The 64,191-nt window shown below is 34.0% G+C and overlaps 4 protein-coding genes and 1 non-coding gene across 5 annotated transcripts; 3 read left to right on the forward strand and 2 right to left on the reverse strand.

The window, feature by feature from the left end:
• The first annotated feature begins 4,289 nt into the window (after positions 1-4,289).
• On the forward strand, positions 4,290-12,085 carry LOC120090888 (GATA transcription factor 26-like). The gene is made up of 8 exons (XM_039048584.1): positions 4,290-4,852; positions 6,795-7,166; positions 7,977-8,409; positions 8,860-8,932; positions 9,179-9,282; positions 9,487-9,673; positions 9,765-9,864; positions 11,449-12,085. The coding sequence occupies exons 1-8, from the start codon at positions 4,813-4,815 to the stop codon at positions 11,757-11,759; spliced, it is 1,620 nt and encodes a 539-aa protein (XP_038904512.1). The 5' UTR covers positions 4,290-4,812; the 3' UTR covers positions 11,760-12,085.
• Positions 12,086-15,365: 3,280 nt separating this feature from the next.
• TRNAK-CUU lies at positions 15,366-15,438 on the forward strand. Its single transcript has one exon. It is a non-coding gene; the product is annotated as a tRNA-Lys (tRNA).
• A 16,983-nt stretch (positions 15,439-32,421) lies between these two features.
• Positions 32,422-56,279, forward strand: LOC120090088 (histone-lysine N-methyltransferase, H3 lysine-9 specific SUVH6-like). Its single transcript, XM_039047577.1, has 3 exons — positions 32,422-32,732; positions 34,225-37,407; positions 55,831-56,279. Exon 2 carries the CDS (start codon positions 34,365-34,367, stop codon positions 37,353-37,355), a length of 2,991 nt encoding a protein of 996 aa, XP_038903505.1. The 5' UTR covers positions 32,422-32,732; positions 34,225-34,364; the 3' UTR covers positions 37,356-37,407; positions 55,831-56,279.
• Positions 51,074-51,406, reverse strand: LOC120090100. The gene has a single exon (XM_039047605.1). It carries the CDS (start codon positions 51,404-51,406, stop codon positions 51,074-51,076), a length of 333 nt encoding a protein of 110 aa, XP_038903533.1.
• Positions 56,280-56,738: 459 nt separating the features above from the next.
• Positions 56,739-60,715, reverse strand: LOC120089680 (ATP-dependent Clp protease proteolytic subunit-related protein 4, chloroplastic). Its single transcript, XM_039047041.1, has 8 exons — positions 60,371-60,715; positions 59,436-59,639; positions 58,913-58,968; positions 58,655-58,781; positions 58,397-58,474; positions 57,551-57,664; positions 57,363-57,469; positions 56,739-57,080 (listed from the first exon to the last, which is right to left on the reverse strand). Exons 1-7 carry the CDS (start codon positions 60,632-60,634, stop codon positions 57,398-57,400), a joined length of 915 nt encoding a protein of 304 aa, XP_038902969.1. The 5' UTR covers positions 60,635-60,715; the 3' UTR covers positions 56,739-57,080; positions 57,363-57,397.
• Between the last annotated feature and the right edge of the window lie 3,476 nt (positions 60,716-64,191).

Below are 64,191 nucleotides of genomic sequence, written 5' to 3' on the forward strand. Positions count from 1 at the left end.
AATTTTTATGTTTTATTATCTACCTTTTATTAATATTTTTAAAAATTAAGTCAAGATTTTTAAATTTAAAATAAATTTTTTATTTTATAATTTAATTAGAAATTCATGTAGTATTTCTTTGATAAGTGTAAAAATCGTAACTAAAAAATTGGGGAAAAAAGGGGTTGAAATATTACTTTCTATCAATTTAGTATTGATTATTTTTGTCTAATATTTCATTTTTTATGCACGGTTGGAAGATTGAACCACAAATCTTTTGGTTGCTAACATATATCTCATGTCAATCGTGTTAGTATCGTTTTGGCTCTAATATTCCATTTGTTAAGAATCATACATGAACTAATATTCTTAGTTCTTTAATCTTTTGAAACTTTTAATTAAGTTATTTTTTAGACAAATAAGTTGTATTTTGTCAACGAAAAGTTGATGCGTTCTTATTGTTAATATATATTTTCACTCAAATATATTGAAAGAAATATATTTTACCAGTGAACCAATTAAATTTCATGTCTCAAGAAGTACCTAAGTTGTAGATTCACGTGTTTAAATATATTAATAAAAATATAATTTACTAACATACCAAATGTTTATTATCGAATTTTAACATTTATTAATTAAATGATCTAATTGAAAATTGTTGTACATGAAAGGTAAAATTGAGATTTTTCAAAACAGTTAGAACTAAACTAAGAAAACGAATAGAACAATTGAATCTCAAACGTCTTTGACAAGTTCATATATGCTCATTTTGATTAATATATTTAATTAACCGAAAATACATTAATCTAGGTCTCATTTGGTAACCATTTGGATTTTTTTGTTTTTGTTTTTGAAAATTAAGTCTATTTCATCCAAATTTTTTACAATGATTTGCATATTTCTTGAGTATAATTGTTAAATTCTTAGCTAGATTCAAGAAACAAAAACAACCTTTTTAAAGTTTTTTTTCCTCAAAATTTGGCTGGATTTTTGTTACTTTTTTTTTTTTAATTCAAAATTTGACTTGGTTTTTAAAACTATCGGTAAAAATAAAGAAATTTGGAGATGGTGATAGGATCCATAGACTTGACTTTCAAAAAAAAAAAATTACCAAACAAGTCTCCAGTGATTAGTAATTAAATTCGTAATTAAATCTGTTTAACCTAGTGTAGGTCAATTTTTAACATTTGTCCATGTAAAAAGTATCATAGGCACGAAAAGAGGAAACTTAAAAGGTGTGTTTATGTAAAGTTTCTTGTAAATGTTTTTATTTAAAATGTAATAGAAAAAAACTAAAATGATTTTTAATTTAAAAGTAAAGTACTAAGTAATTGTTTTAGAATTTAAGGACTAAAACGTAATTAATAGAGAAGTTTAAGGATAGACAGAATTTAGACTAATTTTAAGTTAAAATACAAGTTTAGTTCGTTGTGTTTAAGAGATCAATAAGTTTCAACATTTGTACAAAAAAATATTTAATTTTAATCTACGTACTTTCATTAAATCTTATATTTAATCGATTTTTATATAAAATCGTCAAATAATAATAATAATAATAGTTTCAGGTAAGGGAATTTACGTCAAAATGTTGATAAATTAAAACTATGTTTATATATAAAGAAAATCAACAATAAACTATAATATAAATTAAATTTAAAATTTATTGAAATCACAATAACTAAAATTTGATATTTTAAATTATATCGGCTAAAATTGAACAAACTCCAAAGGACCACAATGATACTTTAGCTTAAATTTTAATTGAGAAAACCTTTTTAATGGTATATTGACATTCAAAATCCAAATAAAAAAAGTTTCATCAAATTAGTACATTATTTTCAAACATAAGAAAATGAGACAACTTATTTATAAATACAACAAAATTTTACTATCTACCAGTGGTAGAAACTAATAGATAGTTACATCTTAAAATATTTTTAGCAGTTTTTTCATTTAAAATAATTTTTCTTTATTAAATAATTTAATCGTTTTAATGTCGAAAAAATTAATTAACGAGATATGAATATTAAAATACATATATTTTTTAAAATCATTTTGGTCCCTATATTTTAAAATTGATTTATTTTAGTTCCCAAATTTTTAATTGTCTAATTTTAATCTATGTATTTTCAACAAATGTTAAATATAATCCCTCAAAATTATAACGTATCAAAATTGATTAAATAATAACAATAAGTTTCATGCAAGGAAATATAATGGTAAGTACGTTTTCAAAATTAATAGTAAAAATGCTAATATATAACAAAAAAAATTAAAAATCAACAATAAACTAACAATAGAGACTAAATTTAATATTTACTGAAAAGATGAGACTAAAATTAAACAATTAAAAATTTGGAATTGAAATTAAACCAAATTATAGATACCAAAATGATATTTTACCCATATTTGTTAAGACTACTAAAAATAATAAATTTACGTACTAAAGTTAAATTACTTGAAAGCAATTTATGATTCAAAATCTTCCTCAATCAACGGTGATAAATGAGGCTGTAACTTGGATCTGGTAAACGCCTGGTGACATTAATTTGATCCCACTTTTTTTTAAAAAAAAAATCATTAAAAAAACTCATTTAATCTTCTCTTATAAAGGGGGAAAAAAAACACAAGTATGACAAAGCAATGAAAGTGAAAATTAAAAGTGGGAAAGAAGTTAGAAGGAAGAAGCCAATCACTCTTTTCCTTCTTTTTTTTTTCTCTCTCACTCTCTTTTATTTCTCTCTCTTGTTTTTTAGCCATAATATTATAATAAAAATAAATAAATAAATTTTAATATTCTACGTATTTTAAAATTTCGGTCCTTATACTTTTCATTATATAAATATTTTATTTAGATAGCTTAATTAATTTTTAATCTACATATTATTTTTTTCTTTTTAATTTAAGTAATATGAGAATACTTATATTTTAGGTTGCACGTATTATACCAAATATTCGAATTAATTGTATAATATTTATGCTAAGTTTTTTTTTTTTCTTAGAAACTAAGATAAACTCAAAACAAAATAAAATTGAGAGTCGTAGCATTCTTAAAATAAACCAATTAGCTTTTGCACACTAAATTTATTTTATTCCCTAAACATTTAACTACTTGCAAAAATTGAAGTTGGATTCGTTTTTCAAAGTGACACATTTTTTATGAACATAATTATAGTTTAGACTAGAAATTTAATCTGAACAAATTTTCTTTAGATCCTAAGATTTTATAAACTTTACGATGACGAATTTTTAATTTTGTGTTTAACATGTTCTTTTAATTATTGGTATACTAATTTTATTGCTTGATTATAATGATTAGAGATTATAAAATATAACATAACAATTTAAAAGCATATAAGTAAGATTATTTTATGTTTAGATAATCAAATTTTTTTTCAAGGTTAACGGTTTGCTGTGTGAAGGTCGAACCATCAACCTTTTAATGTATCTACAAAACTATGTTTAAATTGCCACCAAATTTCTTTAAATTGTTCTTCTATATATTTAGTAAAAAGAAGTGGCAATTCGGGTGAGGGGTGAACATTGGACTTGAACTCATGTTCTCTTGAAATTAGTCTATTTAGCATCACATATTCCATCACACCATCAACACTTCACTTAAATATTAACTCAATGCACCATATTTATTAGATGCATAACTATACAGTTTAAATTTGAAAATATCAACTTGATTATAACTCAATCGATTAAAACACATGTTGGATTAAGAAGTCATCAAAGGTTCATGGTTAAATCGAAGTTCAACTATATCTCTTAGATAAGACATCAATATCTAGAGAATTAAGAAATATCTATAAATTTATCTTTATGATTTAACAAGTTAGAATAAGACAAATCTAAATCTCATCGGATAAAATACATTATATCAACTAATTACAATTTCAAATGCTTAGAAACTAGGATCCAAATCTTATGTGATATCCCAATTAGTTACAATCCCCATTTAGTCTTCTCTAGTTTTAATTCTCAATTTTTTTTTTATTAAAAAACTTAAAATAATTTGTTTTTAAATTTATTTAATTGGGTTGGAATTTTTTGTGGTGTGTTAGGAAAATAAAGAAAAAGACGTGAAATAGAGAAATCTATAGTCAACAAGTACATACTCGAGAATAATAATTGATAATAATAATATTCCTCCACACCTCACTTGCCATTATAAGCTTAAAAAAATTGAATTTTCTTTTTCTTGATTGAGATTATAAATTGTTATTAAAAATAAGTTTAGGTGAAAAAAAAGAAGATGTTTTTAATAACCCACCAAAATTAAATAAAGCAAAGGAAAGTTGAACATTTACTTCATATACAATACAAGAAGGAAGAGGTCACACACAGACACCCACACCTCTCCCACCATTTCACCTTCCTTTGCCTTTTTTTTCCTTTTTTTCTTTATTTTCTTCCACACCCATTTGTGAGATTCTTGCAGTGGTCTTTTCTCTTCCACTGGATTGTACAGATTCCCAATTAATAACCCATCTTAATCCCTTCACTTCTGAATTCTGATTGATTTTGGGATTTTTTTTCCCCTTGATTTTCCCTTTTTCTTCTTCTTCTTCTTCTGTTTTCATTTCTCTTTTTTGGGTTTTTTGAGGCAAAACTCTTCTGGGTCTTTCAGCTATTGATTGTTTCTGCAATTTCCCTTTTCTGGGTTTTTTTGCAGAAAAGGGTTTTGTGCCCAGTAGCTTGAAGAAAAAACCAATCATATATATATTTTTGTATCATTTTTGTGAATAAATTAGTTTTTTACCCAGTTTTTCTTTTGTAATTTTCTTTATCTACTTGAGGAGAAATTTTTAAAAGGAAGAGAAGGACATGGGCAAGCAAGGGCCTTGCTATCACTGTGGAGTTACAAGTGAGTTCTTGTTTCTCCAGTTTTTGGTTTTCCTTTTTGCCCTGTTCTATTTGCAAGGAAGGATTGAAACTGGATTCTATTAATACTGTTTATTCCATAGACGTTTTGAAAAATTGTCTTACGTCTTGCTTTTTATGTAATTTGGTTATGGAAGGAACACAACCATGAACGAGCGAGAAACAATCTCCTTAAATCAGTAATGAAATTCAAAATTGTGCTTACCTTTTGATTTTCTATACATATGTCGAAATTTTCAATATAATTGTTTCTCATTTTGATATAAACAGCTCAAATCTTAGTTACCCAGTGATATTTGATGATTTTTACCTCTCCAAACAACTTATATGATTGTTGTCATTTTTCTTCCCTTGATGACACCTTTTAATGTTCTAACCTCTGTCATAGCTGCAAGTTTTTCAAAATATAATGCACAACATATTGAGTCTAAGTTTCAATTCCATCATGTTGCCATTTCTGTTGAGGTGTTAATGAACCTAAATATGAAGTTTGACGCTATGTAATGGTTGTATTAATTCCCCAATGACATCCAAGAAAACTCTCGTTTAGTGAAGTCCACATTGTATCCCTTTGTAACGCTGCCATGTTTTGGTTTTGAATTACCGTCTCCATGAGAAGATTTGTGCTTGAATTTGTTGTCAGCTGTCTCCACTCGGCATTTCCCATGGGAATATCTGTCAGTGCAACAATTTTAATTGGATACTTTTAAGCTACCCATCTTGATGTCATGATTAATTGGAGTATCAATTTGAAAGCACAGATGAAAGCTTACCTTAGCTTAAACCTTTTATGTATTCACTTCAAAACATGAATTAACTTTTATGCCTTTGTGTCACTGATAGGCTCTCAAGCTGTTAAATATGCACCCCTACCCTCCTGGATTGCAGCGTATGTTTTAGAATTTATAATTCACTTGCACAATCCTCAAAGTGTGGAGATCGTCATTATATTGCTGATAGCAGCAAGCAAGGATTCTTCCAATAAGTTTCAGATGCCTGAAAGCATCGAGGTTGCTTGTATAGAAAGTTGAAACTCGGCCTATAAGAGTTGAGGATGGCTGTTCTTGCAGAAGTTTGAGTGCATTGATGGATATCTTCTTTAATCGAAGTATAGTTGCACCAAGAGCTTGTTCCGATTTTATAGTTGCTATTTCATATCAAAGCCTGCTTTACTTTCTGAGGTCAAAGAGTGAAATGGCAATGAAGCAGACAGAGAACTGGTCAGCAGAGTTGTTTCTTTCATCAAATTGTTTTAGACAATTAAAGTACGAACACAAGCACACTTTCATTGGATTGGAAACAAACAAGTTTGGCCAAAGGATATGAATGACAAGTTCTGATTCTGTGTATTCCACTTAGAGTTTCAGTGGAAAGTTGCATCATCTTCATTATAGTCATTAACTTTTGGATTCTTTCATCCCTTATTTTGAGACTACAACCTAGCCTAAACATACATCGATGTTTAGTTTCAGTAACTCAGTTGAGCTGTGATTTATTCGAGAGGTCTGAATTATGTCATTGTAATGGCCATAAGCCATTTCCATGTTTTAGAGCTGCTCCTAGGCCGTTCTTTCTGACATAGAACTTATCAGTGATTGGTGTAACTGTGATACTAGTCCTCAAAATTCAATTCTATTTGGCTGTAATGTTTTCTGAATAAACTGCAAATGCAGTTGCAATGCACATTTCCCTTCTAAGTTGAATTGGCAAGGTATTAAAACCACTTTATATTCATTAACTTTTATGCTGATAAATTTGTATGCCATGCATAATCATTGCTTCTCCATTGATTTTATGGATTTTCTCCAAACCCGACAGCGTCGCCTTGATTGTAGTTTGCATGTTTTGTTGCAAAATTTCCATGTTGCCATTGTTGCATTAGTTATTTCTTTAATAGTAGATCCTAAAGGCAAGAACTGAAACAGGCACACCACTTTGGCGTAATGGGCCTCCTGATAAGCCAGTATTGTGCAATGCCTGTGGATCTCGATGGAGGACGAAGGGAACTCTTGCAAACTATACCCCTCTTCATGCTCGGGCGGATCCTGATGAGTATGAGGATAAAAGGATGTCTAGGTGGAAGAACTTGTCAATGTGTAAGAACAAAGAAGTGAAACTGCTTAAAAGAAAACACTGTCAAGATAATGGAGTTGTGGTTGAGGTTATCCCTGATCATGCTCAGAGCTTTCACAAGGCAGTGGATGAAGATACAAGTAATAGATCAAGTTCTGGATCAGCCATATCGAACTCTGAGAGCTGTGCACAATTTGGTGGTGCAGATGCAAGTGATCTAACAGGTTGGTTGATTATACGATTGACAGATAATAGAAGCTAGAATCATCGACAATTTAAAATACCTACTTCGGTCAAATCATAAAACAATGATTCTGTTAGAATCTATATTTGATGAAAGCTTCTGATTGAAGATGAGATGAGAAATGTTTTAATTATTGTTCTTGTACAACTAGTTTGTGTGTTGGCTGAAGTTAGGGTAGAACAGTAAGAAAGATCAAATGGTAGACCTGTGTGTTCAATGGTCGTGAACAAGTCCAATTGTCTTCTCACCATGTGCATAGCTCAATGGTTAAGCCATTTAATGCTTTCCTTGGATTTGATATTTAAAATCCTCATTTTTAGACTAAAAATAAAATTTTAGTCCAATTATCTCTCAATTGGACACTTATGTCATAAAGTAGCAGTGTTTACATGTCAGTTTTTTGGACCTTGCTTTCCTTTCTTATGAATAATGCAACTACTCTATCAACAAGTTACGCTAACATTGTCGTATTTGTGGAGTGTCTCGTATGTTAGTTTTAACTTGGTACAACAGTTAAATTTTAGCAAATAACTGTCAATGATGATTCAATTTGTAAAGAACCAACTAGAAATTTAATGATTTTATATCAGACACTTGTTGCTAGCACATTTCTTATTCTTTCTTTGTGGAATAACTTATTTGGTCCCATATAAAAGCTTCTTTCGTAGAAATATAATGTGTACATTACATTTAAATTTGCTTATTTCTATTTTATCTGTTTGCTTATTTCTATTTTATCTGTTTGCTTATTTCTATTTTATCTGTTTGCTTATTTCTATTTTATCTCCAGGTCCCTCACAGTCAACAGCGTGGGAGGCAATGGTGCCTTCTAGAAAGAGGACCTGTGTTGGTCGTCCAAAGTCTACTGCAGTTGAGAAACTCACTAAAGATCTATACACCATTTTACGTGAACAGCAGTCTTACTTCTCTGGATCTTCCGAGGAGGATTTGCTTTTCGAGAATGAAACTCCGATGGTCTCCGTAGAGATAGGACATGGAAGCGTTCTCATGAGGCATCCGAGTTCAATTGCTCGAGAAGAGGAGTCAGAAGCGAGCTCAATTTCAGTTGATAATAAACAATTCTCTGTAAATGAAGTTCATTCAGAGTCGTCCATCCTTCCTGTACATTATGAAACTCAGAACAAGGTTGTAAATTTTTCTACTCTTGGAATTGGGAGAAAGCACTCTATTGGACAGGGGTTCGTGCAAGAGCAAATTAAAAGGTAAACTTCGGACCAAACTGAATTCAAGTATTTTCATTCAGAATTGGCTGGTTTATCACCTGAAAGATAGTTCAAATTGACTGTATAGCTTGGAATTTAAACTCAAGTTGATCAAGGATAAAGTTAATAGGAGCTTCTGATTTGTATATGTATTTGCACGCACGTGTATCTATATTCCGAAGTTTGAAGATTGTCCTTGCTGTGTGATTTTGTCAGAGAACAACATTACTTGTTTATCTCTGCCACGGTCTGCCTGGTAGTGGCAGCAAATTCAATCACCGCTAAACCTAGTTCACTCATCATTATGTGATATGAATTAAGCAGACGTTGGCTTATAGTTTAAAATTAGTGTAATTGTTTAAAAAATCTACATCTCCACTTTAGAGGAGAACTTTTGAGTATTTTACCTAAGATCATGAGAGCTAATATTTTTCCTGCTTGTAATCCCAGGGACAGGCCTCAATCAGAAAGAATGCAAGCACTTGGAAATCATAATTCGCCTCTCTGTAAAATAGATCTAACTGTAAGTTGCATTCTTATGATTTTAACTTGACATTAGCTCATAAGGCAGGGATCTTATGTATATCTATTTAACGCGAGTTCTGAAATATGGTCAAAATGATCGTCCTATTAATCTGTTAATGATGATGAACATATGCATGCATGAGGTGCTTTACTGTTTGGTATATGCATTTGTTGAAATATAACCATCTCCATTTTTTTAAAATTCTTTTATCCATGTAATAATTGTGGCCCATGTTTGGTATAGGACATTCTAAACTTCAGAGAGTTTACGAAGCAATTGACGAGTGAAAATCAGCAAGAATTAATGAAGTATCTGCCTTCTGTTGATACTGAAGAGCTTCCGGACAGGTTAATCTTTATGCAAAATTTTATTTCATAGAAAACAAAAACATCTTATGTTTTTTATCAGGACATGTTGTATCGGTCTAAGCAGACATTTTTAAAGGAGCATGTGCCACATCCTTTAATCCTGTGGTTTTATCTATTTTGAATGGGGTGATTCAGAAGACAGATGCGTCAATAGCTTACCGTTTGTATTCTTTAATATGGCAGCTTGAATAACATGTTTGAAAGCCCTCAATTCAAGGAGAATTTGAATTCTTTTAAGCAGCTGCTCACTGAAGGAGTCTTTGATTTCTCCTTTCCGGATGCAAAAAGAGAAGACTGCAAGACTTTGAGTAGGCTGGTGTTGTTGGATTTGTCAAAATCAAAATGGGTGGAACGATATCATTCACTCAAGGTAAGATCTTATGGGGACTCATGGCTATCTCCTGATGAACTTGTTGTGAAGAGTGATAATAATAGTGACTAAACTTTTCTATGGGCTGCAGAAATGTAGTAGTGAAGAGTCTGTTCAAGGTTTTGCTGCTGCATCAAGTAGCTTTATGAATGGCAAGAGAGTGCTTGATGGCCAAAACAAAAAGCTTTCAGGTTGGTGAATACTTTGCATGTGGTCCCTTCATTAGTATCAAACACATGTTTCAGATATCAGAATAGAGTCTCGCATGTTTCTAAATCTCTAGAGGCTCCCTAGCATTACTATGAGTCACTATTGTTTGATCGGCTTAAAATTTCTTCCCGTTTCATGGATGTTTACGACGGCTCAAACTAATCAACACAAGTCCCCACATTTTCTTCTGTACCCTCAACTATCCTGTCCTCTTGACCTGTCCATCTTGGACGTCCATGGTTCCCTTAAAAACACCTTCAGTTCTTCCCTTAAAGAAGTGAATTGTTATGACTCTTGAACTCTAACCTAAGTTTACCTTTCACCCCATTTTGTCTAAATCAAACAAACGTAATGACCGCGCTGTGATAAACAATCTGCTCTTTAGGTATTTGTGTTGCAACAGTTGACAGAAGGAAATAGTATCTGATCTTCTACACCAAAAAATAAAAATGGCAATGCACTCTCTTGAAAAAGAAAATCTTATATTTGTATATCTCTGGAGCCAATAGTGAACTATAGGTAGAGTTTGAAAAGCTCAAAACTTGGGCGATTCCATCTTACATCGTTGAGTTAAAGAAGATTTCATGAGAGCTGCATCTAAATTGAATTCTTTCCGGATAAAAAATCACTTTTCAACTGCTCTTAAACAATCCTGATCGAGAGATTCTGTAGAAATATGAAGTCATCTTTATGGTTGGTCCATCAGTTCATTTCTGAGCAATTATCTTCTGCAGTCTAAAACAAGTAGTAAACGTCTTTTAAATCTTGTTCTCCCCATAATCTTTTGAATTTTTGCAAGATCTTTCATCTTTAGAAATATAGAGAGAGCCGAAAAGGGGGATAACAAAGATAACCATGGACACCCTACCATTACCTAAGACTAAGAGTTCAAGATAGATCCAACAAACCTTTGCAAGAAGAATTGCATTGTTCATCAAATTACGAAAGAAATGAGGAGTCTGGTAAAACTGAATACGTTATTTAGTGACTCTTTGTCTAATTAACTTCGAAGTAATGGAACCTTTCAACAATTTTCTTAATGTCTGCAAGAACCAAGTTAGTTCCAAGGAGATCTTTCTCTTCATTCATCATTGGCTTCTTTTTTCAATTCGACCGCTAGCATGCTACCTTCTTTGCTAAATCTTCAGCAACAGAGCATTTCAATTCGACCTCTCTTTAGGCGTATCTCTAAAATTTACCATCTACCTAAATTGCATTTTTTAGTGTCCATGCTTATCTTTAGGCCTATCTCTACACATACAATCTTGTTTCTTTTGGGCAAGATACCAAATTTTTCTTAAGGAAATGAAAAGAGAATGATACAAATTCTAAGAGGAAAGAAAACAAAAAGAAGTACAAAAACCATAGGGAAAACAAAATCAGCAAACAGAATAAGCAGTACACAGAAACACTAGTTGGGATAGTTTCCAACTGCAAATCTTTCTTGAACCATTTTGATCGGGAAGTAGACAACTTTGACTTTTACTCTCCCATAATCTTTTGAATGTCTGCACAAGCTTACATTATTTGTTTTTGGAACTAATTAGAAACATATTCATCTTCAGAAACAAGGACTGCAATGAAGAGTCCCAAAAGGGTGATGACGAAGACAAGCGTGGAAAGCAAGGAACTTGTTGACAGCGACGGTTCTTGCTTCAGTCCAAGAAGTTTATTTGCTTTGCCTTCTGATGGAGGTTCCTTCACACTGGAATCTCTGCATTTTGATGAGGATAGTTCTGACCAGGATCTCCTGCTGGATGTGAGGTCAAACAGCTCCTTTCCACAAGCAGAGCTTCTTCATCCAGCCCTGAGTTTTGGTGCTCAACAGGCAAGCAATAGTAGTAGCTCGGTAAATCTTCGACTTATGCATCACTGACAATTTCGGATAACCACCACAGTTTCATAACTTAAACAAAGTATATTTCTTTCTCTTGCTGGATGAAACTGGAAATGAAAATGGTCTGAATGTGGGTTATGGTTGATTTCTCTTCTTTACCCTTCAATCACCCTTATAAACTTGCGGCTATAAGGGGGGATTTGGGTAGGCTTTTTTTTTTGTAAATGCAACAGCTGACTGTAATAGATAGCTCCCATCTCAGAAGTTATAAGGTTTAGATTTTTGTACATGGGTAGTACATTTTTTACTTGCATAATAATGTTTTGTTTTTCTTCTGGCATGGAATGCACAACTCTTTTTTTTTTTCTTTTTTCAGGGGTAACAATGATAAATCAAGCATCTCTTTGTTAAACAGTGGAAAAAGTTGAAGTTTATTCTCTATATATGACCTTAATCTTTGGAGCCTTTGGATTTATCGTAGTAAAAAGGGTCGAAGATTCCGAGTTGAATTTATGGCATGTCATTTCTTAAAATCAAAACTGATATAAACTTACATGTGAGAGATATATTTAGGCAAAGGATCTTTTAGTTGGAGGTTTGTTGTGTGGGAATGCCCTGGACAAGCTAAAGCCATGTCTATTACACAATTTTCAACGCTTTAACTTAGAAACAACCAGATCCAAAAGTTCTATTATGAACAAAGCATGCATTTTCTTTTTCTTTTTGCTTTTGCTTTCTCCTACATCCATATCTCATTTTTCTAGTTCAACAATTGTAGGGTAGAGGATTGAACTATCAACTTTTGAAATGGTATTTGGTGTCTTGTTTATATATATCATGTATAAAGTATAATGTTGAAGGAATATATAGATGATTGGAAAGATTAGGATAAACAGGAGTTTAGAGATTAAGAGAGATTTATATATTGTTTGGGATTCTGGGAAATAAGACATCATACACAGAGGATAGAAAAATCCTTCTATATAGGAATATACTTTATTTATCATTTCTAACATGTAATGTTAAAGGAATATGCTGATAGAAGGGAAGAACATTCAAAAGGAAAATTACAAATGAGGATTAAGAGACTCATTTTGTGGTTACAATAATTCTTGCTAACTTAGATGCTTAGATCAGACAGTGATTCACCCAACCAACATGAGGCTAAGAAGATACTAAGCTCAAGCAAGTCTATTGTGCTTGCAATCCAGCCCATGTATGCCTTCAAAATTGTTAGCTCAAAGTATTAAACGATTTGCCAGTTAAAACATATACACTGATTGAAATATTTTGGTTCAGTCTTCACTCCTATATATTGTTGACTTCTAAAGTAGGGCATTAAACAATTTTAAGAGACTTGAGAGGGTATACGATCCAACATGGTCACGCCCTCTATATGGGTAAGTGTAGGGGTTAGCTTAGTGGTAAAATATGATCATGTAAGTAATAAAGGGACTAAGTGGATCAAGTTTAACCTATGATGAATACTTATCTAGGATTTAATATTTTAGGAGTTACATTGGCATTTGGTAACATAATGTAAGACAAGCTAATCTCTACACTTATAGATATAAAAAGGAAAATAAAATATGCAGCCAATAAAATGTCGTTGCATAATGAGTTAGAAGTGGTATCCATCCTACACCCACACAACACCAATGTCTATCAACTTTTATTTTTGCAAGTATCTTTTGTGCATCACTCATCTAGTGTTGATACACAATCAGCCTAAACAAAACCAAAATTGTAAAAATAATTTCTAGTATTTATGTAGTAGGAGAAAAAGTTATCAAACTACTTCCATTTGGTTGTTTGTCCAAAAAATGTTGAGAGGTCATAAAATAAAATAACATATCATTCATTTAACGACGAGTCGTGTAAAATGAGTGCTCATCTGTTAACCACATATGACTTGGCCTATGAGTTCATTGGTTTTAACTAGATATTCTAGGGAATATCCACTATTCATTTATAATTTGACACATCATCCTAATTCTTAGATTCTATTCCTGTGGCAAGTAATGAAAGAATAAAGATAGAATGATAAACTCTCACAGTTACACAATAATTTCTGATAGTTTTTCAAATTTTGTCATAATAAGACAAACGATTTCAAAGTAACAAACTAGACAGAGAACAAACAACACAAAATATGTTCATCATATCTTCATAAACCATTAATGGCAAATCGATACATTTACAAAATGAGAGGCAAAAGGATTCTCCTTTTCCTTTTTCCACAACAAAAACAATGGAGAATGATCCATCTTAAAAAAATCAATACACCATTTGTGTAGATTCCAAAAGCATTTTCCAATTCCCCTAACTAATAATCGCTTTCATCATTGATGTTGGGTTTAATAACTCAATTACCAATAGCTTGCAGGAAGAAGACATCTTCCGGTAGTTCAATGCTGATCTTCTCCATTGTTCACTATTCTACACATTCTCCTTTCCCTGAAACTTCTCAGTACTCCGGCGGCCACCACTCTGGGCGGGGAAATGTCATTCCACGGCGCTCAACGATGTCCAGAATGCTGAGCTTCGACAAAGTCTCGTCGTCGAATTTGCTCTCGCTGTCTTGTCCTTCTTTGAGAATCATTAAGATTTTCAAAAGGGTGACCTCTCTAGGATGATCTTCAGAGGTAGCAGACCTTTCCTCAGCTGCATTTTTCCTCACTCCACTGATTGAAGGTGGCAGCACCCTAGAAGAAGATCGGTGGCCATTGGCAATTTGTTCTTGAAGCTCGCTCGGCTGATGAGATTGAGTGTTCTTCACACTCTCCTTCAATTCCTTCTCTGTAGATTTCTCTTCGTGATTGCATTGATTTTCGCCATTCTCGCCATTGGAAACCTTCCCATCATCCGATCCTTTTAACTTACATTTTCCACTGGAGTCTTCGTTGGAATGATCTGCACTAACTTTTGATCCTCCACTGGAATTTGTCGAATCAACCGGAAATTTATCTACAAAATTTATTGCACAAGAGCTCAAATCCAAAGCTTCCTCGGATAACCTCAACTTTTTCAATGAGGATTCACCCAACGAGACCGCCGATTCTTCAATCGGAAGTCCTGATTTCTTCGCTTCAGAACTATGGCTTCTACAAACACCAATAACTTCGATCGGTTTATTCTTCTCGACTGTTTCCGTTGTCGATTGAACTTCCGAGTACAGCCCTACATCCGTATCCCTCCCCAAATCAACAGCCTTCCCATCGTCAACATATTCAACGCTCACCTCTGCACGAATGGTGTCCGCCGCTGCAGACCGCCGTTCATCGGGGCCGGAGGGTGCGAACTCTGCCGGTGCGGTCTGGTACGAATGAGGGAGATTATCATCTTTGTCTTCCATGCTATCAGGAAGGGAAAGCATGAAAATGCCGGTGGACTCCACACGGAGCGCTTCGGAATCCGATGAATCAGAGTCAGAGTGGTCGTCATCGGTGAAGGGGCAGCGACGGAGGACATTTTCCGGCGGGCCGGAAGTGATGGGATCGCCGTCTTCATATCCATTCATTTTGAGACGAAAGACGACGATCAACAGAAACAGAAATCCACGTCGGGTAGAATTTAGGGTTTTGATTTTGAATTTATGATATTGTTTATGAATATATTAAATAAGTTGTAACAGTTTGTCAAGCAGCCCGTCTAGCTCAGTCGGTAGAGCGCAAGGCTCTTAACCTTGTGGTCGTGGGTTCGAACCCCACGGTGGGCGGTTTTTTCTTTCTTTTTTGGCAAATTTAAATCTAACACTAAGCTGAATTAAGCATGAAAAGATTATAAGTATTCAATATTTTAATAATTTTATAATTAAAATTAACCAATTAATGTATTTAATGAACATCATACTAATTATAATTTAACTATGAAACTAACCAATTAATGCATTTAATGAACATCATACTAATTATAATCTAACTATGAAACAAACATGGGAATTGGTGGATGACTCTGGTGGTTGGAAATCCACTTCTAACCTCAATTTTGACAATAACTTGGTTCATTGACTCTCTTGTGTATTTAATAGTCAATTCCAACTATCACCTTTGACGATCATTTAGTAAGTAACTTTGAAAAACATTATAGCAATCAACTCCAGCCAAAGTTATCTCCACTGTCTAATTTCAACAAAGATCACCGACCACCTTCATGTGACTAGCTCAAACGATTCTCTCTGGTGGCCAACTCCAATTACCAATTCATGGTGTTTAATAATTTTTTATAGTAATTTTGCATTGATAAAAACCTCATGAGTATAACAAATCAAACAAACTTGTGTGTAAAGACATTTTTTAGACCAACTTATGTAACATTTTTAAACATAGACCAAATAAAAAACTAGACTCAGATTATATGGACCAAAAAGGTTTTTTTTTCGGTCTTTGACTCTCTATTCTTCCTTCAGTTTAATTCATAAACGAAAAATAAAATGAAATCAAAGAAATTAAATAAATCCTCAAACTAATATATTGTAGTGGTTAAAACTTGACCTCAAACCTGTATGAGAAAGTATAAAAGTGTAGCGAAACAATTGTTTTTTATTTTAAAATTTTTCCCCTAATTCTATGGAATAAGAAAATAAATTATGGCACAAACAAAATTTTCAATAAAAAGAACCACGTATTTTAACAATTATGTAACTAATTAAATATTTGGGCCAGCATTCAATAAATTTGTAAGTTTTGGAGTCCAATTTTAATAATTGTATAAGTTTGAATATCTTAATTATAAATATATCCTTTCATTGGTTGAGCTATGTAAACATTAAGAAATAAGTTTGATTAATTTACGTGGTTGACAAAATATAATGCATAATAAAAAAATAGTAGAAAAGCATGAACTTAGACCTACACCCCGATACAAACTATCACGATTATACTAAAATAATTTGCACCCACAACACAAACTACATAGATTATAATAACCAACACTACGATCCAAATAACTCCTAATAATTGAATTAGTTTCATAAATGGATCTATCTCCTTCGTCTAAAATACACATACAATACATATATTTATTTTTATAATAGTCATATTTTTAGGGTTTAATTTTTACACACAAAATTTTAGGGTTTTTTTTTTTTTTTTTTTTTTACTCTTTTTAAAGGTTGAGAATTTTAATTTTTACAACTGAAAAAAATATTTAAAGAGTTAGTATACTGCATAAATAATATTTTACAAATATCCAAAAATCTAAGTAATATTTCATAATTGGATTTCTATAACATTTTGAGACATTTTTAACCTTTTTGATAGATTTTCTCTCTCTCTCTATATATATATATATTTGTATGCTATAGTATAATGTGTGTGTGTCTATATATATATATATACCATTTTCCTGTTTATTATTAATTATATAAAAAATTTATTTTTTGAAATATCTTTAACTACATTATCTCTCATCGATCAATTTTTTAAATATTTAATTTTTTTTATTAATATTATTTTCAAATTTTTACTTTGTTTTTATTATTTTTTAATTTCAGTTGATATTCATTTGATGCAGGATATGCCAAATTAATGTTTCCTTCATTTTATTGGATTTTGTTTACTTTATTTCATATTTTTAGCTGAAATTGATCACTCTTCCATTGAGATTGGATTATATGTTGAATGTACTAGTATATATTGAAAAATGTAAATATGTATTGCATATGTCATGGTTTATTTTTCGGTGTGTGCTTACAAATATACTGAAAAATGTATATATATATTGCTCGGTATACAAGACGATATGTTGAACAGTTTGTCTTTTTTATGCATTTATCAAATATACCTTAGTTTATTTCTATAAAATCTAAATACGTAGTTTGTATATATCAAAAATACCTTGTTTTTCCTTTGAAGTATTTTGTCGATTCTTGTTTTCGTTTACGATGGCAAAAATTTTCGAATGTATAGAGAAACTTTCCTTATTTGTATAAGTTTTGGAGGGAAAAAAACCATTTTGGGAAGTTCATAATTGCCAAAAAAATTTCTTATATGGTTTTTTTATATCAATATTATTATATATATTCTTATCCAGAAATATTAACATATATTTTTAAAATGTTTTGGTAAGAAGAACTGAAAAGGTAAATGGGGCCAAAATTTGATGTAAAATAATAGTTTATTAGGTTATTATCGTAAGAAAAGGAAAATTTGAGTGGTTGTTTGGGACGCTGAGTTGAGATAGGATGTATGAAGTTCATATATCTGTGGAGTTTATATGTCTATGTAGAGTTATTTAGTCTGAGTTCATATATGGGGTGCAAAGTTGAGTTCTTATGTCTGTGAACCTGATGTAGTTTTTTGAACTCTAAATAATATGCTTTTATGATTATTATTTTTGTTTTGAAATTCTTTTATTCAATAATTCTACCCATTTTTGTTTGAATAAAATATGGATTGTAATTTTTTCTTTTAATTTTTAGAACTTTTATTTCTTTCTCTTTTGGGCAATGAATAACAATTAACCCATTACATTTATTGTAAAATATGGTTAAATAAAATGAGAAGCTAAAGCGAAATCAAAACTTTCAAGCCAATTTTTTCATGAATTTCATTATCATCTTCTTCCTTTTCTTTTTCTTCCTATTGCTGATCTGTATTTTTACTATGTCATATATTTTTTTTTAATTAAATCTCCTTCGTCATCGTAACAACCAATGGAATGTCAGCACATTTCTTCAACAGTTTCACTTTCATTTCCGCTAAATCCAGAGGATCATCAGAGAACAAATCTCTAACTTTCACTAATTCTTGTTGGAAAATTTTTCAGGATTTTTTTTTTTTTCATTTTATGGTTTTTTTTGTTATATGTTACATACTTTTCATCTGAATATTCTTAACACTCATCAGATATGTGAATTCATTACGTATAAATATTGCACTCAATGTAGACAAAGTAATATATATTATATATAATATATATATATATATTATAATATATATAATATATATATATATATATATATATATATTATATATAGTCAACAACCCTACAATACTTTAATAGTCATCAGTCTTATAGTAGTCGGAAGTGGTTGTTGAAGTTGATTATCGAAGATGATTTTGTTGGAATTTGTAGCAGGATGTGGTTGTCGGAGCCTGAAGTTAGTCACATGAAGGTGTATTCGAGTTGGTTGTCGAAGTTTTTCATTGAAAGTGGTTTTTGAATCCCAGAGTTGGTCGGGTGAAAGTGGTCGTCGAAGTTGATCATCAAATATGATTTTCACTGGAGATTATAGTCGGAGGTGACTGTAGGAGCCCAAAGTTAGTCGCATGAAGGTGGTATTAGAGTTGGTTGTCGGAGTTTTGTCGTCGAAGGTGGTTGTCGAAGCCTTGCATTGGTCCTCGGAGTTGCTCGCTCAAAGGTGATCATCGAAGGTGATCTTCATCAAAGTTTGTAGTCGGAGGTGGTTTTTGAAGCCTAGGAAGGTGGTTGCCGGAGTTGGTCATCAGAGTTTATTGTCGGAGCTAATTGGTCGTCGGAGTTGGGTTGGAGGTGGTTGTTAGAGTTGGTCATGTGAAGTTTGTCAGAGCTCGAAATTGTTCGTCGGAGCTGTCATCAGAGGTGGTTGTCGGAGTCTGAATTTTGTCGTCAGAATTATCATCAGAAGTGATTGTCGAAGCCCAGAGTTGGTCGCCGAAGTTGTCATTAGAGATGGTTGTCATAGTTCGAAATTGATCGTCGGAGTTGTCATCAGAGGTGGTTGTTGGAGCCCAGAGTTAGTTATCGGGGTGATGGGTGGAGCCATTGAAAATATGAGAAGAATGGAGAATTTGAGTGAGTTGGTAAAATATACCAACTCAACTCCACCAACATTTAAGTTGGTGGACCAAACAATGAGTTGATATATTTATACCAACTCAACTCAACTCATGTTGGTGAGTCAAACACCCCCTTGGACATTTGTGATATCAGATATATTTATTTAAGTTATATGTGTACAAAACCCAAAATTAATGGTGCAATTGTTAACACTCCTAATGAATATGGATTTATATCGAGGATTTAGATTCAAATCAAATTATATCCAATTATTTAGGCTTCGTCTGATAATCATTTTATTTTATTTTATTTTTTTAAAATTAAGCCTATAGACACTACTCCCACCTCTAAATTTGCATTTGTTATCTACTTTTCACCAATGGTTTAAAAAACCAAGCCAATTTTTTAGAACTAAAAAAAGTAGCTTTTAAAAAGTTGTATTTGTTTTTGGAATTTGGCTAAGAATTCAACCATTGTACTTAAGAATGATGCAAATTATTGTAAGAAATGTGGATGAAATAGGCTTAATTTTCAAAAACAAAAACAAAAAACCAAATGGTTATCATTTGGAAAAAATTTAGCTTTAGCCTAAATTTTTAGGTTTTTTTTTCTCGAACCTAAAATTTTAGTTTGAATCTAAAAATACTAATAATCTTGTCTATATATTAATTTGAAAATGATAGATTATTAGTTAAAGTACTTTCCTAAACTTTCATAAATGTAACAATTTAGTCTACGAACTTTGATTAGTAATGATTTAGTCATATACTTTCAATTTTGTAACAATTTAGTCTCTCAACTTTTGGAGGATGACTATAAACAACTTCAAAGGGATGCTTCCCTATTGATCTATTTTGTATGTCGTTGTATGCAAATTCAACTTGTGAAAGTACAAGATCCCACTTTTTTTGTTGTTCTCCACAAATGCATCGAGGTAGATTTTCTATGTTCTGTTTATCATCTCGGTTTGACCATTTGTTTGAGGATGACTTATTGAACTGAACTTTAAGTGAGTTCAAAAAATAATAATAATAATAATGAATCAATATCTCTTTTACATACTATTTATTTAGGGATTCTATGTAAGCGTACGATTTTCTTTTAAAAAATTGAGCAACATTTAAAGCATCGGGGGTTTTCTTGTGAGGAACAAAGTGAGCCATCTTGCTGAATCCATCAACAATAACAAAAATAGAATCAAATCCTCTTTGCATGAAGTCCAAGGAAGTCCGTAGAAAGATCATCCTACATGTTTTGAAGTATTGGAATTGAAGTATAGAGGTCAATATTTTGTGATTGCCTTTTGTTGTTTGGCAGACAAAGCAACGTTTCACAAAATTATTTACATCTTTTCTGAGTTATAGCCAGAAAAATTTATCAGAAAGCATTATATAGGTCTTATCTCCAATGAAATGACCTGCTAATACACTAGAATGGGATTCATTTATGATGGCTTCTCTAAGAGAACCTTGAGGGATACATAGCATGTTATCTAACAAATGATAATCGTTGACTAGAATTTGTACTACATTGTTGCTAAATTGTATGAAAATCAAGGTAAAGTTCATAACAAGTGGGTAGGTAATCAAAAGTTGTAATAGTGTCTTGAAGAAGAGTTAGTAGAGATGATTTTCTACTTAAAGCCTCAACTATTTTATTAGTACTACCTGAGGTATGCTTTATAACAAAATCAAATTTTTGGATAAATGTTATCCATCTAGCATGCATTCTACTAATATGTTTTTGTGAGTGCAAAAATTTGAGTGCATAATTATCAGTTAATAGAATGAATTCTTTACCTATAAGGTAGTGTTCCCAATATTGTAAGACTCTTACTAAAGCATACAACTCCTATTCATATGTAGTCCATTTCTGTCGAGGTTCACTTAATTTCTTACTAAATTATTGTATAGGATGTGATTCTTGAGATGAGACTGCTCGTATTTCAACACCACTAGCATCTACTACATCTTCAAAAGGTTTACAAAAGATTGGTAAGGCTAAAACAGGGGGTGTTGCTAGTTTAGCTTTTAACACATTAAAGCTATCTAGTATTTATTTATTCCAATTAAACTTCCCCTTTTGTAGACAATTGGTTAATAGAGCTGCTAATATGCTAAAATGCTTAATGAATTTTCTATAGAATGAAGCTAACACAAGGAACAATTGTACCTCATTGACCATAGATGGTATGACCAATTTTTTATAGTTTCAATCATTAAAGGGTCTGCTTGAATTCCTTTTCAGCTAAAAAGAAAACCAAGGAAAGAAATTTTGTTAGTTAAGAAGGCAAATTTCTTGATATTAATGACTAATTTGTGAGTGTCAAGAGTAGAAAAGACATTCTGTAAACGTAATATTCACAGTTTGCAATCTTCCACTTTTATTGGGTTGTATGTCTGTCCTAAAATTCACAGTTTGTAATCTTCAAACTTATTCTATTTACAATAAAGTTGTTATTGAGGTTTATTCAGTAAAGTTGTTATTAAATATATGAATTATTCTTTTTGTTTTAGAAAACCCTAAATCTAATAAACTAAGATCCATGGATATAACATGAATACTTGGACTTTATGCATTAATATAAATTTGGATCAAGTTCAAGTAAATAATCTAAACAGTTTATAGTATACGGATAAGGTTGGCTATCTTATCTTGGGGACACTATCAGATGCGACTCACTTTATATTTAGTACAAACGATGTGATCCTAAATTGTTCACGTGGAGACATGTGAGTGGGAGTGTCCTGTGCAAAGAGTTTGTATTAGACTAGACCAAGAAACAAGTCATTCTTACTTTATAATGTTGTTTAATGTTTAAGACTGACTATTTCAAAACGATGACCTAGGTAACTTGACCTTAATCTTGAGCTAACTATGAACTCATGTTTATTCGAGATTATCCTTAGATTTGCAAGGGTGAGAGTTGGCTCAACAGCGCCGGCTCAATAAACCTCCTATTTTAGGGGTAAGATCTAGTAGATAGCTAAGGACATAGGATGCAAGATGGAATTCACTCCTACCCACTTTTAAGGATAGTAAGGAGGTTGTTCCTTTGAGTCTTGACTCTAGGTCTTGAACAAGGGGACTCACCCTCTCATTGCCCTGGGGAGACTTAGTTTAGTGATTAGATCGCAAACCAATTGTTCATTAGATGATCAATGAGACTTAAGAAGCAAGATGTAATCTCAGGGATAAAACAACTTTTGACCTAGTCGTTATTACGAACAACCTATGAAGGGTTGACTTACTGATTATGGTTATACCGAATGGATAGAAATATATCTACAGTGAGAAGAGTGCAATTACTGGGCTTTAGTGGAGTGACCCGGTAGTTAAGGAACATTGGTTAATTGAGTTAAAGAGTTTAGTCGGTTAATCTCAGATTGTTGGAGCCCATGATCTGTAGGTCCATGAGGTCCCCCTACTAGCTCATGTAAGACTAAATCTTAAAACATTGTGACAAACGAATTTGAAGTGTTCAAATTTGATTTTTAGAGTAAAGGTTAAATATATTTGATATAAGGTTAATTCACAATTAAATTTTAAGGTTAAATATATTTATATTTAATTGTGAATTAAACACAAAGAGAGAGAATATGAGATATTTAAATAAGATTTAAATATCAAGACTATGAATAGGAACTCGTTGGATTTAATATTAAATTAAGTTAATTAAATTATTTAATTAATTACTTTTAATTTTAAAATTTAATGGAATTGGTCAAAATTGCAATAAAAGTCAAAATTGTTGATTAGGTCAAATTGCAACAAAAGTCATGATGTTGACTTCAGACTTTGAGAGTAAAAAAGTCAAATTGTTGACTTGGACTTTTAAAGTCAAAGATTAACCTTTGACCAAGGTAATAGAAAAATCCAACAATTTTTAGTGGAAAAATTCAACATTTATTGTTGCTAGGTGTTAATTTCACTTGAAGACACAAATCCCACTAATTCCTACTAATGAGTTAATGGATTGTTTTTCATTAACTCAAAATTACATGATGTGCATGTTTTTTCCTATAAATAAAAAAGTTATATGATTTTTATTCTTCTTGGCAAAATTGGAATTTCATGAGATTTTGAAATATTTAAACCTAACTCTCTCTCAAACCCTTAACCATTTCTCCAAATTGTTCACTCATCGGATTCCACCATCTTGTTCTAAGGTAGGAGGATAGTCGGGAAGACTCTCGTGGTGGTCTACGAACCGTTCATGAGGAAATTGGAGCAGATTGAAAGAAGAATTAAGACTACAAAGGTTGTATTCTTTATCACTTTCTGTTAATTTAAATTGCATGCTTATTCTTTTGAAATTAACATGATTATAGTACTTTAGATCCTTTATTTCTTCCATCGCACATGTGTTTGTTCCATCACCTTTGAAATCTTGTTATAAATTAGGATGTCAATAAAGTAAATAATAATAAATTTATTTAAAAATGGTAAGATATTTGATTCATGAGTCTCATGAAGGTGGTAGGTGCGTTTGATAATCCAAAAGACATAACCAACTAATCGAGTAGGCCTTCAATGTAAGCCACTCACCCACAAACAAGTTCTTTGTCCTTGATTTCATTGCCATTGTTGGTCATTTTTGCACACCTTTATAGTTATTTTCTTTATCTCTTTCTCTCGTCTCACTTTCTACTGCAATCGTCAATGCTTCCATCTCGAGGTTTATCGTCATGACAAAGTTTTTTTTTTTTTTGCTATTCTCTATTACAAGAGAGGGGAAATATGGAATCTAAACCATTTTAATTTAAAATCTTGCCGAATTCAAGTTATTTTCGTTGAAATTTTTTTGGATCAATAAGATTTCAAATCATTTTAAATTTTAAATATGTTTCTTTTTATTCACTTCAAACACCAAAAATGATTTCAATTTTATTCTGATTTGAAATTGTACAAAATCCAAGGGTTCCAAACAAGGGGTTAACAATGGAGGAGGGAAGTGGGTTTTATGCCTTAAAACTCGTAGATAGTAAATGTCGCATTTAACCGATCATTAATAAAGTGTTATTAATCTTTATTACAATAAATAGTTATTGCTTATCTTGTATTTATCTTGCCTAAATAAATAATCCAATAAACTAACATCCTAGACTGTTATATGAGTCTTGAGTTGTATGTGGAGACATATGCATACCAGTGTTTTATATACAACCTAAAGGGTTTATAGTATATTGATAAGGTTAAGTATCTTATCCTGATGACACCAAGGATACGACCCACTTTGTATTTGATATAAATGCAATGATCCAACGCATTCGTGTAAGAGACATGTGAGTGAGGGTATCATATGCAATGAGTTTGCATAAGATCGGACCACGAAAAATTAACCACCAAATGTTACTTTGTTGACTAGTCAGGTTTCTATTTTACTAGGATGACCTAGGCAACTTAGCCTCAATCCTTGGCGGATTATGGACTTCTGTTCACAAGAGATTGTCCTTTGATTTGCATGGGTAAGAGTGGCCAGCTTGTCGACTCAATAAGTCTGCCATTTTGGGGACAAGACCGAGTTGGGAGCTGGGAACATAATTCCACAAGATGGAATTCGCTCCTTTTCGACTTTAAGGGTATGTAGATTAGTGTTCCTTTAAGTGGTGTCTCCGGAACAAAAGGGTCCTACCCTCTAACTGGTCGAGAGGGTTTTCTATTTGATGATTGGACCACAAATAAGGTGTTCAATAGAGAAGCACTGATACTTAAAGATGTAGAGGTAACATAGGGTAAAATGGTAATTTGACCCAACTAGTGTTGCGAACACTCACGAAGGACTAATCTGCTGCTATTGGTTAATATCCGTGGACACAAAAATAAATCTGTAGTGAGAAGAGTGCAAATGTGGGCCTATAGTGGAATGTACCCATAGTTAACGAATATTTATTAACTTGGTTAATGAGTTAGTCAATTAATCTATATCGTTGGATCTTCTTATCTATAGGTCCATTAGGTCCCACTGGTAGCTCATAAAGGGCATTAAGGTAATTAAAGTAATTTGAATGTTCAAATTTACTAGAGAAAATAATATAATGTGTGGTAATATATTATAAAATTTACATTTTCATTAAACTTTATAATATAAATTTATTTTCAATTTGATTCAAAATTAATTTATGGGAGAATTAAATATTTGAAGGAGTTCAAATATTAAATTAACATGAATATAATTCATATTAAAATAATAGGTTAAAATTATTGTGCATTAGATGCACATTAAAACTATAGGTAATATGAGAGAAAAATAATTGAATGTGATTCAATTATAAAGTTAAATCAAATATGAGATATTTTATTTGATTAATTAATTGAAAAATTAATTAATTATATAATTTAATTAAATTTGATTAAATTAAATTAATTAATTAAAACTATAGGTTATGAGAGAGGGATGTATTAGACTATGGTTCTAAAGCATATTTAATTAAATATGAGATATTTAATTATTATTAGTTGATTTTATTGATTGATAATTATTTGATTTATTTTAATAAATTAAAATTTGATTTGATTTATTTTTAAATTAAATGAATTTATTATTCTTTAATTAAATAAAATAAATTTGATATAATTTATTAATTACATAAATAATGACTTTAAATAAATAAAAAATTTGTTATAATAAACCCGGTGGGTATGTGGGAGTGGGAAGAGATCTTCCTAAACTCCCACTCTCTCTCAAAATAGTTTTGTCAGGATTACATAATTAATTTGTTCTTTCTGCTTTTTGGCATTTTCTGATTTTGTTGGTAGAAAATTTCCTCAAAGTATTTGACCTTCTTCTACCTCACTAGGCCAAAGAGAATACTGGTGAAACCATTTTGGTGATGCTCACTTGATTTGCAGCGGAGGAATCAAGATCGTAGTTCCAAAAAGTTGGTGAACCCTCCAGAGTTGTCAGCGAAAATAAGGGATTCTAAATTTTATTTATTCTGTTAATTTGTTATTAAAATTTGAAAATGGTATGAAATTTTTTCCGCTGCACTTGAGATTTTAACCTAACAGGAGGGATGTGAGAGAATAGGAGAGAAGAAAACGAGAGAAAAGAAGGAAGACGAAGAGGAGAGAGAAAGAAGAGAGAAGAGAATGAGAGAGGAAAACGAGAGAACCAAGGGGAGAGGGGAAGAAGAGATATCGATAAGGATTAAAAAATAAGTTTTTTCCAACCCATCTTCCCTTCGACTATTAAGTCAACTTTTTTTTTTTCCAAATTTAATTATTTTTTTTTAGTATAAGGACCTTTTAAACTTGAGTATTCAAGGATTAAATTGATCAATTTAAAACCTGAGGGACTAAATGCATCTATTCCTCAAAATTCAAAGACAAAAATGTATTTTTCTTATAATAAAACAAAGAACAAAATAAAAACTAAACTTAAATATATCTGAGTAGTTTTTAATTTGTAGGAAATTATTGGTTTAAAAATACTTTTTGATTCTTAAACTTTTATAAAAGTAACAAGTTAATTCATATACTTTATTTTGCAACAATTTACTCCTTTAATATGTAGCAATTTAATTTTTGTATTTTTATATGTCTATAATGATTTAGTCCCTATTGTGAACAATACTACGGAGAATTATCTAAATCAAGCATAGTTCAATTGGCATCCGGGTTGCTAGTAATTATGAGGTCCGTGGCTTAGTTCCTCCCCACCCCAATTGTAATAGTTAGTACGAAGAATTATTAAAATCTCATATACTTTGATCTCATTAGGAACCAACTATGTTTATAAACTACAAGTACAAGTTATATAATAAAAACTAACACTTAATTTTGATAGATTTTTTTTTTTTAATGGTAGAGATTTAGATTGTCACAAAATTTTCTGAAAGTATAGAACATAATTGCTAAGGTCCCATTTTGTAATCCTTTGCTTTTTATTTTTGAAAAATAAGTCTATCAACACTGTTTTCTACTTCCAAATTCTTTTGTTATCTACTTTTTACCAATGGTTTAAAAACCAAGCCAAATTTTGAAAACTAAAAAAAAAAAAAAAACTTTCAATACATATTCTCGAAATAGGGAACCGGTATTTGATGGTGATCTTATTTATAACTCTACTATCAATATATAGGTGCCAACTACATCCTTTTTGGGGCTAATAGAGTAGGAACGACATACAAGCTTAGGCTAGGTTGTATTTATTATTTTTTTAGGAGGTTTTTGATTATCTCGTAGAGTGTTTTGTATTCAGATGGCTCATCTTGTAATGTGGAAGTGTAGCATCAGGTATAAAATCAATGTTGTGTTGGATATCCGAAAATTGAGGTAAGTATTCTAGAGGTTTGGTGAAGTTGGGGAAATTGCCAAGAAAATTTTCAATCCTGCTGTCTACAAGGGTTGATAAAAAAAGGAGAAATGGAGAGATTTTTAACCATTAAGGATAAAGTCAAAGTGGATGCTTCCTCTAATACTTTATGGTTAGACAAAATTGAAAAGAGATTGCCTTTATCTCTTCCCAAATTGGAAGAGGAAGTTGTCGGAAGATCTTTGATAGGTAAGAAAACAATCTTCTTGCCTAACCAATCAAACTCATATGTATTTTCATGGCATTTATAGATAGCTTTTATGTCATACTACCAAGGTCGGCCAAGAAGTAGGTGGCAAGCTTCCATTTCTATAACATCATATAAGATCTGACCTTTGTAATGATTCCTAATGGGCAAAGCCACTGTGCAAGTTTCATTGTTCATAGTTTCACCACCTTTTTTTAATCCATCTAACCTTATATGGATGTGGATGTGGATCAACTTCAGCTTTTAAATTTTGGATTAGCTTTTTTTTTTATACCATATTCTCACTACTCCCACTATCTATGATAATCATGCACACTCTACCTTGTATGGTACATTTTGTTCGAAATAGTGAATGTCTCATGACATAAGATAATTCATCTCCAACATCCGGATTTGTTAGAGCTATATCATCCCCTTCTTCTAGTTCATCCTCATCATCTGAATTTGTTTCTTGGATTGTAAAGGTTCTTCTCTTTGGGTAATCATTTGATAAATATCCCATTTTTCTACACCTGAAACATTTTTCAAGATTAGGTCTGTTATAGGGGTTATTACTTTTACTTGGAATAGTAGAAGTACTTCCCTTTGCATTCGGATCTTGTTGTTAAATGTTGCCATTTACTTTAATTGAAGAAGAGTTCTTGTGTTGGTATCCAAAATTGGCCTTTTTGAACCACCATTTGTTTTTTTTCCCAATTGGTCTTTCTTGTTGCCCATCGTTTATGCTTTTGAATTTCATCTTTTTCATTGGTCGTGGCTATTGAAATTGCTTTTGAAAGGCATGTTATGGAATGGAGGTGTGCCTTTTCTCGTAAATCCTATTAAATACCATAAAAAAACTGAGCTATTTGTTAGTTTTCACTCTCTGCTAAGTTGTCTCTGGCACTCAACTTTTGGAACTCTTGCATGTACTATTCCATGCTTCTTGTTTCTTGTTTACAATGTTGGAATTGATTGTATAACAATCTTTCATAGTTGAGTAGAAGGAATATCTCTTTTGTGAGTTTGAGCAATTTCGGCCAGTGTTGGATTGAAGACTTTCCATATATTTTCCTATTTTCTTGGAGCTGGTTCCACCACGCGGATGCCTCACTTTTTAGCTTAAAAGACACAAGTACCTTTCGATCCTCTGGGGTACCCATGTAGTCAAAGAAGCTTTCCACCTCTTTATCCTAATTGAGGAAAACTTCAACATTCATCTGTCCATTGGATGTAGGGAGGTTGATCTTTATTTTATATTCAAAATCTTGTCTCTATAGTGGTCCTCTTTACATTTCCATATACTCAAGCCAATATTGTTTCAAATCTTGATCATACTTTTGGAAATCTTGATAATCTTGGCTTTGATGATTGTATCTTTACGTATGTGGTTGGTCGGCTAGTATGTGCTCCCAGTTTGTTGGCTGGTATGTGCTCCCAGTTGTGTTTCATCATCCGAAGAATCAGAATCATACCTTAAAAGGTTTTGTGGCATTTGTATGGGTTGCTTTTGTGGCCTTAGCTGTAGTCTCCTTTGGTTGAACCCTTTTAGGTGCATGAATCTTGAAGGAAATTTTAGATGTTCTTGAGTTCTTGGAGGGCCAAGGTTTTGTCCATCAAAGAATCTTCTTGTTTGGTGGTTACATATGATTTCTTGATGCACTTGAGTTCCTCTAGTTACATTCTGGTGTTGAATTCCTCTATTTTCATGTTGTTCTTGGCCTTTCTCTTATTCCTCTTGAATATTGGTTTTGGCCTTGTTGGATTTGTTGTTTTCCTTTACAAGGAAGTTTAGGGTCTGTTGCATCTCTATCATGGATGTCTACATCAAAATGAATTTGTTGATTAAGGTTCTTATGGCGTCTTCAACTTGATTCATCTGGTGGTTGATCGATTATTAAGGGTTGGATGCTTCCGCATCAATTGGTAGGTAAGAATTAGTGGCTTTGTTGGATTTTTTCCCAATCATCAGGCCCAACTTCGTGACTACTATGATATCAGTTTTGGTGTAGCTTAATTCTTGTAGAAAGTAGAAATATTATTCAATAACATAAAATGTTGATAATGATCACTTTTAAATAGATCCAAAGTGAAATGATTGTTTCACACCTAACTACATCATTAATTTAAACCTAAATCCCTTTTAAATAGGCTCAAAGGGAAGAGTGTTTTCACACTAAAATGAAAAACAAATTATAATTACAAATTAATACAATTGGAAGATTATAGCATTTTCCCAAATATCCCCACGTCAACTTTACTATGTAATAATTTCGTCACTCTACTTTCAAATTGTAACAATTTAGTCCTTAGTGTAAAAAGAAATCCATAAAAAATTAGATGTCAATTTTTAATATTTATGATGTTGACGTTATATTTTATAAAAATATTGAGTCTTTAATTAGTTGATTAATATATTTATGCATGAAATATCACTAAACGTTAACACTAATATCTAAAATATGAACTAAATCGTTACAAAAATTAAAGTACAACAATCAAATCATTACATAAACTTTAGGAGCTAAATTATTACAAATAATCATTTAGGGATTAAGTTGTTACTTCTACGAGGGGATGTTCTGCTCATCAACATGAGTTGGGTTGAGTCGATACAAATTACTAACTCATTGTTTGGCCCACCAACTTTAGATGTAGGTGGAGTTGAGTTGATTATTTTTACCAACTCACCCCAACTCTCCCTCCCTTCAATGTTTTCAATGGTTCCATTGTCTATCCTCGCCGATGATTACCACGACCACACTTTAGAGACTAACTCCGACGATCACCTCCCACGACCAACTTTAGTGACCAACTTCGGGCTTCGAAAACCACCTCCGATGATAACTACGGTAAAGAACACATTCGATAACGACTACCTTTGATGACCAACACCAACATTCACCTTAGGTGACCAACTCCTGTGAAAGACAACCTCCAATGAATAACTCCGACGACAACCACCTCCAGTGCTCAACTCCGTTGATCACCTTAGGCAACTAACCCCAACCATCAACTTTGTCATCAATTTTCAATGACTTAACTCTACTGACCAACTCGACCAATCATACTAAAAGAAAAAACAAAAACAAAATTAAAACAAAAAATCTCAACTGATGAAAGTGTTTTCAAGTAAGATTTTGAAATTATTAGTTTATATCTTTTAATAGTTGTCTTTTATAGTAATTTGATATTGAAGTATTGTCTGAGGATGATTGAGTCATCCTACTTTTCACATACATTCAAAAAATCGATTGTTTTCTAACAGTTCCATCACAATCTAGGAAGAGGTATTGTTTACGTCTGTTTGATAGGATGAACTCGCCTGACTATTTTAATGAATAATATATTTTATTTATTAACTTCACAACTCCAATGTGTTTAAGAAATTGGGAGAATACGTGTAGTCGAATAGTGGAATTAAAAGTTAATGAAAAATAAAAACAAACAATGATAACAAAAAGGAAAATTATTTTAAATGACAAAACTGCTAAAAATATTAACAACCTTTCTCTCTGAGACAGTACCCAAATTGTTACACTTTTTGTGCACTGATAGTACAATATCACAATTCGTCTGTCATAGACCACGATAGACAACGATAAACCATTATATGTGTCTATCCTAAAGATAGACTGTGATATTTTGCTATTCTTTATAAATATTTTGGTTTATTTGTCTATATTTGAAAAAAAAAAAATAGGTTACAAAAAATTGCATAAGATATTCATAACTTAATGCAATTCAACTCTACATTCTAAACACAGACTTCCTAAACTAATTCAATTCTGCACTCCAAATATAAACAATTATTATCCATAGGCAATTATTATCAACTCAAATTAAACCAAGCCAAACACACCCTTAAATATTAGGAATTAAAAGGAATTTTTAACCTAAATTATTTTATGTGCTTAAACCCAATCTGATACGGATGTTGATTAATATAAAACTTTCACCTGCCAAATTGCTATAATTAGCATGACGGGAAGGCTAGAAGGTTTCGATCCCACAATTCTTATACTAAAAGGAGGAAAAAGAAGAGTTTAAATGTTATTTTGGTCCTCACACTTTCAAAATATTTATTTTAATATCTATAATTTCAATTTTAGTTCATTTTCGTCTCTATGCTTTCAAAATACTTATTTTGGTTCTTGTACATTAAAAAAATAACTATTTTGGTCCTATCATTTTCATTTTCACTTCACTTTAAAGGAGTTAAACTAATTACTTTTTTGAAAATTTAAAGACAAAAATGAATCAAAATTGAAAATGTAAAGAACAAAATAAGTATTTTAAATGTTTAGGGACCAAAATAATTGAAAGTTTATAGGGAAGGAACTATAATGAATATATTAAAAGAATCGAACAAAAATCAACCAAAGTCAAAATTATTGGGACCAAAGTAATATTAAAAAAAAAAAAAAAAATCCGCCCGCACCCGATCGACCCGACTCGATTTGTGCTCGTAACTGAATGGAGTTCGCGACTCTCTGTCGTCCGAGAGTTGATAAAAGGAGAAGACGGATGAAATCCCAGCACCCTTCAGGCTTCAATTCGCTTTCGTTTTGATTGGATTAGGTTATCGTCTCACAGGGAAACAGAGAGCAAAATCAGCTGTTACCCCATAGGAGAGGAATCTGGAATTAAATCTGGTAAAACCCACGAGTAGAGGAGTTGGGTATTCCGGCAGTGTCCTTTTGCTTGCTGGGTTCCTTCGTTCGTGCCTTGTGGGTGCGTAAATCAGGTAATTATCTCTGTTTTTTTTTCCTCTTTCTGTTCTGGGTTGGTCTAATTCTAACCTCTTAGCCCCGTTTTCTTGAAGTTCTTTTGTTTTGATTGAATGTTTGGATTTCTGCAATGAAAGTAGTGCTTGAATTTATAAATTAATTATCCTTGTAGCAACGGTGACGTTTCTCCTTGTAAACATACATAAAGCTCGAACCATGTGCATTCATAGAAGGCCTTTCCAACTTCTAAAAGGTTGGAGAACCTTCAAAAAAATGTTGATGGGAAAGAACAAATAGAGATTTTTTTCTTCTTCTTCTTGTGATTCCTTTTTTATTTAATGTTTTTTTTTACAAAGAACGCACCAATGGGTGATAAAATCATGGAAGCCAATGGTCATTCCAGAAAGATGTAGATGCTCCATTGTTTACTTGGGATATCGATATCATATGCTCACGAGCTAAGTTTTAATGCTTCCCAACGTTCTTCCATGGTTCATGGGCTGTATTTAGGGTCAAAATTCCAGTTTTATTTATTTTTTTTAGGGGAGAGGTTCCATTCATTGCACCAACGATGCCCTCCTCTTCCGTAATGCGACTTCTCTGTTTGGTAACGCTGGATTTTCATTCTTTAAATTGACAAGGCCAAGGCCACCTCTATCAATAAGAGTTACTTTTTCCCATTTGACAAGATGAATTCTAGTTTTGTCATTGTTTCTGATCCAAAGGAAGGATTTTTTTTAAAATCATCTTTCAATAGCTTTGACCACTTTGCGAGGCATTTGAAAGAGAGAGAAGTGGTAGGAAGGTTAGTTGAAATGGCCTCGATAAGAGCGAGCCTTTTGTGTATGTATCTTCCTCTCAATCATCTCTATGGTTGGATCCTAAAAGATAAAGATCTAAGCTTACCATTGAAAGGGAGGCCAAGGTAGTAATTTGGCCAATATCCAATTTACCACCATGTCCAAGATCCAATTTACCACCATATGTATTATCAATGATATCAACCGAATTCCTAGTAAATGCTTTTATAAATTGGATCTCGGGTGAGTGGTCACCTTACTTCATGGGAGGTGGAAGGATGGTGTTGTTTCTGGATATTTTCTATAACCTATTCTTCATGAGAGGTGAAAAGGACAGTGTCATTTGTGAATTGAAAATGATGAATATATATGATCTTTTCCCATCTCAAAGCCCTTTATCAAACCTTTGGAAGCTTCTTGTGCCATAAGCCTACTAAAGCAAACAACTACAACAAAGGTGAGAGAGCTCACCTTTTCGTTGTCCTTTAGAGGGGTGATGATTTAAAAGATAATAAAGTATTAAGGGTGGTCTAATAAATTTTCTTAGTAAAGTATGAGTCATTAAGCCACTTACTCATTATGTGATTTTAATGTTTCAATCGTAATTGCTCCTTTTATTAGTACATTATGTTTTTAGTCATATCTTTTTTCCCCCTCTTCTCTCTCTCTTTAATATTCTTTATTGATTATTTTTTCTATTATGATCAAGGCTCATGCCATGTTTTAGCTCGAGGCTTCTGGATTTCTTCTTGAAGACAAAGCCCTCAATGTGCCTTCAGCCGTTACAGACTTCCATTACATTGCACATTAGTTCCAAATCCAGCTAATTCCAAATCTTCAAGAGCAACTATGTCAACATGTAATGATTCCATGGAGAGAATTCAAAGGTTGAATATTGAAAATGGCGATTCTTTTCCACATTCGGGGCTACTTAAATATAAAAGACGTAAAGTCCCTGTTGTTCGAGATTTCCCTCCTGGCTGTGGTCGAAGTTTTTTGCAAAATAATTCAACCCCAATAAAAGGTGTAATAGGTGATATAATTGAGAGTCCTCTCTCAGTGCATCATGAAGTGTTGGGAAGCACAGAGATGTCAAATGCAAATACAGCTTTAGAAACTACGGCAAAAAGAACTAATATTTCGTGTCTAGAAGATGGGCACAATACAGTGAATGCTGAATCATCATTGTTGAATGAGGATTTGGAAGGCAAAGATGAATCGTTTAAAAATATAAAAAATTCTATTGGAGATGAACCTTCTTTGAAAGAATTGCATGGAGTGGTTTCTTCTGGCATAAGAGAAGAGGTAATTAAGCCCAATAAGTTAAGCCTAGTTGATTACACTACCTTTGTTTCTAATGGAAAGGACGTGAAAAAAGTTGTGGTTAGAAAATACCCTCCTAGAAGAAAAGTTTCGGCTATTAGAGATTTCCCACCCTTTTGCGGCCAAAATGCCCATCCTTTATCCAAAGAGGAGGGTTCCCTTGTGATTGTCTCTCAGAATAATTTCGAGCATCATTATAAGCTATCAAATTTGGATAAGGATGTAGAATGTGTGGGAGATAATGCTCACAAAGAAAAACACAATATTGAATTGGTAGAGGATGTGACCAAGTTAACTGTGGATAAAATTTGTACTGATTTGATGGTGGAACCTATTAAAGCAACAAAGATGGACGATAAATGTGGTTCAGAAAATAAATGTACATTAGAAAAATGCACAAAAACTTCTCATAGTGATCAATTCAAGTTTGATAACAAGTGTAAGAGTACTCTAGATGAAGTGAAGCAAACCATGGAGGAAAATTTGGTGAAGGAAATTGTGGTTTACACAGGAGAGGCACCTTCGAAAGAAAATATTTCAGATAGGCCCTCCCATCAAAAGCAATTGAAACTTGTACCCTACGAGCAAACTTTTGTAGGTGAGAGACCTATTGTGTTAGGTCTCATGGCTTCATCGATTTGTCCTTGGAGGCAAGGTAAATCAAACCTCAAGCCCTCTCCAGGAGGTGTCTCAAGTGGGAGAAAAGTGAAGAAACGTGACTCGAGGCAACTAGAGAAAACGAAATCAATTTTAAGAAAGGAGGATGGAAAAGAGTATCAGAAAAAATCTTCAAAGAAGACATCTGCTGTTGAAAAAGATGTTAATGGGGAAATGCATCAGCTAGTTATTGCAGGTAGCATGGACATAACTATCAACGACGATGAAAATAACAATTCTCTTATGAATTATAGATCCAATAATACTGATGTGAGCCTTATTCCATTCTCTCAAATTAATGATAGTGGAAATGAGCAAGGGAGCGATTCTAAAGGTACTAGGACTAGAGTAAGGGAGACATTGCGACTTTTCCAAGCTGTATGTAGGAAGCTCTTGCAAGAAGAAGAAGCAGGAAGAAAGGTCCAAGGAAGTGCACCTAGGAGGATTGATTTTATAGCAGCAAAAATTCTTAAGGATAAAGGAAAGCATGTTAATGTGTGCAAACAAATTTTAGGACCAGTCCCAGGAGTTGAAGTTGGTGATGAGTTCCGATATAGGATAGAACTTAATATTATAGGACTTCATCGCCAAATTCAGGGTGGTATAGATTATGTGAAGTGTGGTCAAAAGATCCTTGCTACAAGTATTGTTGCTTCGGGGGGCTATGTTAATAACCTCGATAACTCAGATGTCTTGATTTACATAGGACAAGGAGGAAATATGATGCATTCAGACAAAATACCTGAAGACCAAAAGCTGGAACGAGGAAACCTTGCATTGAAGAATAGTTTTGATGAAAGAAGTCCTGTTAGAGTGATTCGTGGCTCTGAGTCATCTGATGGAAGAACATATGTGTATGATGGGCTATATTTGGTGGAGAAATGGTGGCAAGATATGGGTCCTCATGGTAAGCTTATATTCAAGTTTCAGTTGTGTCGAATACCAGGTCAACCTGAACTTGCTTGGAAAGAAATAAAGAGGTCTAAAAAGTTCAAAGTAAGAGAAGGCCTTTGCGTAGACGATATTTCTCAAGGGAAAGAATCAATTCCTATTTGTGCAGTGAACATCATAGATAATGAGAAGCCACCACCATTTAATTACATCACTAAAGTGATATATCCTGATTGGTGTCGCCCACTTCCTCTCAAGGGTTGTGATTGTACAAACGGGTGCTCAGATTCTGAGAGATGTTATTGTGCGGTTCTAAATGGAGGAGAGATCCCATTTAATCATAATGGGGCAATTGTTGAGGCAAAGGCTCTTGTCTACGAGTGTGGTCCTTCATGCAAGTGTCCTCCTTCTTGTCATAATCGAGTTAGTCAACATGGTATCAAATTTCAATTAGAGGTTTTTAAAACCAGATCAAGAGGATGGGGTGTGAGATCCCTAAATTCAATCCCCTCAGGAAGCTTTATTTGTGAGTATATAGGGGAGCTTCTCGAGGACAAGGAAGCAGACCAAAGAACTGGTAACGATGAGTATTTGTTTGATATTGGGAATAACTATAGTGACAATTCTCTTTGGGACGGACTTTCAACCCTCTTGCCTGATGCACAGGCGAATGCTTGTGATATTGTGGAGGATGGCGGTTTTACCATTGATGCGGCAACTTATGGTAATATTGGGAGATTTATCAACCATAGTTGCTCACCCAATCTTTATGCCCAAAATGTGCTTTATGATCATGAGGATAAGAGAATTCCGCATATTATGCTCTTTGCCGCTGAGAATATTCCTCCTTTACAAGAACTGTCTTACCATTACAACTATATGATGGATCAAGTTCGTGATTCCGATGGAAATATTAAAAAGAAGAGATGTCATTGTGGTTCTGCAGAATGTACTGGTTGGATGTATTGAGGTTTGACCAAGATGTTTCAATCAATCAAGAGGACCATATGTTTCTTCTTAGGTATGTTTCAATTTCAATAATCCCTTTGTTTATAATCCTATCTTTTCCTCATTTCTATGTTTTATTTTTATGGTCTTGGTATAGATGCATACCTGGCTCATTAGCTCAATTGAATGTTTTCTCAAGCTATTGACATGATTCCATTGCTATTAAATTCAGATTTTATATATGTTCTGTCATCTGTGGGAACTTTTCTTGAGGTCCCCCACCATCTCCCTTGGTTAGTTGTCCTAATTTGATCTTCTTTGTTCCAAATCAGACTGTTTCTCACAAGATTACATTTTTTTTTTTTGGGTATAGAATACCAAAATATCCTAGTTATTAATGCAAATGGGAGAGCATAGTAAACAACAATTTGGAAAGAATTTGGATATGTCCTGGTTCATGCTCCATAAAGAGGGAAAACAATTGTTCCCGATTGTTTTCGAAATACTTTAGATTTTGGGAATGACTAGAAATTCTGGGAATGTATGTTAAGGAAGGGAAGTTGACCGCTTTTGCTATGCATATGGACTGATCTCAAGGAGAATCTTGTGATTGCATAACATTTGACATGGGAGATTTTATGAGGTATATTTAGTACGCTAAGTAGGGATTCTACCGTTTGAACCCTGAATCTAAAGACACTGAGATGAATTATCTCATGATGTGGCATGAGGTCCTTTTGCATGTCATTTCCTTGGCATCCCTCTCACTTTTCTCTCTTCCCATCATCTCCCTTGGCGCAACTTTATTTTCCCTCCTTGGATAACTCTTCTTTACTCAATTTTAGCATCTAACGTACATATAAAGTTTGGATACATAGCTCTTCCAAATTGTTTATGCCTAGATTTGGATGATCGTAGGGGTTGGTAATGGGTATAAGTTTCCTTAATTTCCTCTGGATTTGATTTGATTCTTGGAAGGAGTGGATTCTTTAGGCTTCGTATTGGATGTACTAGGTCCTGTATAGTTCTTTGATCCTTCGGTGTTAGTCTTTTTGTAGGAAGATGGTTGTCTATCCTATGGAATTCTGTGATTGGTCCATCTTTTATCCTACTGCTCCTTGTCTTCCTCAATTGTTGCTTTATAACAGATTGCTTCAGCAAGGTAAGTCATGGGCTGGAGCTTTATATGATTTCCTCTGTAAGTCCGTCAATGTAACTTGCAATTTGTTGATTCTCACTCAGCCAAATTGTTTCCTGCATTTAGTTGATGAAATTCCTCAGTGTTGTTCGGCTTCAACTGACCTTACTGTTTGCTGGTATTGATTGTCTAGTAGTTGTTCGTTGTTGATAGTTAAGAATCGATTCTTCCATCTATGGCCAACTTCGGATGGGTTGCTTTTCATATCTTATATTGTTTGAAGTTGGTCCTACCTAACAGATGCACCACCTTTGAGTTTCAACACCACAAGGTTTAGTTTCTTTTCCATCCCACCGTTTGAACTTTGATTCATTCAAGAAAGTTTTCAATATTCATCCTACCATTGAAGCTAGGTCAATTTTCATCTTGAAGTTAGAGTTCTCCCGAATGGTTTGCTCTTCTTCTTGACACCTTGGTTCTTACATGATTGGTTGGAGATTTGGGGGTCTAGGTGCGAAATCTTCATCACTAGAAGATTCAGACTCAAGATTGATTGGGTGTTCTTGAAGCCTTTCTTGGGCCGTCAACATAAGAAATTCCTTGGAGGTTTCTTGGGCTGTCTACATAAGAAATTCCTTGTCTTCTTGCCGGTTGTTGGTGATTTTTGAATGCTGTTGCGAAGGTTCTTTATGGATGGTTTGATTATTGTACTGCATTGCCAAGGCTGGCCTAGAAAAACATGGGAAGCGTCCTCTTCTTCTTCGAATGCTATTGCCAAGGCAAGCGTCCTCTTCTTCTTTGAATGCCATTACCAAGGTCCTTTATGGATGGTTTGATTATTGTACTGCCAAGGCTGGCCTAGAAAAAACAATTCATGCTGTTTTAATGCTTGAAATAGCCGTTTTAGGTTTTCTGAGTTCTCTTTTTCTGATTGGCTATAGACTAAAATAATTGTTAAAAAGTATATTTCCACAAATTTATTAACCGGTTGGCTCTGGTTTCTGGGGGAATTTGGCCTTGTTGGATGCGTTCCGAACAGCATTGATGGTTGGATGATGGAATGTTTGGCGGGCATTTTCTTTAAGAATAGAGTAAGTTTTTGTGGCAGTGTGGAGCTTTGGTTTGGCTGCTTTGGAAAGAAAGGAACCGAAGGATTTTTGAAGATAAAGGTTAAGAAAGGAGCTTTGGTTTGGCTGCTCTGGAAAGAAAGGAACCGAATGACTGTAAGTCTAGAAGCCAATTGAAAATCATCTGGAGCATGGTAAGCTATGAGGTAGTTGATGCAATCTTGGTGTGGAGGAGGATCAAATTTTTGTATAAGACTGTCCATCTAACACGCATTTGGGTTATTAGAAATTTGACTTCTTTTCCTAGTAAGAAATCCTCTCATTGTTTAAGTGTTCAGACCAAAGAATAATGTTCTTATTCATAATTACTCCATTTTTGCCTAGAATCACTAACTTTTGTCACTATAATACTTAATGGAGTGATTTTCTTGTGATGAGAGAGCAACAATTTCTACATGATAAGTATCTACAATTTTACATCCCTCTCAAAAATTTATTAAAGGTGGGTAAAGCCAAGCCGGGGCTGTACACAATTTGTTATTTAAGGTTGCAAAATTATCATCTTGTTTATTAGTCTAAGTTGTCTGACAAAACTTACCCTGCCTCACACATTCTGCTAAAGGGGTGAGAATGGTGCTAAAGTCCTTTGTTAAGATCCATATAAATCGTGTTACTACCAATGATAAAACCTAACACATGTAACTTTGATTTTTAAAAATAACATTTTGTAAGGTTGATGTATGGTAGGTATTTTTCCAAAGTGGCAAAGAGTGCTTGAAGGTGTTCTTAGTGTTCATTTGGACCTAGTATATATCAAAATGTCATCATGCCACACATTTATCTAGAAAAGGATGAGGCACCTGATTCATTAATCTCATGAAAGTGCTTAGGACATTCGAGAGCCCAAAATGCATAACCAATCATTGAAAGAGTTCGACATTTGTCTTGATCAATTAAATTAGGTAATCAAGGGGCAAAAAACCTTTACTTGACCATAATCTTATTGACGGCTCTACTGTTTATACATTCACCTCGTCCCATCCTTCTTTGGAGTCAATGGTAAATTGTTTGCAATCTACATTGGGCTTTTACCAATGTCTTTTGAAGCAATGTCTTCCAGCTACTTTCGGGTCCTTTGATAGTTCCAAGTCTCATGAGCTTTGGATTAATGGAGTCAAAGCGATTTTATCAGAGTTGCGGCTAAAAAGAAATCAAAGAAAATATTTCATGTCAAGTCTCTTCCTTGGATTCATCTTTTTGAATTAGCTCAGTTGAAGGTTTCATCTTAGTGTTTACTAGCCAAGCCTTTTGTGGAGTTCTCATTATAAGATATTTGTCTCAATTGGAATGCTTTCATATATCCTTCCTTGTTTTATTTTGTTCGCTTATGATTGTATTGTCATTTCAGTAGTTTGTCCTTTCAATGCTTCAATGACTTGTTTATTTTTGTTTCGTTTACTTTGTTTCCTCCCAAGTGGAGTTTGTATCTTTGGAGCATTAACCTCTTTTCATTAATTCAATGAAATGTTTTGTTTCTTGGAAAAAAAAGGATAGACGCGGGCTAACACTCAGTTGGATGTGACCCTTATATAGGGGTTCTTGAAGGATTTTATACTCCTTTGTTTCCTCCCACCTCCCAAGTAGAACTCGGAATGAGGATTAATGTACTTTTGAGCACTAATCTCTTTTCATCATTTCAATAAAAAAAGTCTCTCTTTTTTTTTTAATATAAAAAAGGTAAAACTTGGAGTGAGATCAATTTGGTGTGTTATTTCTCAAAGCGGAGGTAGAGTGCATGGGTTGTTTGCTAAATTTGGAAAGGATTGAAAAATCTCAACGATAGACGGGTCAATTTGCCCCATGGGTTTTGCCTCTCTATCTTGCATAATAACTCAAGCTTCCTTGCCAATCATTGGCCAAATTCTTTAGCCCCAAAACACAAGTGGAATGAGAACTATCCTCCATTGAAAGGAACCTCATAAGTATCCTCTTGCTCTATGTGAAGAGGTTTGTACATCATTCCAAAAGAACATGACATGCATCTGTTTCACATAAAAAATAATTTGATCCCTATAATCCTTCCCTATAGATAAAGGAATGATGCAAATCTCATCGATTTGGGCTTCCCCACCCTTTTGTTTCACATAAAAAATAATTTGATCCCTATAATCCTTCCCTATAGATAAAGGACTGATGCAAATCTCATTGATTTGGGCTTCCCTACCCTTTTGGATTGAACTTTTTTTTAAGGGTTTCATGTCATCAAGGATTGGTTTTCAAATGAAGATTTTGGACGGCCTTGTGTGAGATAATGTTCTCACTACTCCCACTGTCAACGATTATGCATCGATAGTGCACCACTGTGTTCTAAAGAGGGCATGCCATTGTGGATGGTAGTCAATTGTTGATGCAAGGAGTGAGAATGACTCGAGATAAATGCTTTCTATCATTGGCCTTCACAGTATTTTAAAAAAGCCTTCCTAGGCACGTGCCTTTGGTGAAGCCCCAAGTCCGAAGCCTTGGGCCTTGGGGCTTTTTCATTATTTTTACAATAGTGATAACTAGGGTTTTTCATTCTTTATTAACTAAAAAAATAAAATTTACTAAGACTAAATGCATAATTTCTTATATTTAGGATTTTTTTTCCCACTCATATTCCCACTTCAACAATGATTTTCTTCACTTTTGCATTTGATGGTTGGCATTCTAGCTTTTTGTTGTTCATGTCGTTTGGATATATTGCCCAAAAGTTGGTATATTTCATCCATTTCCTTCCAAAATTCCTCCCATCTCCTGTTTTCATTCGAGTTTGGTTGCATCTTGAAAATGTTTCGGCCACTGAATTGGAATAGAGACAATTCTTAGGTGTTTGTGAATAGGCTTTCTTGAGAGTATTTTCTGGTTTTGAACGTTCTTTTAGCACTGTAGTACTCCATTCTTGGATGGTCTTTGAATTTCTTCTCCTCCTCCTTGAATTTAAAGGGTTTCCCTAATTATGTTTACGTTGTTTGGCAACGAGCACAACTCACAAAACTCCCGCTTGCGATTTGTGTTGCCAAGAGTTTCTTGGTTTTCTACCAATGGCAGCCAACGTTGACCCGAACAACTACTTTGATACCAAATTAGTGTAGCCTAAGAGATAAAAGGACAAATTCTTTAAAGAATCAAACTCTAGAATCTTTATTAACAATCTAATGGTGTCAAATACATCAGATAGACCCCCTATTTATAAGGGATTAATACAGAAATAAGGGTAAAAGGGATTAACTTAGGAATTGACTTACATTGAGGGTTTGAATGTTACAGAACATGCTGGAGTAACTGCTTGTTGTACAATTTTTCCTGATTGTGAGGTGTTGGTTGATTTACTCAATAGGTTGATGGAGCCTTATTTGGATGTTTGCTTTCTTCTTGACGATATTTGGCAGCTAATGAATTCATTTTTTTTTATCAGTTTTTGCTTAGTGCGTTGTGAATGGAATCGGATTGCTTATGACTAGGCTCTTAGAGGATTTTGCTGTGTCCTCTGTGTGGTTTTCTGATTTTCTTGCGTGGTTCATCGGATTGCTTATGACTAGGCTCTTAGAGGATTTTGCTGTGTCCTCTGTGTGGTTTTCTGATTTTCTTGCGTGGTTGATCTCTTGTTGTCAGCTTGATACTAGGAATAAAATTTCTAGTTCTTTTGCACCTTGGTGGTGCTTCTTTTAAAACCTTTACATCTGTTTACTCACCGATTGACCCAAAAGCTTAAGTTAATGGGTGAAGATTAATTTAATATTATATCAACATTCTAATACTCCCCCTAATTTGTGAGATTGAAATATATAGAAAACTCAACAAGTGGTAATCAATATTAACTGGGGAGAAAATACCATTGTAGGAGTTTGAACATAGGACTCTATACTTTGATACCATATTAACTCATCGATGGACCAAAAAACTTAAGTTGATGGGAAAATAAATTTAATATTATATCAACACTCTAATAGTATCCTTTATCTGAAGGTGATCTTTTTGTTTCTCCTTTTTGCTTCTCGGCTCTACTATCATCTAGATTTCATGCGAAAGCCACAACCTCAATACTTCTTCTTGACATCCTCTCTTGGACCATTAATGAAACGAGCAATTCTCGTTCGGACTTGACCAAATTATTTCATGCACAAACTTGTGGAACTGCTCAAAGTAGTCAACAATTGACTAGTTTCCTTGGGTGCAATGTTGATATTGATTATATGGTAGATGCTTGTGTTCACTGAAAGAATCTGGCTCATCAACTCCATCATCTTTGGCCAAAACCTAATAGGTCTTCTACAATATCTCCTTTTATTGATTTGTACTTGATCCCTCCCTGTAGAAGCCCCTCATTTCAACTTATGACATGTACGTGAGTGATTTTGAAATGGTTAAATCACTTTTGTTATTTTCAATCACTCTAAAAATGCTTTTAATCATTCAAATTCAATTTTAGTAGTATGAAAATTGTTTAAAAGTGTAAAATTAGATATTGAATTAATTTTGAGTGATTAAAGGTGTATTCAATGTGCTTTTGATCATGACAAAGTGAATTTAACCTTTTAAAATTACTCCCAAACACGTATTCATAGGTCACCAATTCCACATTTTTGTCTTCCTGGGTATTGGTGTAATTAAAAGAGGATTCCACTTCTTTGACCCAATCTGGAAATGTTCCCGCATCAAACTTCTCATTGAATGTTTTGTGGTATATTTTCATTTTGTAATCATAATTTTGTTGGGTTGATGATGTTAGCCTCTTCCCCTTTGGGATGTTAACAGTTTCCCCTCAAATTCGGATCTTCATCCTCACTCGAGCTATCATAACCTTGAAATCTTGGATCATCAAATCATGGTTCTGGAAGTTTGATAGGTGGGAATGCATTTTAGGAGTTTGAGGTTTTCTTGCCAATCATTGAAGTGGCTTTTTATAAAACTTAAGCTCCTCCCACAAGTATATTAGTATTCTAGACTTTGGTTGTCAACAGGCGGAGGAAAGTTTATTGCATGTTCTTGTTGCCTTCTTGCACCTATCGGATGCTGTTTCAGGGTGGAAGGGTTGCATCGTGTTGTTTCCTTGCTGGGTTGCGAATGGGCTGAACAAACATTGTTTTTCTTTTCTTTATTTTTTTTTATATATAAAATAAATTTCATTGATGTAAGAAATTTACAAAAGAAGGCTTATAATAACTTATACTAGATGCTTCAGTGTTTTTATATGTTACATTTTAATCTTTAGCCTTTAAATTGCTTTTTCATTAGCTTTCTCTTCAAAACAAAGATAGAGTTGTATGATGTTTCATCTTAATTTTTTTTTCCTCTTTAAAACATCAGTACGTGGATCCAAGCCATTGATCTTTTGGTCAAGATACCTTAACTAGTATTTTCAAGATGACCTTTAGGCTATTTGCTCTTATTCAGATTATGGTCATTCTTCATAGCCATGTCTCAACTCTACAATTCAAGACCTATTTTGACTTCTCGGCTTATTGAACCCTACCTTTTCTTTTATACTAGAAAGTTTACTTGCTGTGGCTTTCCTAGAAAATCAGAGATTAATGTAGATATTTTGGAGGAAGCTTGTACTCGAATCATCGGTTCATCACCAAAGCAATCTCGACCTCCTTCACTTCCTTAAGAATCATTCAATATTACAAAGTTCACTCATTCAGGATCAAATGTTGTGTTTATCAAAGGTTTTTGTCCTCTTCCACTACGAAGGAATTTACCTCCATTTAATCTATTCATTATGGGGATTTTGATTTTGCATCTGAGGTTGAGCAGTGAGGAGGTCGAAGAGAAGTTTGCAAATACTCTGTTAGACGGATCTTCTTGTTTAAGACTCTTTCGCAGAAGCTTTTGATAATCTCATCTCAATTGGTGTTGGCAAGGTTTCTGATGAGGCTCTGCTTTCAGTAGCATAGGCGAAAAAGTATTCCGTAATTCCTTCCTCCATTCTTTCCAAATTTCATTCCTTAATTGAGGGTGTGGTATACAGATGATAGAAATCAGGCCTCAATCACTACAAATTAAAATCTAACTATGGATTTGGGGTATGGATTTTGGATTTAAGTTGACTTGTTATTCTTCAATTTTTTGTCATTTCAGAGAGTTTCCGTGGGTGGTGTAGTTTTGGGCGTTGTTTCACCTTTCTTCATTTTCAGTGATTTTCAATAGGTCGGTTAAGGCCAATAGTTTCTTGTTTGGTTTGGCTTTTTGAAACTTTTCCTCTGTTTTTGTTTCACTAATGGAGTTCGCGAGTTTCTCTTTAGAAAAATTCTTCGAGCCTTTGAAGTGTAGTTGCTCTTTTTGTTTTTAGTTTGAGATTGATTAAAGTTGTCTTCTTTTGTTGGATGTAATTGGCCGTACTAGTTGTAATTGCTATATTTTGTTTCATAGTATTTTGAGAATTAGTCTTTTTTCATTTTATCAATGAAATGTCTTGTTTCCTTTCAAAAACAAAAAAAGAGAGTATACTTTAACTAGTTGAGCTATGCTCAAAGTCCACGAGTTTCATTTTAACCTTTAAAATTGTCTTCTAAAATAATCTTTGAAGATAAAGTTGTCTGATGGCAACTGAGTTGTAGTTTAGAGTTTTATAAAAGGGTAAAAGTGTGTATGTAGCCTCTGTTCAAGCCTTAGCCCTAAGGGCTAATTTTAGTCCATTGACCAAAAGGGAAACCCAGTTTCCTCTCGATTCTATCTCATTAAAATAATAACAATAATAAAACTAATGGAAAGCCTTTTTCTTATATATATATATATATATTCAACTTTCAAGATTATGGATTCTTCCAAATCAAACTCCGAAGTCTTTTAAGGTGTAATTTGTATAATTCAACCTAAAAAACTATCCATTGACTTTGGGTTTTACCGTGGTGATTAAACAAGAGGAACGTGTTAAAGTGTTGATATAATTAAATTTACCGTAACCCAATTAATATTGATTTCCACTTATTGATTAAACAAGCTTTTGGGTCAATTAGTATTTTAACATGATATCAGTGTAGGAATTTCTATGTTCAAACTCCTGTAATGTCATTCCTCTCCACTTAATGTTGATTTCTACTTATTAGGTCTTCTACAAATTTTCAAGCCCACAAACAAGGGGAAGTGTTAAAGTGATGATATAATTAAATTCACCATAACTCTATGCTTAATCTTTTTGGTCAATCGATGATTTCAAAGAAAGAAAAATAATAGTTCTTGTTAAAATGTAATTAGAGTTTATTACTAAATTAGTTTATTCTTAATTATTATTTTCTTTTCGGTATTTTCCATTTATGTATTTTCCTTTATTAGTTTCTTGATGTTATTTATTCACCTTGTAAAGGTTGATTATGTAACTCTAAATTATCTTGATTTATTAAACAATATACAAATTTAACATGGTATCAGAGCATTAGGTTTAGTCTTATTGAACCCTAGCTGCTAAAGGCCTGTTCGTTCGCCTCCTTCTATATCGATGAAGGCACACCAATCGCCCATTAGGATTTTAGTAAAGGATTGCATAGATCTGCCAGATATGTCTATTCGTGTACCGCACACCATTTTCCCTCTGCCCATCTTCGGTCAGCCCAACCGCACGGATCTAGCTTCGTCCCCGTTGAAGATCCGCTCAGACTCGCTTCGCCAAGCTTTGCTGCAACATGTTCATCCGTTTGAGTCAAACACTCCCCTGCAGTTGACCAGTCCGCATTGTCGCTCACCTCAGCATCTCCACAATTTTGTCGTCTCTAAATGTTAGATCTATCTCAGTTCGTAGGTCTCTGAAATTGTTCGTGAGTCCTCTGTTAGTCCAGATGCACTTCCTCACTTGCCATAGTCCAATTGATTGTGAAACCATCTCTGTCGCGCACAGACTTGTCGTTTCAGATTTGTCAGTCCAGTTATCGTTTCAGATCTGCTACATTTGCTCCTACTTCCGTCTGTAGATCTGACGCTCCTATTTCTTAGAATCGTTGTTTAGAACTTGTGTTGCCCAGATCAGTCCTGTGTGTTGCTCCTCAGACCAGTTTTGAATATGTCGCCTCAGACCATTTTGCAAAGGATGGGTATCATTCGTGAAGGTGTGATTTTTTCACACATAGACCGATTTAGTTTCAGCCAACCCGGTTCGATTCAGTAAGGCTGGTTCAATTTTAATCAATGGGTTTGGTTCAGTATGCATATTTTGGTTTAGTTAATTAAGCTTGGTTCGGTTCAATTTTATTAGTTTTGGTTCACTCAGTTTGGTGTGATTTAAGTTGGTTCAATTTGGTTTATTTGCGATTATGGAAAATCTTCTTTTGCATAAAGGTCTTTGTTCCATTTTCAATTCGGCTGTTCGTGGATTTTGTTGAAGATTTTCGTGAGGATCTTTGTTTAAACCCAGAAGTTCTTGTTCGTTCTTCGTAGGTTTTGTTATAGATCTCTATACGAGGATCTATATTTCTAGCCCTGAAGGTTCTTGGTTCTCTCTTCGTGGGTTTCTGTTTTAGCCTAGAAGTTCTTCATGTTTTGGTTCTTCATGGGTTTCTGTTTCCATCCCAGATTTGTTGATTTGTTTCGGAAGTCATCTTTGCAAACTCAAGTTGTTCATCAATCTACCACCTTGAGTTTGAGGGAGGGCGTTAAAAGGAAATTAGGATCTATTACTAAATTCGTTATTCTTAATTATTATTTCCTTTTTGGTATTTTTCTTTTTTTTGAACAGGAAACGACCTTTATTAATCAATAAGATTTAGTACAAGAGATGTGTACTTGAAAATAAAGGCGAATACAAAGAACCAAGCAAGAAACCAAAGGATCAGTAGGCGCACCCGGGCATCTCAATTAGGTTGACACCCCCATAGCACCCTCATCACATCCAACAAAAATGAATAGCCTTTAAAGGCTAGCAAAAAGATAATACTAATGAGAAAAGACAAGGAAAAGCTTCACAAACAGAAGTTGCAACGAACTAAGCTACAAAGAGCTAAAATACATTAAGGAAATTAAAACAGTTGAGAATACAAAGGAAAAATAAGCTGCTGCCACTTCCAGCGGATCTTCAACTAAGCTTCCAATTGCAAGTCGCCTGCCAATTTAAGCTTATGTCTTGCAAGGAATAGGCTTCAAAACATTTAGAAAGGGAGCACCAAAGAGAAGCGTTGAGTTTTGTCGCCTCAAAACGAGCAAACCAAGGAGTTTCCTTCCCATTGAACACTCTATGGTTTCTTTCAAACCAGATTTCAACTAGCATTACTTTCACCCCATTAATCCATAGTAAATTAGAGTATTTCTTTAGAGATGGACTGGAAAGTAGTTGTTGCACATTGCTTCTAAAAGAATTATCGAAGACCCAAGAGGTGTAGAAGCAATTAAGGAAATCTTTCCAGCAATTAATGTATTTTCTTTTGTCGGTTTTTTTATGTCTATTTATTCACCTTGTAGAAGGTTGATTATGTGCTCTAAATTATCCTCTGATTTATTTAATAATATAGTTTTTTTATTTGAAAAAGAAATGATTTATTATATTATAGAGAAATGAGCTAAACCCCAAAGTACAAGAGGGTTATACAATGAGCAAAGCAAAGATTAAGTTTAAGTCAGTAGGCGCACTCGAGCATCTCAACTAGGTTGACACCCCCTTAGCACCCTCATCACATCCAAGGGAACAAAATATAGAGAGAAATAATAAAGAAAAAAACAAAGCATGGGACAAAACAAAGTTACTAAGCTCAAACAATGGCCGAATAAAAGGGGGGGGGGGGGGNGACATTTAGAGAAGACTAACTAAACTAGATAATGAAGAAACAAAGACTACTATCCACCAATGGGAGTGGAGATGATAGCTTCCCAATTGAGGTTGAAATCCATTAGGCTATAACCATTGAATAGTTTAGAGAGGATACTCCATGAAGAAGCTTGACGACGGGCAGAATCGAGGCGATCTTGACACCCAAGAGAACTCTTTGATTCCTTTCAAACCATAGGTCTGCCAAGAGAGCTTTAACTGCATTACACCAAAGAAGACGGCTGGGATTATGGAGATTTTTTCCAGCAAGAAGCTGCAGCACATTTCCTTTAAAGTCATTGCACATAACCCATGAGAAGTTGAAGAACAACAGTTTTTCCCAACACCAAACTGAATAGGGGTATGTAAAGAAGAGGTGAAGTGAATCCTTGCTATGGTGGAGGCACAACAAGCAGACTGAGGGGGAAAGGGATTTGGAAGGCTGTTTTCTTGGTAGAACCGAGGCTACATTCAGCTGACCGGTTAACATTATCCAAATGAGAATGTTAACTCTTCGAGGGCTTTTTGTCTTCCAAAGGGTCGAATATAGAGACTTATCCAAAGGGGAAAAAGGGGAAAGGTGGATTCTAAGGGAGTTGACCATGTAAGAACCGGAGGCTGAAATAGACCACACCCTTTTATCAAAAGACTCAATTAAGCTTCTTGCTGCAATTTTCCCCAATAGCTCTTGGAAAACCAACACCTCTTCATCTTTAAGCAATCTACGGAAGGAAATTGACCAAGAAGCTAAGCGGGTGTCCCAATGATTAGCAACTGAACCATTTGGGAGCAAGGTGATATCTGAAAAGACATGGAAACAGGCTACTAAAGGGGGTCATTCCTTCCCAAGGATCTAACCAAAAATCAATCCGGCAACCATTACCAAGCTTGAATTTGGCCAAAGATTCAACCTTAAGCCAAGTCTTCGAGATGCTAACCCGAGGGCTTCTCAAACTTCTACCACCTTTCCCTATTGTGTGCCAATCAAAAGAGTCTTTGCCATGTATACTTCTGATTACTTTGTCCCAGAAGGAATCATCCTCATTAAAGTATCTCCACCCCCATTTAGCTAGGAGTGCTACATTCATTGATCTGAAGCCACCAAGGCCAAGGCCTCCATCTGCTAGGGTTTTTTGAACCAAATCCCATTTTGCCAAGTGATTCAACTTGCTGACGGAGTGTCCTTCCCAAAAGAAGTTTCTTGTTATCCTTTCCATTCTAGAGATTACTCCTTCGGGCATGAGGAAGATGGACGAATAATGAGTTGGAAGATTTGAAAGAATTGACTAGCATAAGGTGGCTCTTCCCCCTCTAGAGAGGTTGAATCTTTTCCATTTATCTAGTTTAGCTTGAAATTTTTCTAAAACCGGCTGCCAAAAGGAAGCACTTTTCGGATAGCCACCTAGCGGCAACCCTAGATAAGAGAAGGGGAGGCGGTTAGCCTCACAATTCAGAGAGGCTGCTGTGTAAAACAATTCATTTTCGTCCATCTTGATACCATAAAGGACCGATTTTTCTGAGTTAACTTTCTGCTTTGAACACCATTCAAAGAACTCCACTGTTTGTTTAAGTTTTGCAAGCATGGAGTTGTCATACTTACAAAATAATAAAGTATCATCCGCAAATTGGAGTATGGAGACTTGAATGTTTTCTTTGCCAACTAAAAATCCTTCAACAATGCCGGATTGGATAAGTTTGGAAATCAGCGCACTTAACACTTCACTGACAAGAAGGAAAAGGAAAGGAGAAAGGGGGTCACCTTGTCTTATGCCTCTTGTAGCAGCCACTCTCCCCCTTGGTCTACAATGAAGACTGAAAACATTGGGTTTTTGACACATCCCATAATCCATTCTATCAATTTCTGGCTGAAGTTCTTGTTTCTTAACACCTTTTCTAAAAAATCCCAGTCAACACGGTTGAAAGCCTTTTCCATGTCGAGCTTAAGGATCCACCCTTTTTTCTTTTTCACACGATAATCTTCTACTGCTTCGTTGGCAATAAGAATGGGATCTAAAATTTGTCTTCCTTCTGTGAAAGCACTTTGGGAAGGAGCAATGATACTAGGCATTACCAATTTCAGTCTCTCGGCCAACACCATTGCAATGACTTTATATATTAAGGAAGTTAAGCTGATTTGCCTAAAGCCACTGACCTTTGTTGCTAATTTCTTCTTTTGATTTAAGCAGATGAAGTTTTCTTTTAAACAAGCGTTGAGCTTACCATTCTTGTAGAATTCCTCAAAGGTGTCTTGAAAGTTTGATTTGAGAAGGTTCCAAAATTTCAACGAAAACTCTATTGTGAAACCATCAGGGCCTGGGGCTTTACTTTTGCCAAGGTTTTTTTATAGCTAAATAAATTTCTGTAGCTGAAAACTTGGCTTGTAAGGACAAATTCTGATTTGGTTGATGCATGGCCAATCTAAATTTAGAGGGATGTGTCTCCTCCTTAGGGATTTAAAAATAAGTTGCTGTAGAAGTTGAGGATTAGGTCTTCAATTTCTGAACTAGACTTAGTTGACACCCCTTGCTCGTCAACTAACTCATTTATGAAATTTCCTCTCTTTTTTGCTGCTAAGAATCTATGGAAGAAACTTGTGTTCTCATCTTCCAGCTTAAGCCAATTTAACTTACTTTTCTACATTAAATCTGATTTCAGAGAGGATCTAATTGAATATTCACTGTTAAAGAGGGGGGAAATATCGGCAAGGGCATCCCACTTTTCAATTTCTTCTAGCAGCCTCTCTTCCTTCTTTTTTTGGTCTTCGTTGAATTTAGAATGCCACTTTTTGACTGCTGTTTTGACTTATTTTAACTTCTGACTAAGGGCAAAACCAGCCCAACCATGAACCTTGCTATTTAGCCAGGCTGTCTCAAGGATTTGAACACATTCTTTGTTGAGCAGCCAATTGTTGCAAAACTTGAAGGGGGAGGGACACCAGCTAAGGAACCGGCTTCTAGTAGTATTGGATAATGATCTGAGAAGATTCAGGCTTGTCTATTTGCTCTAGAATTTTCAAACAACTCATCCCATGCTTTAGATATAAAGAAATGGTCTAATAGAGATCTTGAATGTTAAAATGAGGCTGTTTTTGGGATGAAGTGCTTCTAGCCTCAATAAAGTCTGGAATATGAACAACCACTGTCTTTGTTCTGAGGCAAGTGCTCTTAGAATGCTCCTTCAGATATTTTCTTCTAATGAAGTGCTTCGGGAATGATTTAAAGAGGCATGAGGAGTGACGTGCTCTGGGCAGGGTCTAGGTATTGGTTTAAAGCAGGGGGGAGGGGAAGGCACGAGAGAGGGGGTAGGGTTGCTCGAATTCGGCACTGAGACTAACAGTGGCAGAGGAGCCAACTGTTTTGGCGAAACAGGGGAAGACGGATTACTCGTGGAGAGGCAGGGGAAGGGTGGAGTAGGCTCGTGATTGACACCCAGCCCCCAAAACCTTTCATTACTGATGGCCTGCCATGTCTAAAGGGATTCCATTTTTCGAATAACAGATGATAAAGGCCATATAGCTTCCATTTGCCCTGAGTTAACACCCAATCGTTTTAAATCACCTTGACTAACCTTTGATTAAAGCCTTTTCTGCAAACAGGGGATTGATAATAACGTTGGTGTTGAATGCCTTACTAAGTTCTCGAGCAATTTCCTTCCACCCATTTGAGACTAACAATCTTGAAATGATCCATAATTTACTAAAATCTTCATTAAAAACTTCATGATTCTTCTGAATCCAGAAAGAATGCTTACTCTGTTTTTTCAAGTTTGGATCAGGGGACAGTGGGTGAGGTAGGGTATTGAAAATATGGGGCTTAGGGGCTTTTAACACTGGAAAACTTTTTTCATGAGAATCACGAGGTAGAAGTACAAAACTAAAGTTACTGGCCAGAGCCTGTTTGGGGGAAGGTTTTTTGAAGGAGGACAAACCTGTTGAACAGGGGGCTCTTTGAAGTTGTGTATGCAGACATCAATCATGTCCTTGAATTCTTGCCATCCTGATTTATCATCACCAAATGGAATGTGAATGTTCTTCCTTCCTCCAGAGAGTGGCCAAATAGCACATTCTACAAACCACACATCTTTTGCTCGAAACAGCACATTCTGAAGCTCTGATCCACTCATTCCTTTAGTAAGAAAAATTCAAAAGTTGAACCAATCAATAGTCTATGGAAGCTCTCTTGAAGCCATTGGGTTGATGTCAAGGATAGGAAAATGGATTGACCTCTCTTTAGGTCTTCTAAAAAGAAACCCGAACCTTCTTGCCACATACAGAAGAAGTGGTCGAGAATGCTACAGCTTTTAAGCTCCATGACAGAGAAACGTACAAAAAAGGCAATGAGAGCCGAAGGGAGGAAAAGAGCCGGAGGGTGATCGGGAGGAGGAGGGGGAAGCGGGAGGGAGAGACACGATTAAGGTGAGGAGGCAGGGTGAGTTCCGGCGGGATGGAAAGAGGAGGGGATAAGAGGCTGGGTTGGACGGGAGGGGAGAGAGACATTTTTGAAAATATTTATTGCTTGAACCGAATACAAGGGTTCCTATTCAATAATATACAAATTTCACACTTGTGAATGGTCACTAAGAATAAATGAAAGAATACAATGACATGCAAAAATAAGACCTCAATTGAAAACGAGGAAAACTAAAATATAAAGGGGCTCCAATCAAGGAAAAAAAAAATTAGGATAGTTGCAAAAAGCCTCCAAGTTCAAAGAGACAAACCTAACAAATGACCATACATCCTAATGGACCACGTCTAGTTTTGTAAGAGTATTGGTGGTGTTATTTTAAGTTTTGCCTCAGCTTTCATTTTTAAGTTTTTTACTTTACTGCAGTCCTTTTAATTGTTACCGTTAAAACAAGTTCACCTCAAGTTGTTTAGATGTTCAAAGAGCCTTTAAATAGAAATCCCTAAGTTGTAATTAACAAAACATCGAATAAAGATTCATTTCAAGAAATCACCAAAACTTGGCTACAGTTTTGGTATCGTGTATCAAAGCTCTCGACGAGAGAATTTGAAATGGCTCGGCAAAAAAACTGTGTATGCTTCCAATAATAACACAACTGAAACTGACGAAGGGGTTGAAATTCCCACCCCAAGGACAATCTCCCAACACTTCCTTATTGTGACGAATCCATGGAAGAGTCGAGAAGTAATCAAATTGCCAAAAGGTGAAGGCTTTAACTGAAAAAGTAGACACAATAAGCATGACCGAATAGCACCTTTCCTAATCCTAACCATATAAGATGCTCGTGGCGAGCCATATTGATGCACTTGAACCTTATTCATGATAGATTTACTTTTAAAGATGGGAATGTAGCCCACACTCACTTTGGGCATGACCGGTGGCTGAGGGGGACTTCTCTTGCTTAACAATTCCCTTGCCTTTATGCACTGGCTGTTAACAAAAATTCGTCCATACAGATTCCTGGGATGACTAACAGGGCTGGATTTTCCGTTTTAGAAGAAATTTTAATGACATTGAGGTCGAAGAATGGATTAATCACATGGATAGCATTGATGGGATTCATTTAACATCTCACAAAGACTGTCGAATTTGGAAACTAGATCCAAAGGGTATATTTTCCACCAAGATTCTTGCCCTTGTTATGAGCCCAACCATTGTGGATCATATTACCCCTCTACACAAGGAGATTTAGACTTACCTTTATCCCGGAAAAGCCAAAATTTTCCTTTGAGAAATTAGTCACGGAGCTATTAGTACTTGTGATAAGGTTCAGTGTTTCTTCCCACATGATCCTTTCCCCCATTGTTCCACTTCATGTACGACCGCCCATGAAACACCAAGCCATTTGTTTATCAGATGCCATTTTGCTGATAGATTTTTAACAAGATTATCAACCTCCTACATACACCCTCACAAGCCACCCACTCACCGATGTTAAAAGATCAATGTGGATGCACCTTATGAAGGTTTTTTTATTGAACATTTAGAATGAATAAAACAATCGCCTCTTCAACAAGGGAAGCACTTTTGATATATATATATATATATATATATTATCATATTATATTTCTTGCTATGACTTGATGCAAATTACATCTTTCCCTAGCCCATATAATCTATCATCCTTTTTGACCTATTGGGTAAGTCAATCCCAATACAGTATTTTGGCCCCTTCAAACATTAGAGTTTTTCAGCAAAATCCATCCAGCTTCAATATCAGGATTTCTCAGCTACCTCTATGAGAAAAGCCGATTCCTCACTGGTTTGCATGCATCGAGCACCGGCACTTTGCGGCATCTGCCTTTTACAGTCTCTTAATTTTCTAGGCTTATTGTTTCTCAGTTTTCATCTTTTCGTCTCTTGTTCTTTTAATGAATTATATCGAATATTCTTTTGATGTCTAGGGTAGAAATTTACGTTAAAAGCATTGAATGTTCATAATAAGTCAAAATATGCACACAAACAAATTAATAGTGATTTTGTCCTTGTTCACCTACGGGATGTTATTGTGCATGAACCTCCATGTGATGACCGAGATGTGATATTCTCTCCACAGGTAGAAGAATTGTTTGGAAGCTTGCTATTTTTTGATGAGTAGCTGTTGCTTCAGCCTGCTTTTGACGACAGAATAGAGATGTCTTAAGAGGCAGGAGTTGCCAGCCTGTGCCATTTTGAGTTGAAGTTGCAGGCAGGCATGACTGCGACGAGAGGGTGGAGCTCCGATGTCATTGAGGATGTATCTAACTCATCTGTTTTCAAAGATTTTAGTTTGGAATTACACAGATTTGCATTGCCATGTAACAATTTTGGAGTTGCAAAGTATGAGTTGAATTTTCTGTTTAATGAAAAATACTGGGAAGGATTTTGACCTTGAGCCTTTAGGTACCTTGGCCTTTATATGATAATTTTTCTCTAGTGCAAGTTACACTATCAACTTTGAAGTCAGATGTTCAATTTTCTAACTTCACATATTAAGGAGATGAAAAGTTAATTGAGTTATGCTTATTATGATATATCAGTACTATTATAAAAGGTAACATGTATACCTTTGGCATGTATATTAATAAGCTAAGAAACAAGATACTTAAAAAAAAAAGTGTGGATATTTCTTTTTAATATCATAATACCATGGAAATATATAAAATGCTAGTAATTGTCATTAAATTAATTAATGTGATACTATTAATAAAAAAACAAATGTTTAGTTGTTAATTTAGTTATTGTTCCTGAATTTAAGACCTTGATCGGGAAAATGGCAAGTTGATTTTATTTCAATATAACTTACTTTGAAAATTGCAACCATATAAAGAAAACTATAATAAAATAATAAACCTTTTAACTTTTAACTTGCTTATAAAAGCATAGAATATTTCGTTTTTAAAATTTTTCTACACATCCATTAGACATTTTATTGATAATCTTATCTAACATTTTTGTAAAATTGAGATCTCAACATTTTAGAAATGACTGAATAAATTCATTGTATAAACCATGTGTTCAAGTTAATAAATTTGAAAAGATTGTTCCTCTACACAAGAAGGAAGAATTTTCACTGCACATTGGGGAAATTTTAGAGTTTCCTGGTTGAAGAGAGCAAAACAGAATGAAGTTGAACATCAACAATGTTATCAGTTTTCCTTTTTGTAACATTGTTCTAAAGTTGTAATATAATTCAGGAAGTTCCTCAAATACTGGTAGTTGATACGCTTGCAATAAACTCACAGATCACTTTCCTGTCCGCGACTAATACTGCTTGAGGATTCCAGATTTCAGTTCTCAGATTCCAGTATTTGCACAAACTTCAATCTGAGAAAGTAAGAACAATGTATTAGATAGATGGCTATGAAACTCCCAGATGAAGATTTTAACAATTTTACAACAGAAAAGCTAGAACAGGAGAGAGTAGTTAATGTTTCTTTAGATGATTTGGTTTATTTATAAGATTTGGTGTTCATGTCCTCAAATAACAAGTCCACTGACAGTTAATGTTTACCAGCACATAAACAAGCAGAACAAGCAGTGCATAATCACTAATTAAGTAGAAGTACTTCTGGTATATATCGGCAATGTCTTGTAATTGAACTTTACCTTGGTAATATTCTACCAACCCACATTTTTCTACACTAAATAAGTTGTGCCTTTTTCAGGTCAGATACAACTCCTCGGTCTTCGGTTGTTCTTTCATTGTATAGTACCTGATGAAAGTAAATGAAATTCAGTTTAATGCATAGCCACAATAACATATGATAAGTTAATACAGTTTGAAATTCAGGTACCTTATCTATGATACCATATTCAACTGCTTCGCTGGGACTAAAATATTTTGGCCGCCTGATATCAGCTTCAATCTCCTCAGTCGACTTTCCAATATGCTTGGCATAAAGCTTGACCTTCAATATCGATTTTAAAAAGTAAAGAACTATGAGTTCAGTTACCTCGAGAGAACAATGTAAAATTTCAAATACACCAATAATTACTTCTTTTCAAATTTCGAAGGCATTGATGGTACACTCCTGAAACCATGCTGTCTGTTCTTTGGTGGAATGTGAGCTTGTCATGGAATTTATGCTAGAAATATGTATTACTTTTCAACACTAATCTAGAAGTTGAGAGGATTTTTTGGTTTGTTCAATTTTTGTAGCCAATTCTTCTTGCATCTCCTGACAGCATTTTTGTAACTACCTTTTCTTGGCAATCTAAATAGGGAAACTTTCTGCCTGTAAATCCTAATTTGAACTAGAAAGACACCTCCCTATCCTTCCCCTTTCTATAGTCTCATCTTTATTTATTTACTTTAAAATTTCTATATGAACAAGGGCTTGAGCCAGCTCACACGCACCTCAATAATTCTCACAAGACTTGCCCAGCTCTATGTCTAGTTACTAAGATAACTCGTGGGTAGACTGCCACCATAGCTTGAACCAAAGTGGTTATCAGCTCTATCTTTATTTTGTACATGGTTTTGGTTCCTTATCAAAAATAAATCCCAGCCATTTGAGAACTCCAGTGTACAATAGCAAATGCACTTCCCTACCTCTCATTTCAGGAAGGAAGAAAACAAAGACGAGTACGGGAATGAAGAGAAGGCAAATCCAGTAGACAAATTTCAATCATGATCTTACCAGTTCTGCCTTCACATTCCGTACTTCTTTTCTAGCAAGCTCAATGTCTGTCGCTTGACCCTGAAACCTTGCAATTGGCTGCAGATCGAAAGATAAAAAAACAAAAAATTTCTATAACTCCATAAAAGTAACAAAAAGCCACCTTACATGTAGTGAGACAAATCTACGCAAGACACAAATAACTTTCTGAAGTTTAGGAAATGAGTAGAAGAATAACGAGGAAAAAAATTGTAAAGATATCTGTTGATGATAGAATACCTGCTTTATCATTATTGTTGATGAGGGCAATGCAGAACGGTTTCCCTGAGCACCAGCTGCCAAAAGAAGTGCTGCTTCTCCCCAAGCGTTACCAACGCATAATGTGAATATAGGAGGTTTAACATACCTGCAGTCGAAAAGAATACAAAGTGATGAACATTAAACAAGTCCTCAACATCTCTTGAATGCACAACAAAAGAATGAGATTCTAAAGAACAGAACACCAAACCAATTATAAATAAACATCCACATCACAACCTCATAACATCATATATAGCAAATGCTTCAGTCTCATAGCCCAACTTCTCGCCACCCTGGAAAATGCAAGCACTTCATTATGATCTACCATCACATGGAAAAGGTCACAAGGTTAATAATCATTTTTCTGCATGTTGAAGTCGACAAACATTTTCCTTCAAAATGGCATGCTACATCGAATTTTAGATGTTTTATTTTTAATAAGAAAATAGAAAAGAGGAAGGGGAGGATGAAGAGACTATGGGTGTTTTCTCTTTCTTTCTTTCTTTTTCTTTTTTTTCCGGGTCAAGAAAAAAGCTGAGGCGCTGCTTTACTATTAGAATGGCTATGAAAAATTGTAACTTTTCCTACTCCTTATGTTATTTTCATCACAATAGACAGTTAACACAAGTGATTAACACAACAAAGGCCTCTGCCAGTTGTTGACATCGCGATCATTAAAAAACCGCCTTAAAGTTCAAGCTATATAAAATGAGAGAGCAAAACGACGTTAATCTACATAAAACTTTAAAACACAGTTAACCTTTGTTGTCCCCGTGGAGTTAATGTAAAGATAAATAGGCTTTGCTTCATCCTCATACTGAAGGTAAAGAAATTCAGCAAGTATCAACTCTGTGACAGAAGGGACAAGAGACATGCCCAAGTATACAATTCGATTCTTGTATAAATAAGATGCCAAATCTGGAGGAGGTTGCTCCCATGCACTTCCCCTTGAAAATGGAATAACCTGTTGAAAGAAATCAGGTAGATAAGACACAGGAGGCGAGCAGGAAAGGGGAGTGGTTCTGAAAAAGAACATATAAAGTTAAAGGGAGGCCGTTAACTGTAAGAAACATCGCTTAAATTTAAAAAGGAGTAAGCTCATTCAAGCCCACATATACTTTGTAGGTAGCTGAAGTCACAAATTAATTTTCCCAAAAGGGTCTGCTTTTTAGACTCCATTATAAACTCCCGGCCTATTTGAGATTGAGAGTCTTTCATTTGTAAGTATTTAAGCACACCACTAAGTAAACAGCTATCACGTTTCCACAAAGCATAGCACAAATTCTCCAAAATAGGACTATGAAACTACAATATAGTGAACCAAAGTAGTAAAAGAACAAATAAGCAACAATTTTTTTTTATAAGAAACAAATTTAAGTGATGTATGAATTTACAAAAGAAGGGCATATGCCCAAATCAAAAGAGTTACGAAGATTCATGTGCACCAAGACATATATAAAGAGATGTACATTATAAGTGAACCACTTTGAGAGTTTTTTTTTTTTTTTTTTTTTAAATATATTTTTTATGAACAAATAAGCAGCAAAATTTCAAACTAATATCCGCAATATTTCACCTAAGAAGACTCAAAAATTACAATTTAGTTAACCCAAGTACTTGAAAGAACAACTAGCAACAAAACTTCAAACCAATATTCCAATAACACCGGAAGAGCAGAAAAGTTCAGGCATTTACCATAGTAACAACACCCCGTTTGCCCTTGGATCCAGGGGAAGAATCCGTATTAAGCGATGACGGCCGGAGTTTCACGCCGGAAAAGTCCCCGGAGACGCTGCCACCGGCGAATGGGATGAGAAAATTAGTGGAAAGCGGAGGCGTTCTGAGAGAGGAGGACGACAAGGACAAGGCCCGGTTCGATTTTCTATCATGGGAAGAAGTAATTAATGGCGATATTCGCTTGGTAAGCGCGAAGCTGGAGGCAGTGGTGGCGACCTCCATGGCTGGAAAACCTTGAAGCAGAGCGATAATCTGAAACGAAGAAGCCGAAGATAGAGGAGCGAAGTGGAAGATTTGTGGGCTTTTGAAGGTAATGGGTTAGCCCAGCCCAAAGCATTTGTTTTTACAGGCCTATATTATATTATTATCTTATACCTTCGATTTATTTAAAAAATAGCTCAATCCACTATAAATTTTTACTAATGTTAGTGTCTATTTACCGTTAAAGTCTCATCCATGATTTTTGTAAAATAAAATGTTAGAAAAAATACCTAGATTTTGTGTATCTCTCCCTCATACATAGCTTAGGGCTCTGTACAATAATGTTCATTCTCTCTCTCAAAACCCTAGGCTCTTCCATCTTCTTCTTCAATCTCTCTCAAAACCCTCTCTCTCAACTCCCTCTCTCATCTTTCCGGCCAAAGCCATATCTCGTCATCGTTCCCGCACTAATCTTACCATTGATCTCGTAGTCATTTTAATCTCACCCAAATCTCGCCATTGTTCCTGTCTACACCAGTGGCCACACGACACACGTTCATCGGTGGCAGGATCATCCACCAACCGACAGGTCTTGGTAAGAAACGGCGTCAGGAGCAACCTCTATCCATTTTTTCTCTTTTTTTTTTTAAAAAAAAAAAGAAATTTCTTCCTCAGATCTTGTTGTTGTGGGTTTCTTTTTCAGATCTCGTCGTCGTGGTTTGGTCGGTCCAGTAAGACCACTTTGGTTTGGTTTGATGATATACATAGTCTTCTTCAATTTATCGATACATGTTGCGATATATATATTCACTTATATATTTAGATTTCCTGATTAATGATATATACACTTATATATATTATCATATAAATGGAATTTATAATATATACGGTAATTTGTGTTGAACGTGTAGTCAATCTTACCTGTATATTTCATATTTTGATTGAAATATACACATCTAAGACAATATTCTAAGGTGTATTGACATACATATCAGAACATCGGAGGATATAATATAGGCACAAACAGTGCATAAATATCAGAATACTTGGGATATATACACAAAGTAAACAATGGAATATATTGTCAAACATATAAGAACACCAAAGGAACATATTACACACACAAGCAATACCTAATTAGAAATGCATACATATCAGAATATCTAAATATATACACCAAATAAACAATAGAATATATTACACGAAAACAAATAATACTCAAAACAAACAACAAAATATATCGCATAATATAAAAAATCAAATATGAAAAACGAAATGGAAAATAAAATTATAATAAAACATTTTCTCTTTCCAATTTAAAATAGAAATAAATCATATTAACTGTCTTTTCTTTCTTCAATTGAAAATGAGAAAAATTATATAAAATATATTTTCTCTCTCCATAATAAATGCATAATCTTTCCCCAACATTAAGTGAGCTTGACACATATGAAAAAGAATATTAACAAACGAATATAAATAAATGAAAAAATGGCAGAATTGTCCGAAATTAACCCTAAGAGTCTCCTTTGAAAAATTCAAATGTAAAGATTCTCATGAAATATATGACTCAAGATGACTTTTTATGTAAAAATCTTTTCTAATAGAGATTTTATATCTAATTATTATTATTTTTTTTTTTTGTAGAGTATTATGTATTTTATTGCAACATTCTTGAATTCTAAAGAAAATACTCTTTTTTAGTTCGAAGATTTTGAGTCTATTTTTTATTTGAACATTAGATTTTGATTCAAATGATATATTTTTATTCTTGAATTTTAGTTTTATTTCCATTTAATGTCACAATTTAAAAATTATACTGACTTTCATATTTACTAGATACTACATTTTGATCCTGAGGATCAATGACTATTAATTAATTCGAATGAATTTAATTAATTAAAATTTAAATAAGGGATTAAAATGGAACATTTTCTTTTCTAAATTCTAGAGACTTAATTATTGAATTATTCTTGCATTTTTTTCTATTCCCCTGGTGATCTCGTTGGAATGAGGCTTCACCTCGAGCACCTAACAATGGGTTTACTTTCAGTGGACTTATTGACCGTCCAATATTAGATAACATTTGTGTAATTTCTTGAGTAAGCGATTCTAACATTTCTTCCCTTTGTTTGCTCTAGGTTGCTAATTGCCACCCATATAGTAGGAATAATTTTCTCAGACTCAACTTTTTTATGTGGATTACTAGCACCAACCATCTACACCGAGCTAACTCTTTGCTCTTATATCAAAACTGACGTGGGACACAAAAGAAGACCAAAATAGAGAAATAAGTCGAAGCTAGTCTAAGCTAGCAAATTGATGGCAAGAGATCAAAGTTTACAGGCAAGATACCCCAAAAAGTTATCCTTGAGTGTTTGTGAAAACCCTACAGAAGGATGATTGGATCCCAATTTCATTTATTTTATAGAAACAAAATAATTTCAAAGATGGAAACATTATACATTAAATTTATTACATGCTTTAACATAGAAAAGAGAGGAAATTAGGGTTAAGAATAAACATACCCGTGAATTCACAAGCTCTTCTTGAATTCCTCTCATTGATCACGAACACGTCAAAATTCTTGAATCATAAACTCACCAAAATACAGCAACCCAAATCCAATCTTGGACACCACTACGAAGTGACCTCGACATTCTCTGAAAGGTTGAGAACTAGAAGAAGTTTTGTGGACTTCTCTTAATTTTCGGAAGAGGGAAGAATAATTTTGAGAGGATTTTTTTTTTTTTGTCGAGAGATCGATTAGGAGAGTTGAGTAAATGATAGACCTTCTATATTCACAGGGAAGAAGACAATGGAATGGAAACCACTCCACTCCCAAGATAAAAGTGAGAGAAAAATAAGGAGAAATTATAATAACTCTCCCCCTTTAAAATTCAAATTTAATATTAAATTTAAAACCATTTTTTAAATTTAATTAATATAATTATATAATAACTAACTTACTCTATAATTGTAGGGCTAGTTGCATAACTAGAATTCAAGCCCAAAATAATAAAATATGTAGTACAAGGATAAAATAATTGCATATATAGATCAAAAAATGGTAAAAGACTAAAAAACCCATGCCTAGTCACCATTTTGTTCGCTTCTTCCCAGTTTTCTCAAATTTAAAGCTATCACTGATAGCAACTATCAGAGCCGCTATCAGATGCTATCGCTGATAGTTTCTATCAATTGCTATTGATGATAGTTGCTATCAACAATAGCTTTCAATTTGAGAAAAATTAATACAATCTTGAAATATTGGCTTTTAATTTGCTATTAATTATTAGTAGCTATTATTAATTCACTTTCATCAATTGGAATTAACGTTGAAATACTACTACTTAAGGCTATCAGTGGCTATCAAATGATAGATTTATAAATAGCGATCAACTTTGAAAGAAGACCAACAACTTTGATTACCATAGTAGTTATCACTAATAATCTTTTATCATGGTTATCACTGATAACAACTATCAGTCGTTATCACTGATAGACTTTCATCAATTAGAATCAACCTTGAAATATTAACACTTAAGGCTATCAATAGACTTCTATAACTGATTATC

Source organism: Benincasa hispida, chromosome 11, assembly GCF_009727055.1.
Source record: "Benincasa hispida cultivar B227 chromosome 11, ASM972705v1, whole genome shotgun sequence".
Classification (NCBI taxonomy): domain Eukaryota; kingdom Viridiplantae; phylum Streptophyta; class Magnoliopsida; order Cucurbitales; family Cucurbitaceae; genus Benincasa; species Benincasa hispida.

Excerpts from the sequence above, each read along its gene's own strand:
- LOC120090100 (XM_039047605.1), bottom strand. The coding sequence starts at position 51,406 with ATGGTGTTGGCCGAGAGACTGAAATTGGTAATGCCTAGTATCATTGCT.
- LOC120090088 (XM_039047577.1), top strand. The coding sequence starts at position 34,365 with ATGTCAACATGTAATGATTCCATGGAGAGAATTCAAAGGTTGAATATT.
- LOC120090888 (XM_039048584.1), top strand. The coding sequence starts at position 4,813 with ATGGGCAAGCAAGGGCCTTGCTATCACTGTGGAGTTACAA. Across the intron at positions 9,283-9,486 it reads ACTGAAGAGCTTCCGGACAG|CTTGAATAACATGTTTGAAA; the intron begins GTTAATCTTTAT and ends TTAATATGGCAG. Across the intron at positions 9,865-11,448 it reads CCAAAACAAAAAGCTTTCAG|AAACAAGGACTGCAATGAAG; the intron begins GTTGGTGAATAC and ends ATTCATCTTCAG.
- LOC120089680 (XM_039047041.1), bottom strand. The coding sequence starts at position 60,634 with ATGGAGGTCGCCACCACTGCCTCCAGCTTCGCGCTTACCAAGCGAATA. Across the intron at positions 58,969-59,435 it reads ACTCCACGGGGACAACAAAG|GGTGGCGAGAAGTTGGGCTA; the intron begins GTTAACTGTGTT and ends TGCATTTTCCAG. Across the intron at positions 57,665-58,396 it reads GGAATGTGAAGGCAGAACTG|GTCAAGCTTTATGCCAAGCA; the intron begins GTAAGATCATGA and ends TCGATATTGAAG.